Below are 71,431 nucleotides of genomic sequence, written 5' to 3'. Positions count from 1 at the left end.
AAATGCCTTTGTAATCTTCAGCAAGATCTTCCATGATTCTTCTCACTTCTCTCAGATTCTTCTCCGTCCATCCGATCAGAATCTGCTTCCTGAAAGTAAATCCTTCGCATTGTTTCGGTTCTCCCTCGAAGATCCCTGTCGTCGCTTGTTCATGACATCCGAACGCATACTCAACTCCATGAACTACAACCAGGAAAAAAGTAATTTAGCAACTCATTGTTCGAAGCTATTGGATTCGTGATCGGATAAACATAAACTACTTCGTTAATGTTAATTTCCTATCGAGTTGATTTGAATCGGAGGAAAAGAGTAGTGAAATTCAAACCTTGGACGCCGGAATGATAGACACCGAGACCTAGCCAATAAGCGTAGCCATTCATGGAGGTGAGATCATATACATTGAGGTATACCGGCACCGATCCTTCTTTCCGGCACTTTATCGAGTTTCCTCTGCACAGCATTTCTCAGTTGAAAGTGATGAAAGCTTAGTATATTTGATCGGGAATCAATTAACAGCTGCTGGTTTGAAAATCTGAAAACATTGGATAGAAATTGCTGAAATTCATATATCGGAGAGAAAAAGAATCGATGAAGGTGAGGGTGAGGGTGAGGTTGGTGTCACCGGCGGCATATAAGTATCGCATCATCCGCTTTCTGGCGGGCCACCACCACCACTGCTGCTTGTATTTCCGATTTGTGGAGGCAGTTAAGTGAATTAAGTCGCATTATTTAACATTAAAATTGTAGGTGTTAAAAGTAGGGAATTGAGTTGCGAACGACTGAAAGCGTGTTAATATAGAAGAGGGCGAATTTACCCACTAATATGCTCTAGGTTTGACATAAAAGTAATTGTATTATTTCAAATTAAAATATAAATCTTAGTATTCTATATGAGTAGGAGTAGGAACAAAGGGGAAAAAATGTACAAGGATATTTAATTTTTCTAGGAAAATATATGTGAACATCTTCTTTTATCTATCTTGTTTGTTTATACAAAATTAGGATTCGTAAATACCGTATAAATTTTGATCATTAGTCGTTTAAACGTGTTAAAATAATACTTTGAGTGCGGGAAGTTAGATATTGATTAAATTAAACTATGTAATGACTCTCTCTCTCTCTCTCTCTCTCTCTCTCTCTCTCTCTCTCTCTCTATATATATATATATATATATATATATATATATATATATATATATATATATATATATATATATATATATATATATATATATAGAGAGAGAGAGAGAGAGAGAGAGAGAGGTAAAGGTTCAAATGAGAACCAAAAAAGATTAAGAACCGTAAGAACCTTTAATTTTAAATGTTTATAAAGGGTTTAGGGTTTAGGGTTTAGGGTAACCCTAAACCCTTTAAAAACATCTAAAGTTAGAAGTTCTTACGTTTCTTAATCTTTTTTGGTTCTCATTTGAACCACTTCATATATATATATATATATATATATATATATATATATATATATATATATATATATATATATATATATATATAAAGAGAGAGAGAGAGAGGGGTAGGTTCCGTTGAGATTAAAAATAAAATAGAGATTTCGAGATTCAACCTTAGCCATGTATTTCACATCTGCCGCTCTAACCCTTAGGCGTACCGGCGCGGTAGGTTTGGTGTAATCATAAATGATTACACAGTGCCATCCGTTCCTTTCTCCTCCGCCACCATCCCCACCACCGTAACTGTCACCGCCACCACCACTACCACCACCTATGACACCAGTCGACCCCACCATTGTCACCTCCATTACTTATACCACCGCCACCTCTGTCACCACCACCTCTTATGCGACTAACTGTAATAATCATTTATGATTACTCAATCTGTGAACAGACATATATATATAATCATTTATGATTATGCATATACATATAAACATGTATAACTCTGTATTATTATACCTCTCTGCCATATAATCATTTATGATTAGGCATACGTCGTTGCTACTGGTACGCTGGAGCATTAGAGCGGCAAATGCAAAATATGTGGCTGATGTTTAATCTCAAAATCTCTACTTTTTTTTAATCTCAAGTGAACCGTCCCATATATATATATATATATATATATATATATATATATATATATATATATATATATATATATATATATATATATATATGAAAAACGATCAACTAGTCCGGAATGGATTATTCCAAAGTCGAGTACAGACCGGCCCGTTTTAAAACGACTTCCCGACTAAGTGATCAACTACTTAATGGAATTTTGTAATGCATACCAAGATACCAGACATCTTGGACATATTTGACGAAGTCAAAAATGACACACGATAATGTTGATATTGAGATTTTACAGGTTACTTCTTACTTCCTTTGTGTTTTTATAGATTATTAACCGAAAAAACCTAGTCTAAAATGCAAAGAACGTGTCTGCAACGTGAAGACCATGTCTGTAATATAGGGTTAATCCAAATCTAAAGCCTTAGAAGGCTACTTAATTGCCATTAGTGTCCCGCTGGTAACTTCAAAAACTAGTATATGGTCGTGTGTCTTGCCTTTAGCCCTCCTTTGTACTCCTCTGAAATGAACAATTGGGATTTTGAATGCAAAGAACATTCTGAAATATGCAGAATAGTCTGGAATATGAAGAATAATTTGTTTTGGAATGCCTCTAATAATATGAAATGTTGTTTCAGCCAAGGTTTTAAAGTACGAAATCACGCCTCGAAACGTTTTCCCTCCGCCTCACGAGGCGTAAGCCTCGAGGCGGAGTGAGGTGTAAGCCCGAAGCGGAATATATATATATATATATATATATATATATATATATATATATAGCCTAGGTTAACGTGTTGCTTACATTTATTATACGCGAGAATATACCAATAGAAATTTAGTAAAATTAAATAATTATTTAATTAAATAAAGATAGATATTAAATGATTTCCATAATTACATGTATATTAAATGATATGCATAATTATAATTTTATTTTTATGAAAATTAATTAAATTCGTTATTAGTGTCAGCAATAACATTTTTTTAGAATGAATTCGTATCTAGGTTTTTATGTTTGAGTTTGTGTTTTATTTCAGGACTCACTCACTTAAAATATGTTAGATATATGGTTTAGTGGCACTTGAAAATCTGATAATCGTGATAATCACTTTCAAATCGAAGTATTTGGGTGGTACTCCCAAATCCTCAGTTGGATAAGACTCAGATAAAATCAGAGAAGAAAAGAAAGAGAGAATGAAATGGTGTAATTTTGTGAATACCAGAAAAGTGACTAAAATTGGTTATAAACCTTCCTTATCTGAAAAAACTGTCATATAACAGTTTTTCTCACCAGTAAAAACTGTTATAAATCCGGGTTTTGTATAAGTATTAATGCAAAGTCAAAACCGGGTCAAATATTCAAAATTTGGATTTTCTGATGCAGCTCGACCCCAGCCAGGGGCTCTGCCCCTTGGACCCCGCTCTTAGGGGCGCTGCCTCCGGACCCCCATTTGTTCAGGGGCTTCGCCCCTAAATGACAGTATACTTTGATACTTGATCAAACTTAAACAAGTGTGTACTCCACACCTTCCTTGTTTAATATTTATCAAGATCAATTTTAATCAACAAAGTAATCCTATTACACTTAAATAACATTGATGATAACAAATCACCAACAAAATACAATAAAGTTGCATGGAATATGAAGAACAATAGTGTATTCTAGTAGAATACATTCTTATTCTGCTAGAATACACTCTTAGTCTTCTAGATACGAATTCATTTTAAAAGAATATTATTGTTGACATTAATGACATGATGTAAAGGATTGGCCTGACATGGCTGAAGGAAGTCTTTACTCAACTTGGTCTGAATGTGATACGATATACGTACGTTTTAGTTACATTACATAAGTATTAGTCACTTATAATGAAATATACTCTAATAATATATGTTATTTCCAACCTATTTTGAAGTAATGCATTCCAATAAATATAAAGGAGGCCTATTGATTTTTGGGGGTTTTGGATTTTTGGTCATTTAAGCTAACAATATATGATAATTCCTACAATTATTGTTCAGAGCTATGTGAACATGTATCCTTAAAATTTTTGTGTCTATCCGGTATTGGGGTACCCAACCCATCGATGTCTACCTAAAGAGTTTCATACTTAAACTTGTGTAACGCCCGTAGATCCGGGCTAGTCAATTTAGAGACGATAAGCATCAAAAATGAATTTTTGATGGAAGATTATTTATAAGGATTAATCTTAACCAAGTTGTAGTATATGACACAAGGTTTCCGTTCATATAAAGAACGCCAAAATCCAAGTTATAACGAAGAAGTTATGACCTGTCGAAGTTTCACGACAGAACCGGCACGACCCAGCGCGCCGTAAATAGTGAATTTAAGGTAGATAGATATCTATCCTTAGTGATCTAAACAAGAGTCGAAGATGTCTTCGATAGTATTCCAACGATAAAAAGACAGACGAAAACGGAGTTCAGATGAAGGAGTTATGAATTTCGAACAGAGTTTTCCTGTCCCGGCCTACTAAAGATAATATATAAGTAATATTTTTATAATATATTAAAAATAAAGTCAAAATTAGCCAATGAAGTCTAAACGAGAGTTGTAAAGCATAATCTCACATACGCGTCGATATAAAGAACGTCGAAAACGGAGTGTGTATGCGAAAGTTATGAATTTCTGAAGTTCGGGGCGCGAAACCCCAAAACTGTCAGATACCACGACGTGGCAAGTCTTCTGACACCTCCGGGAGTCCCCCAGATGCAACTTGCGATGACACATGCAGTGACGACCAAGCCCACGACGTGGCAAGGGCAGATTTTGCCCTATAAATAGATTTGAAGGGTCAGCCGAGTTTGGTTGCTCATTCTCTCATCTCTCACCCATATTACCTCGATTTACGTGCAGAGAAGTACCCCCGAATCCCCGGTATCATTCCCAAGACCCGAAGCAAGTCCCGAAGTCCGAAGATCCCGAGAAGAAAAGAGTTTCCGAGCCAAAGCTCTGCCCGCGAGAAACCTGGTGTGTGAAGTGATCCCGATTTCCCCGAAGAATATCTACTTGAAGAGCCGTATTGTTGTCCGATCATCTTCTAATCAAGTGAGTGTGTGGTCACTTTCTTCTAACACATAAATATTAACTATTTGCTATGAAATACGTGCTATGTGTTTATATATTGTTGTTTATTTGAGATGTTGGTGGAATACATGAACTATATAGGTTTTAATGAGTTAAACTGTATATGTATTTTGTAACTACAAATATGTTGGGTGGGACATGGGTAGATGAGATCCGTGAGTATGGATCAGATCAAGAGATTAGTTTAGATCCGTGAGTAGGAATCAGATCAAGAGGCTAGTTTTAGATCCGTGAGTATGGATTAGACCAAGAGGTTAGTTTTAGATTCGAGAGTATGGATCAAGTAAAGAGATAAACTTGCTATTAGTCCGGGAGTATGTATTAAGACTAAGTTAATTGTCCCTAGTCCGGGAGTATGGATTGGGCACAATTATAGATTCGGGAGTATGGATCAGATATGATTAAGACTAAGTTAATTGTCCCTAGTTCGGGAGTATGGATTGGACACAATTATAGATCCGTGAGTATGGATCAGATCAGGATTAGGGTATAGTTAATTGTCCCTATTCCGGGAGTATGGAATGAGTACAATTATTGATTCGGGAGTATGGATCAGATCAGGAGGTTAGTTTTAGATCCGTGAGTATGGATCAGGTGAAAAGGTAGTTTTAGATCCGTGAGTATGGATCAGGGGAAAAGGTTAGTTTTAGATCCGTGAGTATGGATCGAGTGAAAAGGTTAATTTTAGATCTGTGAGTAGGGATCAGGTAAAGAGGAAAATTTTAGATACGAGAGTTTAGATCGTGTCGTTGTGAGGATCGATGGGGTGGGATAAGAGTTGCCTTTATATGGTGGAAATGTACAAGTTTGAATGTTCTATATTTATAAATATATGATATAACATTGTGGGATGAAAACCCTATATGCTCACCAGGCTCCCAAGCCTAACCCACTCAGTTTTCTTATATCACAGGAATCGATATGAAGACATATTTCACAGAGATTTAAAGGATATATAAATCATTAGTGTAACTAAATGTAAGTTCTGTTTATGCTTATATGTCTGTATCGGAACATGACATCCCGATGTTCAAAACATAAACAAATCGGTCTTTTCTGGCCGTGAAATTGCGGATGTCACAACTTGTGAAAGCCACAAACGTACCTTAATAGTATTGTAAGAGATAGAGTTAATAGTATTGTAAGAGATAAAGTTGGGACTTTAGGGTTTTGTATGTTGGTTCCTAGAGGTTGACCACTACTCAGTTAGTGAGGATTGCACTATTACCTAGGTTGACACATATCAGAGGTAAATTTCATGTATAACATGGGATAAACGTCAAAAATAGTGGTCCATTTAGTCAGGTTATAATTATTTAGTCATATGTGAATACTTTTTTTTTACTTTTCATTGTTTGGTTGATGCGGAAAATATGAATTTATTTTACTTATAATTATATAATTATTAGAGTTTATCAAACCACAATCTATTAGTATTAAATAAGTCATAAACAAAATAAAGATGACCATTAAGAGAGGGCCATAAAAAGCATAAAAACAGAAAATCATTTATCTTTTATTATGAACTGAAATTTCAAATAGTCGTATGGGAATTTTGCTTTTTTGTTATCAACCTATGCTTTCATTCAATCAATTTTCCTAAAAAATTTCCAAACTCATCATCTACAATATCATGACCATGTTCGATTTTCTTTATCCAACTTTCAATGGCTTTGATTTCTTTCTTTGTGTCTACTGTCTCACGGCTTAGCTCATTGTTGGAGCTTGGTAAACAATTAGCGTTGAGATTGAATTTTGATTAATCGAAAGACATTTTAGAGAATGACTTAATGGTTTTTGATGTGAATTATGTTAGAATCTCAACTAATTTAAATAGATTTTAAATATAGATGTAGGTGATAAATTGAATGATTTTTAATGGTATGTGAGAAATCATAAGTTATGTGAGTGTTTATGTGATAATAAAATGGTACGTAGAAACTTGTTACAAAAAATACAACTTCAGAATTTGATCTTGATTTCAGAATACGATGTTACAAAGAGAGTAAGCGATTATTTTACAAAAACACAAAAAAATTGTTATTTTTGTTAAAAGTTTTGTTTATAAGTATCATCTTTAATAAATAAAGAACTTTTTTGTCACATGACATGTTCTCCTTCAATTTGATAAATGTCAAATAGTAATTTTGAAATAATTATTTTTCCACATGTCATTTTATGGGTTTTCCTATTTTATTAAACTTCATATAATATTTTAATGCAATAATTGCAATAAATATAGTAATAAATGGACATCAATTTCATTAATTAACTTACCTCCTAATTTCAAAAAATTTAAATTAAAGTTTATTAGTTCATTTTATTTATTTATTTAATTTATTTGTTTAAATTTAAAAGATAAAAAACATTTCAATTTTAATAATTCATTATTTTTTTTCTTATAAATTCAAAGTTTTTAATTATTTAGACCTTCATATTTAACTTTTTTTTTAAATTAACTCATGTAATACATGAATCTCACAACTAGTTACTTAATTGATGTCCTTAGATTTTATATTTTCGAGAACCATTTACATTTCATGACACATCTTTGTTTACCTAAAAGATTTACTCTAATTTAGAATGCAAATTTAATTCCAAATTGTTTTATAGAAAAATAAAATCATATGCATAGCAATTTTGAAACGGTACGTATAATTTCGTTTGGAAATTTTGTGAAGGAAATGAAATACAGATAATCAAACAAAATGTGGGTTTTTAGCAAAAAGTAAAACATTCATTATTATGTATAGTGGAGAAGTGTGTTGTTAATCATGGCAAGGTGGGAACTAAGTGGCTTTGATTAATAATAGAGTATAATATGATGACCTGTGATTTAATTAAAAAACTTGTTTAAAAAATATAATTTGATGAAACTATTATTAAACGGTGGATTAAATATTTTAAAAGTTAACAAGTAATGCTTTTCATTTCAACTAATAATTTATAAAGGGTTAAATGCATATTTTACTATTAGGCAACGATTTTTTTTTTTTTTTGGCTGGAATATGGAATAATGAAATTTAAATGATGTTTTTTTTTACATAATGTGATAAAAATTAAAATATTTCACTATCCTGCCTACAAGAATCACATTGTCTAAATAAGTTAAAAGTTGACCCCAAGAAAATTTATAACGTCACCTGAATGTTGAATGTAAAAGAAGTTTATGATTTTACGCAAAACCAATGTTACCCTCTTTTAGGACAAAATGAGTAAAAGTTGTCTTATTTTTTTAGATCGGTGTCATATGATAACATGTTTTTAATTTTTTATCAGTTGAATCACTTATGCTATCGAATCTTTTGTGCATAACAAGTCATTGCACTTGCAAAAAGAACACATCACACGCAAGTCAACTTTAACTTCTTGATCGATTTAAGCGAAAAATTGAGTTGGCATGAGTGGCACGTGACGATTAGAGCATTTAGGTCATAAATGATTTTTCTTTCTTTCATTTTTCCAAGTTATCAAACTTTTTTTTTTCATACTTATTGTAACTAAAAGAAAACGTTTTACTCTAACACTCATTAGATTGTTGGCGGATATAATGGATATATTTTTGTAACAAGACTGTCTATAGTCTATGTGACATGTATTTTCACACTTAGTCATCATCATCCGATTTTTATTTCTACAGAAAGGCGGCGAGGAAGGCAACAGGGTGGAGCTTGACCAATTAATTTGCGGATAGAAGTATTAGAAACTAAAATTAACATTCTTACACATAAAGAAACCAAATTTTTTTTAAACACCAAAAATACTTAAAATTAATGTTCTCACATAAAAAAAACTATTTTTTTCAGAAATTAAACACCAAAAATATCTAAAAGAAGAATTGCAACTCAAACTGATGACCATTAAGGTCTTTAAATTCATCAATTCCTGACTTCCAATCAATGTATTCAACAATTTCTCTTTCAATGTAAACCGCCAAGTTGTTTGCAAAAAATTCATCGAACATCTTATTGCAATGTCAGTTCTTGAATAATTTAATTGTTGAAAATCTCCTCTCTATTGCTGTGGTAGAAACTGGCAGTGTTAAAATTAACCAACCGAACTACTCTGCAAATAATATGTCTCACGTTTTTTAGTTTCCTTAAGACCATTGCATAGGTTAGCAGTAGTTGATACACCATTTAGCTTGAGATTCTTTGTTTTTTTTCAAACAACTGAATATATATATATAAAAAAAAAAAAAAAAAAAAAAAAAAGAGGTTAGCGCAAGGCTAACAAAAAATTACAAAGGAATTGACAAGATCGGGTTTAACCTCCAAGACAACCGACTAACACTAATTTTCCTATTTCTACGCACAGTCCAATTATAAGAATAGTCGATCAATCTATCAATAAAAAAAATTCATTATAATATTAAGGTCATTAAAAAGAACATCGTTACGAAAGTTCCAAAGAATCTACCATATGGTCACAATTATAGGCTCCAAGGCCGCACGTTTAACAGAAGAAAAACGAACATTGTTGATCCAGTTCACAACACCTTCAACCCCCACAAATGTAGGAATGCTCAAATCACACCATCTGCCCAAAAAACACCACAACTCTGCAGCCACCTGGCAAAAAAAGAGAATGTACGAAAGGTTTCCAAATCCAAGTTAAAAATGTTGCAACAATTGAAGGGAATTCAAATCCTTTATCCTCTAGATTAACCAGAGTTGGAATCATGTTTAAATGTACGCGCCAATAAAAAAAATATTCACTTTACGAGGAAGATATTTAGACCACCTGGTTAAAGTGAAATCATCAATACATCTTCTAACTTCCACAATCGTAAATTAATTAGAGCCGCCAAAATTTCAAGACCAGTGATATGTGATATGTAGAGTCTGAGAAAGGAAAATCAATAAGCAAATCAAGCATTTGTTGCAACTCACCAACCACAATACCTTTGTAACATCATGAATTTTCACCCAAGTTTTAAAAAAAAAAAAAAAAAAACATTTCTTTAACAGAATATGTTGCGGAAGATTTATTCTGGTTATTTCAAAAACATTACCAATGTTACTTTCATGTCAAAATAAACACATAACAATTTAAAGTTCACAAAAACATATTAATAAAAACTCAACATGTCCAAATGGTATCATAACTAAAGATACTAAATAAAACTACCCCATGGTTCCCGTCCTCACCAAGGCACCATGTCAAACTACCTGTTTCAACATACAAAGAAAGCCAACAAGCAAAGAACAAGTGTTAGCATAAGCTAAGTGAGTCAATATAGTACTATGTTAAGACAACACACATATCATAGATAGACTCACACAAAACATCCACACACAGTCAAAGACTCACTAGCAAGACATACAACATCACACCACATAACAAGCACATGTTTAACTCGTTTTATTTTAGTTCTTCTTTTAGAGCTTGTTTTATTTGTTACTCTCTTCAACGCCGTTGTAACTAATTTAATTTTATCGATTCACCGCTTAAATATTAACATAATATTTTGTTTCCCCGCTTTACATTAATAGTTACTCACCGCTCACCGCTGTAATTATTAAAGTATTACCTCCTAGTTAGGGTCTATTTATTCACCGCAAGAAACCCCAAAGCAAGACCCCGTTTTCTACTAACGTGGCCGGCACGACCCAATGCACTAAGTGAGGTGCGACTCTCACCCGTAATCATTGCTCCCGGTGTGTTGCGTTCGCTACTCTAACTGTGCACATACGTATACATGCATTGTCGTTCAGGATTGGTACGAACGGTGCCAATTCCGACAAATACACCTCCCAAATCCCATGTGATGTTTGCGTTGGTCCCACCGCTTGACCAACATCACTCCAGTCCCGGTGTACCAAGGTGTACCAAGACCATGTCCCGAGTGGTTGTCTAGAAAAAATCAGTCGGCGTCAAAGTTGGCTTAAGCTCTTTATCCTATATGTATCTTTCAACCCACTAAGCCTTCATAATATCTGGATTTGGTATATAACTATAACTAGGTTACTACCCTTCGCCCCGCCAGTATGTTCCCCTTTTTAATTTAATAATGATTAATTAAATAAGGAGTTACACTTTTACCCTTTCAAATAATCATGTAAATATTATTAATTTTCTTTTATTAACATATTACCTCTTTAAGGGTTATTTTCATGCAAACATGTAATTTTATGAAGTTGTTACATTTCACATCACACACTACTTTCATACACAACACATATATTAAATTGATACAACACTAGCATGTTTGTCCTAAAACATTTTAAACAAATATTTTCAAACAAGATTTAACATGTTCACATCACATAAAGTTCATACACTTCTCTTAATCTAGCACGTGAAAGCTATCAATTGCGCGCTATAGCGGCGCTATAGCGTTTTGCGGAGGTCAAGAACTGCTATTTTTAGTTTAGCGTTTTCATTTCACGGTACCGCTATTTACCGCTATTTCAATAACTGCTATAGCGACGCTACGGGCGCTATTCCATTTTTGTTCACACTTTTGGCCATTTGGTTACTTTTTTCAATGAAAAACTAGTCTTAATGATCTCACTACACTTTCATTTTAAAAAACCTGAACAAATAACATAATTAAAAACATTCAAAGCAATTACGTCTACCTACAACTATTTTACTCATCTCATTTTGTACTCACGCCAACTTGAGTTGTCATGGTCACACTCCATTAATGCTTTTTGTAAATCGACCCACGCCTATCAGGCCACGACTTGGGAATTAACTCCTTAAATCAACCACGGCCTACTAATACGATATTGAACCCGTGCAATCCAATTAAACTCTATTTGACACTTTTACACTTCCTAGTTTCCATATTAATATAATAGAATATTATGTTATGTTTTTATATGACTTTTTAGGTTTGATGATATTAATTCTATATAGACTTATAGTATTAATACTCAAATATATAAATTCTATATAAATATAATATAAAATTATAAATTATACGTAATATTAAAAACCCGCTATATCACCGTTATACCACCGTGATAACCGCGATCTCAAATAGCGGCATGTGACCGCTATTGAAATTTTGACCGCGATAACTGCATAGAGCATGTCCCTAACTCACATCTCACACCAAATAAAGAGGAGTTTAGCCTGCAACATCCTAGATACCATTACACACAAAACATTACAGCAATAATGGCATAGCAGTCAATCATCAAAAAGGGCACATGCATCCTAGATAACTAGGTTCATCCCAATCCATCTAAGATATGAGACACTCCTAACAATGTACTTTTAAAACCACAAGTCGACTCACGTTTAATTAACAACCGCAAAAGCTAAACGTCCGTATATACTTCGCCTTGTAATATCGTCTAATTCGCCAAACGACCTAAACATAAAATTTATTTAGCTTATACCTTTACACCTTTCATAATAATTTATAAACCAAACATATATACCTTTAAAAACTAGTAGCTCATAAATTATGATTCCATAATTTATTTGTCGATTATAAATTACCTACTTCCTAAACATCTTAGTTACCCTTTAATATTTCACATGATTTAACTTAGACATGAACCATGTAAATGCAAACAAATGTCATACTTCATCAAATAAATCTTTCAAGCTAACCAGATTGGATTAAGAATTATTATCACAACTATTTTAAACATCTATTATACTTAAATTCCCTCGTGAAAAGAATAATTCTTTTACAAATTCATAAATCTTTCTCATGTATTCTGTTCTCTCATGTCATCATATTTATGTAGTATGTAAATTAATTATTTTAACATTACTTTCTGTAAATAATTACCTCTTCCAAGGTAATTGGCCACGTGATTAAGCAAAGCTTTGACAAACATCACTTTGTGCGGCATATGATGGATCAAACAAAAACGAAGATGGAGATAAAAAGACAAAACTGTAATTTTGTAATTTTGTAATTTTGTAATTTACCTTGATAGATTCCAATTTACTCTTTCAAACGTCAAGCCCAATCTTCAAGCCCAAAAGCGGAACCCTTCGGCCTTCTTCTCTTTTGGTCGTTCTGCAATCTCCATGATTCCTCAATGCGGGTATTACAGGACACGACTCAACGAATGCGATCACTCTCTGCTAACGGACATAGGCGGATTTCTCATCGGCCCACTCCACACCCACCGCCGCCGTCTTCCTTCTTCCCTGAAACGGACGCCACCCTCACGACCACCGTTGCCACCTTCTGCCTTCTCATCGCCGCTGTCGCCACTGCTTACTTGCGGTGAAAGCACAAAAGGGGAAACAGAGCCGCCGGTGGTAAGGTTCGTTTTCCCACTGACCGACGCCTCCTCCTCTCTCTCTCTCTCTCTCTCTCTCGTGATTTCATCGAGTGGATATTATTTTTTTCAAATCCTTGGTTGATTGTTTATAATTTGATGTTGTATGTTCGTTGATGGTCGTTTTGATCGTATTTCAACTTGGTTTGGGGTTTATATTATCTGATTGTGATACTTTTCTTCATAATCAATGATGTAGTTTTTAAATGTGCCTAATTCTAAGCAACAAGAGATTTGGTAAAAGTGATAATGATTATGATTATGTAATTATCGAAGTCAAACTAATCCGATGCAATCAAGAAATGAATTAGTAGTAAAAGATATAAGAGCAGATTCATGATGATCAGACTAGAAGGATAATTGCTAGATAGCCAACCCTAAAAAGGACATGAACAGTATGCTGTCCCTCTGGTGTCAAAACTCATATGAACCAGATCTTCATCCCCTTCATGCTTCATTTCTATAATAGCTGATTCTTTGTTATATGTTTTACCCTTTGTTGATCCATGTTATGTGGTTCTTAACTACATCTACAGTGTCTGTAACTACATATAACATCAAAAAAACTGCTTTGGTGTTAGGTGGCATCATTGCATTTAGTCACAAAAGAGTTAATACATGAAAGGAATTCATGAATCTTCTGATTCAATCTCTCTTCTGCTGCTTCATCCACTTTCTTTTTAAAAAATGATGCTGAGAAAGATTGCTGGAAGAATACAAAGTGGAAGATCATCAAAAAGATTTAAACTTTTATGCAACAAACACTTGTACTCCACAAACAACAAACAAGTAAGCATTGAAGCAAACAATAATGGAGATGGAGAAAAAAAGAGTGATGGATCTTTAACTCACCATGACTCATATCGAGATCTTGAGAAGCTTGATTTCATGACTGCTGCCAAGATTCTCTTCACCACTCCACCTAAACAGAAGAAATTCGGGTATCATTTTTTATACACTTAAGTTATAATAATATTTGATCGATCTTACTTAATATACATGATTATTATTATCATCTTTCTGATATTCTCTCAGGCTTGATTTTCATCTTGTTCAACTCTTCTTCGTTTGCTTACCTTCACTTGGTACTACTTATACATATATATCTTATCTCATTAACTTCAAAATGAAACATTTTTTATTAATTAATTAATCTCCATCTAAATGCTCTTTTTTTTTTGTATATATTAGCTGTCTATTTGGTTGCACAATATGCGCGTCATGAAATGAAGAAAATGGATGCAGTAAGTCAACTCTTCTTTTTTCTTTCACTCTGTTTTGTAATTAATATTATGGAAATGAATTGCAGGAATTGGAGAGGAGACAGATAGAAGAGGCGAAGAAGATGAAGGAAAAAGAAGGGGAAGTATTAAAGTCTAATCCACAGTTAATGGAGGTGAAAGAAAGACTTGATAGCTTGGAAAAAACTGTTAAGGAAATTGTGATGGAATCAAAATTCCAACGAAGTGTAAAAGTTGAAGGTGAAATACCACAGAAAAAAATGGCGGATGAGAAAAAAGAAAGAAATGGTGGTGATAATATTAATATTAATCAGAATGTGGCAAAAAGTGGAGGCAATGAGAAGTAGAGTAGAGACCAATTTCTGCTGTTATGTTAAGGAGTAAAGTTTTAGTTACTGTTGTAATTATTTTATGCACTTGTAGGAGGAGGGTTTTTATATTTTACAGAGGGAATTGAATTTATTGGGGATTTAAAGATTTCATTACATGAAATGTCATGTGTTTGGGTTTTGGGGAATTTGGGAGAATATGGATGGATTTCAAAGTGTGGTTGTTTTCATCCGTTATTTTTCATTTTGATTTCGGGTTTTGCTTATTGCTTTGATCAATCATGTGAAATTCGTTAAATTCCGGACACTGGAATTGATTTTGATGATATTTAGATTTGTTGGAAGTAGGAAATAAGTTTTTTAAACTTCGGATTAAAAATCCTTTTTGGGCACCTTCATGACCATTTATTGTCTCTCTTTCTTTTATTATTATTATGAAAAACTAGAAAAAAAAAAAAAAAAAAAGTTAAACATAAACACTTTTTACCCCAAAATTTTATTTGATTATAAATTTTGTTTTAAAAAAAATGAAAGTTAATATTCTCTAAAATAATGTGATTATCTTTTTTATTCTCGTATCTCATCCTTAATGTTCTAAATCTTGCCCTCGAGTGATATGAGGTGATTATTTGTTCTGTTCCATCCATATAATTTTTTACACCAATGCAAACTTCCATCAATTGTTGTGTAAGTATGTTATCAGCGGCTATATAATCCTCACACTAAAAGGATTTTAAATCTACTATTCAGAAGTTTTGTTTTATATCCGAAATGTTCAATCAGAAGTGTTTAATATCTTTGTATTTTTTTTAACAAAATGTCACAGTTTAAGCCTGTGTATCTTATATATTGCTATATTTTTAAAATTTTTATTAGATTTGAATAAAAATCAAAATATTTTTCTAATTTTCATAATTATTTATTAGATAATGAAATTTAAAATTATTTTGTTTAAAATCTAGAATATTTGGAATATACTTTTATCCCAAAAAAAAAGTACTTTTAATTTGACATACAGGATCACTTCCAAAAAGTTGTATACTAAAAAAAAAAAACTAGATTATTCGTATATTTTAAATTTAAAAATTGTAGTTTTATAAATATCTCTTTTTTAAGTTTTTTAATTACTAAATTTTCTTATGGGTCAAGTTTGATTAAATTGGGCCGGGCTTTAAATTTAGGCTATTTTTGCTACATCATATATTATTTTAGCTTTGCAATTTGCAAACAACCTAAACATTTTCCCTTTCCCTCTTTCATCTTCAATCACCAACTCGCACTTCTCTCAATTCATTTTATTTCATTGTGTATTAGAGGGACATATTTGAAATCTCCTATATGGATTTATGCTTTTTTTTTTAGGTAGTATCAACTATCAACTATCAATCACCATGGGTGATGAGGAACCAAAGCCTCTGAATTACGTATCAGAGATTGTATTGAAGAAAAGGAAAAGCAATGAGGATTAGGCAAATAGAAGGAAAGAACAATTGGAGCAAAGGGTGAAGAAGTCTAAAACTGATAATTTCGTTATCAAGAACCCTGAACAGTTTGTCAGATAATCCCTTATAAAATAAACAATTTTTTCCCATTTAAAATACTCACAATTGATTAATTTCACCTCACTAATCCTTTCTTTGCTCAAAATTGTTCCCAATTTTAATCGAATCAACAGAGTTTTTTTTTTTAATGATTTTATCCAGGAGGCTGATCTTATCAAAATGAAATATCGTTCAACACGTAAGTTTTTTTTTTGTACTTTTTTAAAAAGAAAAAAGTGAAAATATTTAAATTAGTGGATAACTGTTAATGCATGCAGGCAATGAGTGATGATGGAATTATATGCATAGAAGAAGATATTGTAAATGAGATTGCAAATGTGGGCCCACATTTCAAGTTTGCAGGTTTTTTTGTCTTCTTAATTTGAATAGGGTTTTTCTTTGGGTCCACCTAATTTGACCAAAAAACCCCCTTCTTGGTTACCTTATTATTTTGGGTTGAGACAATCTATAATAATTATATAATGATTATCTACTTTTGACTTTTTAACAATGATTATTATTTGTTATTTCTAAATAATTATTTTTATTAACTTTTATTTTAAATAATATTTTATAACAAAATATTAACTAACATATTTTTTTTAACTTATGTACGTATGTTTTACATTTTTTATACTAAAACAATAATAAACACTATGAGACAAACTTTAATCATTCAATAATCAACTAATTTAAAAATTCTTCAAATACAAGACATAAATAATATTCTTTAACAATCCTCTATAGTTATGAAATCACGATTACAAGGTTTCAGTTGTCTATAAATTTGCAGACGTGACATAAACATATTTTCCTATCCAGCTGTACACAGGGCTCTGTGACGGATCCATAAAGCCGAAATGGTAGGCATCGGACAATCTTCTTTTAATTGTACCATAACATAATGAGGACCACGTATAAGTGAAATTGTAATAATCCGATGGTCCAAAAATTCTTCCGGGCCTTTCCAAAGAGGAAAGAAAGTTAAGGAACCACGATTGGTTAAGAAAGTAAGGATCACACCAAACCTATTAGCAATCAGGATACCTGTTTCAGGCATAAGCATCCAATGTTCCGTTGGTGCACTCGGTCCGAAGAAATACAATGAATTCCACAATTCATGGATTCCATCTGTGAAAACCGTAGCATATACATCGAATGCACTCTCTAACTCGTGTACTAGTTGTTTTCGAACGTAGAGCCATTGATCTTCGCCATACCCGAGACAAACAGATATTGCTCGAAATCCACAATATCCATCACCCTCAACATTTTGTATATGTGAGACGTATGGATGAAACACGGGTGGAATGTCATCCATTAATGGATGAATGTAGCATGACTCAGGCTCTTGGTTCAAATCCATAAATTCATTTAAGTCTGGAATTGCTTCATTCAAGTCTGGAATTGCTTCATTCATGTCTGGAATTGCTTCATCAAATTCTGAAATTGCTTCATTCATGTCTGGAATTGCTTCATCAAATTCTGGAATTGCTTCATTCATGTCTGGAATTGCGGTTACATATGAACTATGTCTTGCCGGTTCCTTGTTCATCCATGTTGAATTCAATCCATCATATTTTGATGTTGTTGAATAACTACGTCTTCTGGGAGCTTGATTTGTAGAATCAACTTGTTTTTGTTGTTGTTTCTTCAAGTTTGGTCATCCACGAGTATTTTTTTGAATTGTGGGTTCCTTAATTAGGAGTGTTCATTTGGATGTATCGGTTTAATCCGATCCGATCAAGTGAATCCAAATTAATTTCAGTTTTCAAAACGTAGATCCAAATAGTCCAAACTAAATTCAAATCCGATCTGATCCAACCAATTTATAATTCGGTTGGATCGGTTTTTTACAATTCGGTTTTCAAGAATCAAGACATTTCAATAAATATATAACTTTAGTATTAACTTACTCTATAATATAAACCAAAAAATATTGTTTAATTAGTTGTGAACTAAAACTTATAAATAACTATTAAGAAAAATATTATAGTTTACTACTTTATAGACAATTTTTTTTGATAAGAAGTACATATTAAAGTATTATAATAGATGAAAAATTTTAATATATTAAAAGAATAATTTAGTAAGTTTATAATTTATTAAAGATATATATTAAAAAGAACAAAATAATAAATTGTAATTCGGTTTTTTTGGACTATTCGGTTTTTATTTTATTAACCAAAACCAATACGAAATCCAAAATAATAATTCGGTTTTGCTAAAAAAACCAATCCAAAAATCCGAATATCCGAACCAAATAGTCCGATCCAAATTGTCCAATTGGACAATTCGGTTTTATCCAAATAGTGAACAGTCCTATCCTTAATGCGTGTTTTACTTGGTAGGAAAAGATCTCTTAGCCTCCTTATCATACTTTTTTTTCCTGCTTTTGACTGTTGATAGAAGTTTTCTTTAATCATTTCTAAATCATCCTCACAACGAATATCCTCATTAGCTACATAAATTGACTATGATAAATCAAGCTTTCTCCAAAATATATCTATCGATACCAATGGAATATACTCACCTGTATTGAAATACCATTAATATATAAAAATTCAATATATTAATTAAATTAAAAAAAAACACTTGTTGAATATACTCACCCGAGTTCAAATAAACTAATAACATGCAAGCACATGGTAAGCCACAACTATGTTGTAGTTTACAACCACAGTTTGATGAGTCAATTTGATTTTCATTCAACCGATAAAGTTCCCCAACTAGTTTATCGAGAGCTTCATGTGACACTGAACCCCACAATAATGTAAAACATGGCAAGTTGTGCTCCCGTTTACGAACAATTCTACTTTTTTCAAGATTATCGTGTATCGATGGAAGTTGAGACCTCACAAATTGATCAAGACAACCGATAAATTTATCAAGAGAAGAATTTGTACCTTCCAAGTACTTCTTTAGATTTGAATGTGCGCTCTCAACTCTATTTGTAGTTCGTTGTCCAAAGTTGAGATGTTGATCGATCCAGACTGAGACAAACATTTCCTTATATTTGTTTAACCAAACTTCATCCAGATAATTTAAAACATCTGCAATTATATAAATGTTATTTATCTATAAAAATAATCTAAAATCATAAATAACTAGTTAGAAAATAAGAAGATTTGTACCTTGATAATTTCTCAACATCGATTGGAGTGTTTTGTAGTTTTCATTGTACACTATCCATGTTGGAGAGTCAACAAGTACAATCCACATTATACGAAAGGCTTTCCACTCATCGTCTATCTTGAATGTTCTCCTCCAATGCTTTCTAATATTTTCAGTAATGTGTCATCTACAAAGTAACCGAGTGGCACCGGGGAAAACTTGTTGACATGCGTTCATCAGTGCCAATTCCCTGTCTGTGACTATAACACGTGGGTGCATGCACTTCTCTAGTGTTGACTTTAGACACGTTAACACCCAATTATAGTTCTCCTCCTTTTCATTAACGATAAAGGCAAAAGCTATGCTAAATGTCTTGTTGGTTGAAGTTGTGCCAACAATCTGAACAAAAGGCATACCATATTTGTTGGTCTTGTATGTTGCATCTATAATCAAAACATGTGGAAATGCCTTCCATATATTCAACGACCGTGGATGAATGAAGAAAAGATTCTCCAATTCATTTGATATACTGTTTACCGAGAAATCCGTAACAAAATGTTTCTCGTTCAAAATTTCCATTAGAACCTACATTTATATACTATTAATGAATAAAAAAATTTAATATATAAATTAAATTTAAAATACTACTTGTTGGATATACTAACCTGCATTGGAGTTTTTCCGTAATTCCAGGACGAGCGAAGCTTGAGACGCTCATTGTATATGGTTTTTAGTGTAGAAACATTATTCTCGTCGCGCTCCTTTATTATCGAGAGTATGTCATGTGGTGTAACATTCAGATTTGTCAAGTCAGCTACCAATTGTTTCTCGTGTTCTTTTAACCGCCTAGCAAAAGCATGTCCCTCCATATATTGTGCAGGTGAATGGTTATGTTGATCACATATCACCCTGAAGGTCCAACCGCCATATTGTTTGATATACGAACCTACCAATTGAAAGTTACAATTGATTTTTTTGGTTCCAGAATTTTTAATTGTTGCTTTGCTTTCGTATTCCCGGCCACGGTCACAAATAAGGGTTATATAAGACACCACGCCATTTTTTGCCTTTGATCTTCTCATCACGATGACATAACCAAGAGAGAATGCAATGTTTTGCACCCATTCCATCAACTCATCACGAGATGTAAACACCTATTAAAAAAATGTTAACAAATTGTAACGCAATGATAAAAAAAAAAGTTAATATGATAAATATTATACCCTATTGGTAGAAAACGGCGATGTCGACGTAGTGTTCATGCCTTCATTTAAATTATTTCCGTTGGGGTTCGACATTATTTATTAAACACTACAAAAAAAAAAGATTATAAAAACTAAAACTATGTATAAAAAATACTTTTAAAAAAATATATTTTCTATAAAGTTGTAGTATAGATTCTGCCGTTGCCTAATTTTTAAAAAAATATATTTTCTATAAAGTTGTATACTCTAACTCATTTCGTTTAAAACAAAAATATATGTTAACCCATGTTAGCCCAATTTTAAAACCCAAACCAATCTTCATATATAATTGAAAAAACCTTAATCGTCTTTTTGTTTCCCGTTCTTTCATTATCAAATAGATTCTGCCATCGCCTCCAAAAATCAATCGTTTTTTTTTTTCTCGCAACTATCACTCTCATTGCTGGAAATCTCAACTCCTTCACTCTCATCGTTGCCACTCTCTCGAATTCAACCTCTGGCTCACTGCTGCTCGTCGCATCTATGATCCCGTCGATCACAGCCGCCGTCTCTCTCCCTCGGTGATTGTAGCCTTGATGAACGATGTTCTTTAATGGTTTCTTTACTCCTCCAGTTCTTTCTTCACACAACATACTTCAACGATGCCCAAAGACTGGACAAAATGACGCGAGTGTGATTGCAGGTTTGAACATTGCTACAATCATCAACGAACCCACATACGGTCTTGACAAGAAAGGAGGAGAAAAGAAGAATCTGGTATTCGACCTCGGTAGTACAACATTTTAACAATGGACAATGGCTTTTTTGAGGTTATTTCAAAAAATCGATATGGTATTAATCTGCAAAATGGTGATGTAAAACTTAGATTAGAGATTTTACCTGAAAGTTGGTTTGATTAGTATTAATCTGAATTAATATTATATATACAAGAATAGAAGTCATTAATCCATTTTAGTTAGTGGTTGTATCAAGTTTCAATGTAAATACTTTTAATGTCGTTAAAAATTGATTACAGTTTAAGTTACCAAAAAGCTAAAACCTATAAAAAGTATAAAATACACAAATCTCAAAGTTTGACTTTTGAATCAGGGTGTCCAAAAGGGTGTCTTATTAGCAGCCCTCTACTATTTTTCCTCAAATAAACATATCATTATATTAATAATTACTTTTTAATAACCATCATTACATAATAATTTTATGTCTTTATTTGTAATTATTAAGTACTTAATAAATAATGATGAATTTTTTTACCAATCATAATACCTTTTTATGTAAAAGTATTTTAATAATTTTTTTAAACTTGCAAAATAAAATAGGTTAAATATAATTTTTTTTATATTTTTTTTAACTTGCAAATTAAAATAGGTAAAATATAATTTTTTTTATATATATATATTTTAGGTTATTAAACTTGCAAAATAAAAATAGGCTAAATATAATTTTTTTTATATATTTTTTTTTATCAAACATCAGTTATGTAACGCCCCGATCCTCATGTATGGTTTAAATAAGATTTCTTGGATTAAGGCCTACTCGACGAGTTGGTTGCCCTACTCGTTGAGTAGCAACGAGGCGGGATCGCGTGATAAGTGGCCTACTCGACGAGTCTATATTGGGACTCGGCAAGTAGGAGGTAGCAGATGAAACCCTAAATCTCGGGGTTTTACACCCTATTTAAAGGAACCTTAGCCCCCTTTGTGCCTCTTTACGGTTCTAGAGAGCTCTGTGAGACCCTAATCCGTGTGTGTGTGTGCCCCTTTGTGTGTTGAAGCTTGAAAAGAGGATCTTTTGAGGGAGAAGGCTTGGAGGAGAAGGAGATTGGAGCAAGTAGAGTGTGGGAATCAACACTTATCCCAGCTATCATCTTCTAGAGGTACCCAAATCGCCATTTCCTTATAGATCTCTTATATTGGTTGAGTTCTAGGGTTTCTTTTATGGAATGTTAAGTTGATAAGATGAGTTATGGGCTAGATCTGAAGTTGTAACTTCAGATCTGGACCCTCCTTGGATTCTAGAAGCATAAATTTGCAGTCTTGGTCATGATTGAGGTCCCCCTTGAGCATGAAGCTCCATGAAGAACTTAAAATAGACATTTAGAGCCTTTATAGTTATACATGCACGTAAAGTTTGCAACTTTACGTGAAAAGCATGCCCTAGAAGCTTGGATCTGTGATTTGGAGCCGCAACATGGCTCAAAACAAGTCTGTATAGAAAAAGGACTGAATGGACTCGGCGAGTCGTAAGGTTGACTCGGTGAGTCATATGAAGATAGTCGTGGACTCGACGAGTAGGATGAGCAACTCGGCGAGTCCGATGAAGATTGCCATAGACTCGACGAGTTGTATGAACAACTCGACGAGTCGGATGAGTTTTCCCCCAAGTTATGAATACATGTGTATCCATCGTGTTGCTAGAAGGAAACCCGGCGAGTAGCCTTAAGGTTTCGATCGAGAATCGTAAGAACTCGGCGAGTCACCCCGGTGACTCGGCGAGTGGGAAGGAGTTTCAAGGAACTCGGCAAGTAGCCTCGGGTACTCGGCGAGTTAAGGTCAATATGGACTGTTGACCTTGGCTAAAGACTTTGACTTTGGTCAGGTGTAAAATGGTCATTATGCCCTCAGTTCAGTTATCGGTATTTGATTGAGTGTTTATGGAAATTGTAGCCGGAGAATTCCGGAGCAGCAGTCATCCAGCTTCGGATTTAGCATCTCAGCAGTTAGAGTTACGAGGTGAGTTTCCTTCCGGTAGAAACGGGTCTACGACCACAATGCCGACCCGTCTAGTTAGCAGTAGATCCGGAATTTGGTCTGATGCAGTAGTTCAGTGTGCTTGATGTCTACGTGATTCAACCATGTTTTTGTGCTATGTGTTCCGGGCTTCGGTCTGATGCAGTATGTAGTATATGTGCTTATGCTAGTTGATATGTTTATGCTATGCTATGTTCAGTCAGTTTCCAGACGTTGGCCCGATGCAGGGGACGGGGTCCCAGTCAGTTCCGGACTTTGGTCCGATGTAGAGGGCAAGGCCCTGGTTAGTTCCGGACTTCGGTCCGATGCAGTTTCCGGACTTCGGTCTGATGCAGTGGTCAAGGCCCAATAGTTGTTTATGTATTATTGTATGGTATGTGGTAGTTTTGGGAGCTCACTAAGTTTCGTGCTTACAGTTTCAGTTTTTGGTTTCAGGTACTTCCATTAGTAAGGGGAAGAGCTCGGGATGATAGCATCGCACACACACAACCTCAGTTTTTCTTATTATGGGAGTTTTCATGAGAAACTGTGATATGTTTTGATACAGTTGTTATGTTACATTGTTATAATCTTTGGGATACTTGTTCCACAATTTTTGTTGGTATGTTATCGATGATGTGATTTTTAGTATTATTAAAACAAAAATTTTTGGGCCGTATTTTTGGATGTTACAATTTAACTTTACCAAAATTATTTTTTATCAGCTCTCAGTTAACTTTTCAGCTATTAATTAAGTGTTTATCTAATGAGGTTTGTTAAAAAGACACCCTATTTTTTCATTTAGACACCCTATTTGATTTTTAAAGTTTTTTTATTGGTTGAATTTGAATTATTTTTATAAAAGTAAATTATAAATAATTTATTATACATCGGCGTTAATAAAAATGTTTCTAGTGTCTAAGGTATCGATCCTATCTATTGTCTAATATATCAAACATAGTCTTGGTTTCGTGTCAAAATGCTGAAGTGTAGATTTGAAGAATGGAAGTCAAAGTCAAACATTTTGGTTAGAAATAGCAGTTTGCCCTAAATTGTAGCACAGATGGAAACTGGGGACGATTGGTTAGCCTACGACAAGCTCCAACACTTCCTTCTCTGTTTCTCCATCACCTTCATTTCCTCCTCCCTCGCATCACGGACCCCATACGCTCTCCTACGTCGCCGGAGCATCTCACTAGGTTGCATCCTATCACTCCTCGTCGGCGCCGCCAAAGAGCTCGCTGACGAGCTAGGTTTCTTCAAATCAGCCGGCGCCTCCGCCAAAGACGCCGTCGCCGACATCGTTGGAGTCATCGTTGCAGCTCTTGTTCTTTCTCTCTGCAACGTCTTCTGTTTCCGCCGCGATAGATCCGTGACTCTAGGGCAAACACGAGCAATCGAAATGGTTTGATTCAGATATCTGATAAGGCACCGTTACTCCCAATTTATCCATCGATCATTCAGGTTCTCACTTCGTTTTCTTCCCTGAATTTGCATCGCTTTTCTGGGTGATTTAATTGGTAGATATGTATATCTGTATTACTTAGAAAAAATGGAGGCAGAATATGATTATTGAAGTTCTGCTCTCTCTTTCCAATTGAGGAGAATTAACTTGGATTACAAATGGTTCTGTGTCTGTTTGTTTTAAGACTCTATTTATTGGCTTATTAATGATTTAAAAAACAGAGTCTTAAAAGAAATTTTATGATATTATCATTGATTAGAACATATAACAATGAATTTAATGAATTTAGGGGGTGTTTGGCTTAGCTTTTGTGGGGCAAAAGTGCTTTTTGTAAAAGGACTTTTTGTAAAATAACTTTTTATAAAAGTTATTTTTTTAAAATGTGTTTGGGTTAGCTTTTGAAGGGAAAAAGTAAAAAATTAAAGTGTTTGGTTTAATTTTTACATATAAAATGACAAAAAAGGAAATGTTTATGGTAGATGAGGGATATATTGGTAATTTAATATTTTTAGCTGATGAAAAGTTGGGAAAAGTCAGGTAATCGTGACTTTTCAAAAAGACTCAAATTACTCTATGGGAAAAGTCATTTACAAAAGTCCTTTTCCTTTTGCCAAACATCTTTTCGGACTTTTTCTAAAAGATAAAGTCAAAAGTCATTTAAAAAGCTAAGCCAAATACCCTTTAAGCTGACAAAAAATAAGGAAGTTCAAGTTTTGTCTTTCTTTATGTTTGATTTTAAAAACAATTTAAGATGATATGTCAGCATGCAAATAAGTACTCAACAGCCTTTCTATTTTTCCAAAAACAATTTAACTTTTACTTCAAATTTAACCATAAAATATGATGGTTTAATAAAAAAGAATTAACAGTTTTCCTAAATGCGAAAATATTTAAAAAAAAATGTAAAGTTCTTTTAGAAAAAAAAAATAAAAAGAAGAATTTTTTTTATTTAAAGGATCGAAAAAAATCGAAAATACAAGGGTTTTTACAATTTAACACAAGAATAACATAACATTCAACCTGAAATATAGTAATTAATATTCAACTGAAGAAAATGACTAGCATTTTTGCATTGGAGAGGTTGTGGTACCTATAAAAAATACTAATCTATATAGCAATCAACTTTTTTGCAATAATTATTGAACACTAATAGATGGCATAAGTCCATGATTTTTTCCAAATGAACCTCTTAAGCTTCTATATTCTTTTTATTCAGACATTTTAACAAACAAACATCTTGAATTCATAAATCAATCGACAAACTTAATGCTTTTTAATATATAAATGCATATCACCTGAGATCATGTATATATAGACAAAAAATAAATTATCACCTTAAGGATATTTTTCTAAAATATATATAAAACTGGCGGGAGTTATATTAAATCTGTCATACTTTGCTTCCAATTCTCTTTGATTATTCGTTCTGAAATTCCCATCAGCGTCACTATCAACTTCGTCAGGAATATGTTGCCATGAAACATATTTTTTAAAACAACTTAAATAAAAATTTAAATTTTCATTAATTTAAGACAAAAATACATTAAAAAAACACCTAATAAAAACATAATAATAATGAACTTACTAATAAAAAGGAAAGGTAAAAATTACAAATGTTAGGCTTTCACTATCAAAGCCATGACACGTCATTCTCCGATGTTGTGAGTCGCATTTTAAATTATTGTTCAGCTCTATCCCATAACAACTTTATTACACAATTCTAATCCTCCTTCCTGTTATACCTGAAAAATAAAAAGAAAAAAGAAAAAAGAAGCAAGGAAATAAAAGCAATTATCAAACCTAAATAAAACCTAAAAGAAACCAAACATCAAGAAATCAAAAATTAACCTTTCTTAACCTCAAGAAGTGTACAAACTGTATTGTGCCATGAATTACAACACAAATTGTAACTTAACATACAACTACCATATTTTCTTTCTTTCTTTTTTTATTTTTTATTTTTTTAATTTTTTAAACAAATTCCATAGCGCTGTCAATTCTCAACACCTAAACCATATAAAACACCAGCATATTTCTCCAATGAACCACTAAAGAAGTTCTCTTTAAGCTTCCTGAAAGTAGAAGAAGTAAGCAAACTATCTGAACCTGCTTGATGACAGATCCCAATTCTTTCAACCTCCAATAGTTCAGCAAGCTTGTTCAAACCTCCATGAAGACTGTTACAGAACTTCATCAAATGCTTGATGTCGTATATGGTTGGAAAATACATATTAATCAAATTGAAGAACCCTGATTGTGTATCGGGAAGATTCTTGCATGTCAACACCTTCAGCAAATAACCAAAATCATAACCAGAGTGGAAGGTTACCCAATACACACTATCATTCAAAACAATGCCTGACGACATCAACAGTTCCCCGAATCTCCGTGCATTGATTCCGGTTTCGTTGTTTCTCTTGAAATCTATGCCGCTCTCTCTCAAAAGCTCAACGGAATCGTTTGCAAAAACATCTTCATTCACATTGAATTCCCGGAAATTGAATTGCCATATACACTGTTTATCCGTTCCGCAGGTTGGTAAATTACCTTCTTCGTCGGAGAACGTTAGCCCTAGTTGAATCAATTTCAACATGTCGACGTTGTCTTTTAATGTCTGGTAATGATAATCGTTGCTGTTTTTGAAATTACCAACCGGACGAAGAACGATTCCAGGAAACTCGGTGTCCATTGCTATGTAAGGAAAATCATCAACGATATTACGAATCAATGCGAATTCTTCTTCCAGGTTGTCATTCCACACCTCTCGAATCTGAATCGAATCGCTTTTTGCTAAAAGCGACATCCCTCGACACAATTATCGAATTATTTCTCAAGATCGATTGTAGGAATAGAACCTACGATACGAAAAAAGGCCTTCGAAATCGATCCAGATCTAGAACATATTATGCAACAACAAAGATCATCATCCGCTCGTAATTCAAAAAGCAAAAAAAAAAAAAAAAAAAAAAAAAAAAGGAGATATGGAGATGAGATAGTTACCGGAAAATGGTTGCGAAACGGAGATGTAATGGATTGATATTGAAATAATATCTCAAGCGGCAAGGCAATTAGGTATGAACGGAGATTACTTAGGGTTTGTTATTGAACGGCGGTGAGAGGAGCGTTAGCCTTTTCTCTGTCCTCACCTCCTTCACTACGATCTACAGAAAGAGAGAAGGAGAAAAGACAGCACCATTAGAGACTGAAAATGGAGAAATTTTAAAGGGGGGAAGGGGGAAGAGAGAGAGAGAGAGAGAGAGAGAGAGAGAGAGAGAGAAAAGGGAAGGAGAGAGTGAGTACCAGTTGTAAATTGATATGGACTTGCAGAAATTTTGTGGCCATGCTAAAAATAAACATACGCCCACCGCCTTTATCTTTGAATTATTTACTATTTTATATTGCAGATATTTAGGGCCTAATTTCGGAACATATAACAAATTCAATGTCCCTTCTTCAATTCTCTCTTTCTTGCTTTTTTTTTTTTTTTTTTTTTTTTTTTTTTTTTTTAATTACGAATAGAATAAATCTATCATTTTCTATGAAATCAAAACAAATCGTCGACCTGTGTGTCAATTGTTATGGACTATGATTAGTTTCGTAAGATATATTTTTAAAAGAAATTTTTGATAAAGTCGTTTAGTTTATATATTTTTTAGAAGAATTTTTCGATAAAATTATTATATTATAGGTTAGTTTTCGGTGTAATCTTAAAAAATAAATTTTGTTTATAAAAGAAAAAAGATACAATGACAGCTAAAACTTTGAAATAATTTTTTTGGTTGGTTTTTATAGATTTTGTCGATGTTTTGTATTTTTTTCTTAACTCGGTCAAAATATTAGGTTAGTTTTGTTTTAGGTTAGTTTACGGTATAATCTTAAAACTTTGAAATTTTTGATAAAGTCGTTGTATTTTAGGTTAATTTACGGTGTGATTTTAAAATTAAATTTTGTTTATATATAAAAGTAAATAAATAAATAACAACTAAAACCTTGAAATAACTTTTTTTGGTTGTTTTTTCACAAGTTTAGTCGGGATTCCGACTTTTTTTGTTAACTCGGTCAAAATATTAGAAATTTTTTAAAAATTGTGTTTGTTTTAACTAATAATCAAAATACTGAGATTTTTGCTAAATATTACCCTTGAAATTAATGTATATTTTTATTAATAAATCATTTACAAACACAAGATATCTTTTTTATTATAAACAAAAGAAATACATTCATTTCTAATTTCTAAAAATGAAAATGTAGATTGATTGCTCTCCCTCGTATTGTTTGCTTCAACTTCAAACTATCGTTGTAGGTGTCATGGTAGGATGTATTATATGTGTGTTTCTTTGATGTTGGTGTTTCTCTTATTTTATTTAACTTAATTGTCACCTAACCTCTAAACCTTAACTGTCATTTCAGGTTGACTTTTCACTCTCCGTGGATGTGTCTTATCTGATGGTTATTATAGAGATCGGGTGATAGTTAGGTTAAAGAACAGAAGAGGAATACCAATATCAGAATAACACCCACATATTGAATCTCACCGAGACATCCATAAATGTAAGGTTTCGAAACGGATCTTACCAGTGATCAAATAGCAAACACAATCAATTAGCAATAAAGAACGAGTAGAATCGAGAATAAACAAGCTTGCACATGCTTTTCTATTAGGAAGAACGCCTGGTACAACTTGTGGTTACAGCAGCTGTGAACTCTGAGGCATCAACAACCGACAAAAGACCTAGCACACCTCTATATATACTGGACCTGGGCCGGCTTTGGGTTTACGGCCGTAAACAGGCTTACAGCAGTAAACTCACTGTCGGGCCGTAAACTACATATAAACTACCATAAGCTATAAATTGACCAAAAGAACCTATTAAATAAAAAGCCTAGACCAAACCACTAATTAGACCCTTCAATATAGACACATAAGAGGAATGTAGAGCGTTTGAAGTTGTTGAAAAACAATGTGGAAGAAGGTAGTTAGCCCACATTTCCATTCTTAGAAATTAGCAACAACTGTATTTTTTTTTTGTTTATAATAACAATGTGTTATGTTTATAAATGTTTTGTTAATAACAATAAACATTAGTTCAAAAGTAATTTTCTGAAATATCTCAATATTTTGGTTATTGGTTAAAAATAACATAATATTCAAAAAAGTCCTAATATTTTGACCGAATTAACAAAAAAAAAGACATGATACTTGTTAAATCTACGAAACCAACAAAAAAACGTTATTCCAAAGTTTTAATCGGTTACTAGTCTTTTTTTTTTTTTAACAAAATTTAATTTAGAATTACATCGTAAGCTAACCTAAAATATTAATACTTTACCAGAGATTTCTCATTGCTAAATAGTAAATAGTGATTAAAGAAAATACATGTTTTGAAATGTGGAATAAATGTCAGCTTAAACACACTATTTTATATGCAAATTGTACATGATATTCGTGTCATTAATGATCTCAATTAATTTTGATATTGGATAGGGAGTATGAATGCACATTCTTATATATTCTTATATATGAGTTTGTTTTCGAGTACAACACCTTACATTAGATCAAGGGGTTAGACAGTCGTCAAACCTAAACTGAAAAGATGGAGGTGACAAATCATATAGTCGAGGAAAAACCTTTGGTAGAACGATACATCTTTCATTGGGTATTGGTACACATGTGTCTCTATAACACCTCCGCGTTTTTGGCTAAGCATTAGTATGATGGTGTAATAGTTAGGGCCAACAATTGTAACCTATTTTGAAGTAATAAAGATGAATTATTTGAGTATTATATGAATTATGTGATTTTATGTGCATTATACTTGCTAATAACGATGTAATAAAATAATAATAAAAATAAGCATCAAAAATAAAATAATAATTAGACCCAATATCTATGAGGAAAGTTGAAGTGGTCATAACAAGGATTTCGGGGATATAACGAACACTGAAATCCGATTTTAACAAAGAAGTTATGACCTATCGCAGTTTCGCGACAAAATCGACACGACGTTGTGTGACGTAAACAGTGAGTTTGCAATAAAATACTTTTTAGCCTTAGCAATCTAAACAAAAGTTGTAGTATACGTTAAACCGAGAATGTACATAAAAAGAACGTCCAAATTTAACTTCGTATAAGGAAGTTATGATTTTTCTAAGATTTAGCATCGCAGTGCACAGCCCGGAAATCGAATTTTAGACCAATCGATTTCTAGCCGACACAACCTAAATGAGAATCGAAGATCTCATTAATAGGAGCTCAGCGATATAAATACAGATGAAAACGGAGGTCGGATGACAAAGTTATGAATTTTTAACGGACTTAATCAGTCTAAGCCTATTAATATATAACTTTAATAATAAAGTCAAAATTTGCCGACGGGGTCTAAATGAAAGTTGTAGATTACGTCGCCACCTACGCGTGGATATAAAAAACGTCAAAAATGGAGCTCGTATGTGAAAGTTACGGAATTTAGAAGTTGTGTATAGGCTGATGCGAGAAGTGACACGTGGCTGAATCTGGACCATCGCTTGCTCTCCACGTCTTCACTTTGGATCACAACACTTGGCCCTCGTACACACAACTTAGCTCTTTGGACATGCAGTGTACTGAGTATGTGCAATGTACTCCGAAGTTACGCCCAACGTAACCGAAGATCTCAGCCTATAAATACGTGCGAAGAGCACCCCATTTCCGTACACCTTTACCCTTCTTTCTCTCTCAGTACTCCCAAACTCTCCCTCCCCTTACCTAGTACTTCCCAAGTGCTAGAGGCGAGTCCTAGAGTACCAGAAGGCTCCAAGAAGAAGAGTTTTCAACTCATAAGTTCTACCCCCGCAGAGCCCGGCTCCTAGCTAAACCCCTTGTAAGTGAGTTATGTTTACCCTACTTTAAGTATAACTTATGCTTAAGTTCAATATCATTATTATGAACCTACTATACACAATATACGTATTAACTATTATAAAATATAAAGCGTTATTATAATATCTTTTAACTGCTCGCAGTATGGGAAATCTGGTTTGAAGGGCTGCATAGGGTTGTTGGATTTCAGAACAGCTTAAATGCCAAAATGGTCCTGCCCTTCAGTGTTTCATGCTTGGTCCATGTCTGTACATAGTAGTTGAAAAATATTGTTTAACACTTATATAATACAAGAAAAACAATATTACTTAGACTAATAATTAGTCGCAATGAATATTAGACTAAGATCTGGTGATAATGATACTAGGTTTCGTCGAAGGAAAATAAGATTGTTAGAAGCGAAGCGTTGTCCGAGTTTGGAATCATCACTTTAACAAGTGAGTGCATAGTTACTTTCATCTTACACATAGATATGAAATATTTAATATAAATTACATGATATATGTGACATCCCCATTTTTCATAGCCAGAAAATACCGATTTTGTTTATGCTTTGTTTGAAAATCAGAGTAACATTTTAAGTAAAAGTGTTGTGGAATTTGTTCCCAAAATAAAATATGATAACGATTTATCAAAGCATTTCCAAATAAATGTATTTCATTAAAAACCTCGGGATGTCATGTTCGATACAGATCAAAAGCATAAACAGTACAATATAAGCCTTACTACATTTATTCATATCTACAGGCCTATATCCGTAATCTCTGATCCCAAACATCATATCTATGCTCGTACGCCACTACCTGTAATACAAGAAACTGAGTGGGTCAGGCTTGGGAGCCTGGTGAGCACATAGAGTTTTCAACCCACAATACATAAGTTTATTATTTTCATCAACCAAACAAACCCGATTACTCGTTCCCGTTATCCTCACTTTACGTCCCTAAAACACCTAACACAAGGGACATAGCCTAAGGATTTTCATCGGGGAGATAACACATGCTTTGGGGGTTCCTCAACAATTCATGTCAAATAAGGCAACCATGTGGGGGATGAAGTACTGCTGGTGAGCACACAGTTCAAATAAACACCTACAGGTTAGGAGCCTGCTAGCGTTCTACTGGACTGTCTAGAATAGTCTGTGGTCATCATCTATACACCGCTAGATGACTGGATCATCAATAACATCGATACCTGTCATTATTTTATTTTATCACACAACAACTATTACATCTACCTATTTTACCCAACACATTTTGTAGATATAAAATACATATACAATTTAAATCATTTCAAACATGTATAACATCGTTTATCCAACATAGATAACAAGTATACAGATAATATGCACACATAGCACGTAATTTATATAAAATACTTCATATCTATGTGTAAGATGAAAGTAACTATGCACTCAGCTGGTAAGGTGGTGATTCCGAACTCAGACAGCGCTTCGTTACTCTTAAAATAATTTCCTTCAACAAAACCTAGTATCATTACCACTAGGGTTTAGTCTAATATTCACCGAGACTAATTAATAGTCTCGCTATTATTACTATTATATAAGCGTTAAACAATACTCTTCACCCACTATGTACAGACAGGGGCCAGACATAAAACACCGGAGGGCAGAACCATTTTGGCATATAGCACTTCTGAAATCCAACAACCCTATGCGGCCCTTTAAACCATATTCCCCGTACCACGAGTGGTTAAAAAGATATTATAACGACACTTATATAACTCATAATAATATCCCAAATAATTATTATAAAGTCCTAATAACATTACTATATTTAAATGAAAGCTATATTAGAAATAGTGTAGACGTGCCTCATTTACAACGAGTTTTTATTAAAAAAAAAAACGGGCTTCGCTGGAGCAGCGTTTCCGAGCCGAAAGCTTTTCTTCTCGGAGCCGCCGGGCGCTCCAGGGATTCCTTCTCGTGCTAGGGAGGTTCCTTATACTTGGGAGGGGTTTAGGGAGGTAAGAGAGAAGTTAGAGAGAGAAATAAAGGTTTATGGTGTGAAGAAATTATGAAGAGTTCATCTCTTATTTATAGGAGTTTTATCGTAGAGTAATCGCTAAGTTTCGTCCGTATCTTCCGCGTACAAGCTCCGTTTTCTACGTTCTTTATATCCAATTGTTTTTATTTACGAGTACTACAACTTTCATTTAGACCCCGTCGGCTAATTCTCATTCTATCTTAGATTTACAAAAACTGTATCGTATTTATCGCGTTCGAAGAGTAGAGACTAAGCTTCTTCCATATCTTTCGCATACGAGCTCTGTTTTCGATGTTATTTATATCCACACGTTGGTATTTACAAGTACTACAACTTTCATTTAGACCTCGTCGGCTAATTCTCATACTATCTCAGATTTACAAAACTATATCGAATTCGTCGCGCTTGAAGAGTAGGGACTAAGTTTCGTCCATATATTTCGCATCGAGCTCCGTTTTCGACTGTCTTTTTATCATGTAACTCCTATTAATGATATATTCATTTCTCATTTAGATTATTTTGGCTAAAAATCGACCGATTTAAAATTCGAATTTCGGGCTGTGCACTGCTATGTTAAATCTTAGAAAAATCATAACTTCCTCATACAAAGTCAGATTTGGACGTTCTTTTATGCACACTCTCGGTTTAACATATACTACGACTTTCGTTTAGATCACTAAGGCTAGAAAGTATTTCATCATAAATTCACTTTTTACGATTCCCGGTGTCGTGCCGGTTTTAACGTAAAACTTCGACGGGTCATAACTTTTTTGTTATAACTCGGATTTTAGCGTTCTTTATATGTACGGAACCCTTGTTACATATACTATACCTTGGTCAAGATTATTTATTCTAAATAATATTATAGCAAAAAAGTTATTTTTGACACTTATTGTCTCTAAATTGACTACCTCGAATCTGCAGGCATTACATTATGTGTGCATATTATCTGTGTTCTTGATATTTATGTTGGATGAACAAAATATACATGTTTCATTTGATTTAAATGGTATATGTATTTTGTACCTATAATTATGATGGGTAAAGATGGGCAGACGATATAGATGATGAAATAAATGATGAGTGGCCTCAATGTTTAAGATGATCCAGTCATCTAGCGGAGTATAGATGAGGACCACAGACTATTCTAGACATTTCAGTAGAGCGCTGGCAGACTCACATCCTGTAGGTGTTTGTGAACGATGTGTTCATCGGTGTACTCTATCCCCCTCATGGTTGCCTTGTTGACACATATTGCTGAGGAATCCCCTCAGTAGTATTGTCATCCCGATGATGATCCTTAGGCTAGGTCCCTTGAATTAGATGCTTTAGGGACATAAAGTGGGGATAACAAGAACGTGTATTTTAAGTTGAATGATTTGATGAAATTAATAAACTTAATTATTGTGGGTTAAAAATCTTATGTGCTCACCAAGCTCCAAAGCCTGACCCACTCAGTTTCTTTCATTACAGGTAGTGGCAAAAGAGCACATGAGTGTTGATCTGATGAGAGATCTATGGATTATAGGCCATTAGAATAATAGATGTTGTAAGGCCTGTATTATTTTTGTTTATTTTATGTACTATATTGACAATGACATCCCAATGTTTTTAATATAATGAAAACTCATTCCTTCGGGAACGCTTTGATAATTTACTTATTATATTCTTGGGAATAAATTCTGCAACGTATTTCTTTAAAAGATACTCTGATTTTCAAATAAAGCATAAACAAATCGTTCTTTTCTGACCGTGAAATTGGAGATGCCACAACACCTATTTTTACTTATAAGAGTTAATAAATACAAGCCTTTGTTTCTAAACTGTAACACCTATTTTCACTTGTAACAATTAATAAATATAAGCCTTTGTTTCTAAAAATAAAAGTGAAAATATATTGTTTTTAAAAAAATGATTTAGTTTGATATAACTAATGAAACTAATTTTAAAAATTAAAATAAAATAAAGCTAATAAGCAACTAATATCTCTAAAACTAACTCAAGGAAATTCAGTAACACAAGACTAAGAACCAAAGTGACTAAAAGAAACAAGCGCACAAATTGGGATTTCACAGATAAGAAAAATTGATGTTGGTTCATCGGAGTTGAAGGACCGAAAAAAGAAGGGATGGTGAAGACATCGATGTCGCTAAAGATGGAAATGAAATAGAAGTTGGGGAAAATGAAAGATGGGATGGTAACCGGTGGGACCAAACTTAAATTTCTCAAATGTGGTTCAGGTTTAGGGTGAGGAGATACATATATGTGGGACTATTAATTTTTTTAAATATATAAAAAAATAAATCAATAAATAAGAAAATTAATTAAAAAATAAATTAAAAAGAGCACAATAATCTTTTGAGGTAAGACAGAGACTAAACGCACAACAAAAATAAACAGTAGGGATTATTCGAGTTAAAACATAAGTTAGGGACGAAACATAAGTTATATTTCCTAAAAAGACTAAAAAAAACACCGCCTAAGTTCCTCACAACATGGTTTTGCCACAGCTTGACAACTTACACCGATTTAAAATTATATGACAAATCATTACATGTAATAACCCATGGTCACATATCTAATTCGATCTCTTTATGCTAATTCAAACTTCAACTAGTTATTGTTAGACAAAATTGCAAAAATGGTCCTTATGGTATGCATTTTTTTAGGGTTTTAGTCCAAACTTTGACTTTTTGGATTGGTGGTCCTTTTGAACTAGTTACATGCAGTTTTGGTCCCTGTCCAAACTAAAAAGACTATTATACCCTTAATTAATTTAATTTTCATTTTTCTTTCACTTTTTAACATTATTATTATTATTGTTAAATATAAAATCGGGCCCACCCCCTCTCTCTCTCTTTCTCTCACACACACACACACAACTGGTAAGCCATCATATTTTCCCTCTCGTCTTTTCTTCTTTAACACACAAACACATACCCGCCCACTACCGTTAGCCACCACTATCTGCCACCACCACCATCAATTATTCTCTCTCTCTCTCTCTATCTCACTCTCTCTTATCCCTCATGCACACATCAAAGAAAGTAAAACTCAAGATCATCTTCATCCGGTGTTGACTGAAGATCTGACGATGATTTGGTGGCAGACGGAAAAGAGATCGAGTGATAAATCGATCGATTGATACAGAGGGAAAGAAATCATGGGTCAAGGAAAAGGAGGTGGCTGCAAAAATCTAGCAGGGACTTTAGATCTAGATGTAACTTTTTGGCGACGGTGAAGCAAACCACCCCCCCCCCCCCCCCCAATTCATCTTATCCAACCAAACCCCCTGGTTGCAGCCCCAAATAGGTCTAATATCTTCCAGTTTTATTGTGGTTATGCTCCAATGTATCTAAATCCTTGCGTGAATTTGTGGTCTCGCTTATTCTTTCCTTGCTCCGATGGTGTTGTTTGGCTCTGATGAACTTCTTCTTACCCTCCAAATCCAAAAATCTAGAAATCAAAATCGAGTACTGTTCATCGTCTTCTACAACGATAATTACAATGGATTCAGATGATTTCACAACACGAACCCATGGTTTCTCTGTTTCAATTTGGATTGCAGATGATGGAGACGGTGATGTGGTGCAGAAGGGTTTAGCGATGTAGGGGTGGAGATTTATTAAACGTAGATTAAACTGACATACTTGTAAAATCAATCGACAACTAAGGTTCTTGAGGCCCACCTCACCGTCTCCTTCTTTCTTTCCCCTTCATTCATTCCTTTTTTCTTTTCAGTCCATCTTCTTGAGGCAGTGAAGTCAAACCTACATTGATATGGCAGAGTTAGGGGATTAGGGTTGTACACACAAAGATAGATTGATCTGCATAATTGGGGATGTGAGGTATTTAGATGCGATGCAGTGGTGGATGATGATGGTCGGTTTTCCAATTAGAGGGGATGATCTGGGCATTTATCATTTTCAATTTATGAACATATTTAATGTTTTAGGGTTGCAATTGGGTGAATTGGATGGAGAATATGAACTTTGGATAGCTTTGTGGAGAGAGAGAGAGAGAGAGAGAGAGAGAGAGAGAGAGAGAGAGAGAGAGAGAGAGAGAGAGAGAGAGAGAGAGAGAGAGACCCAAATTAGTTATTTATTTTCTTTTTCTTTTAAATTAAATAAAAAAAATATATCAAAAATGGCATTTTAGTCTTTTTAGATTTCCGAGGGACCAAAATCATAAGCAAACATGGTCAAAAGGATCACGAAGCCAAAAAAGTTGGGATTTAAACTAAAACCCCCAAAAAAATACATACCTTAGTGACAATTTTTTTGCAATTTTGTCTTGTTGTTATGTAGTATTTCTGCACTGCTGCATCATTGATCTTTTAGTTTAATTAACTCAGTTTCCCCACCCTTGTTTCGCTTTTCAAGAATCTAAATAAAAACGTCACCCTATATGTTTGACAATACTACAAATTTTACATCAATTGATGGTTTCGACATCCATCCATCACAAGCTAACCAAACATAATCATTAAAAATAATGACAAATAGCCAATTTGAAGGTAGAGTATATTTAGGCAATGTATAAACAAACAAAAATCGTGGAAACAAAAGAAGATGCAATGAAACTCAAAGCATTATGAAAAAAGTGGTACGTTTTTTATCAACCAAAAATGCAAAATGCGAATTTGTTTTTAGTCAAGAGATCTTCGAAAACAACCCATTCATTTCTTTTCATTAGTCGTGAAAAAGATGCCCTCTGTTGCTAACCAGATACTATCCCCACTTTTCTCCTTTACACCACAAACCTACAAAATCATGAAACATAAGTAAAATCACTTTAGATATCTTGTTTAGGATCATTTCTTACACATGACATAAAAGCATCCAATATGTTAAAAGTCTTTTCAATCACCATAATGGGTCCCATGATTTTGTTTAAAACACCATTTTAATACCTTATTTAATTATTTTACCCAATATTTTTACTTTATAGCATTTTTTATATTCCTACAAATATAGTTAATACTTAATAAATATGTTCTTTAACATTTTTTTTTTTATAAATATCAATATAGATTACGTTTTGTCAAACTATACAATAAAAAAATAAAATTTGTTTTATTTTATTATTATAATTATAATTTGATATAAATTTTATACTATAAATAAATGTGGGACACAATTATAACACTTAAAGCATCATCGACCTCTTTTTTATGGACATTGGTCAGATACACTAGAAATCTTTTAACATGTTGTACTGCATTTGATATTTTATCCTGTCACAACCAAGACCGATATAAATTGGATAGATTTGGGACAATGACTCTCACACATTCAAAACTTTTTCTATGTGAAAAGACATAAATACCCTCCGATCTCATTAACTCACCTCTTGCTGACCACCAGCAACGCCTCTATATTTCTTGTCATGGCTATGAAGATATCCACTCGTGTCAACATGATGAAGTCTTATTTTTTGATCTTGCTTCCAACTTTTCCCACTTCCCTCAATTACAAGTCTAACAACATAATAATAACAATAATATTAAAAATAATAGATTAGCCATTAGATGAATGGGTGTATAAATTAATATAATGATAATTGCTATCTCACTTCCAATGATCTCCACTATCTGATCTACCACCATCTCCAAAGCAACTCACCTACACGAAATTTCAATTGATTGAATATTTGAATTCCATTAATTTATAATAAATCAAAACGCCAATTAATCAACTAAGTAACCTCAAGATTGCCTGAAAGTGGGGAAGCATGCAAGTGGCTATGGAGCCATTTTCTTGTTTTGAGGTGTTGTAGTCTAATAATGGTCCCACTCTTTATACTTTCTCCCTGTTTTACAGATGTCTCAAGTGTAGGCCTAACAACCTGTATTTGTCAGATTTCAATTCGAAGAAGAGATCAGTTTCATAGTCATTTGAAGATATAAGATCGATGTGAATTGTGATTATGTGAAGAACATGAATTGAGCATAATGATTACTACATACCCAATAGCTATTAGCATCATTGACTTTGGAGAAACTGGTTACAGATTGCTGTCCACTCCCTGATCCATAAGGCACTGGGTGAGAGTGCAGCCTGAATTCTGTCCTTTCATGCATCAGCTTGATCACCGATCCGTAAGAAACCTAATTGTGGATTGAATTTCATGAGAATATCACAAATTGAAGAAGGATTGCGTCTCAAAAGTATGATTCGAGTATAAATCATCTTCAAAATCAGACTCTAAGACGCAATTGCAGTATATCCAGGCATGAATTCAACAGGATTCTCAAACAAAAACCAGATATGAAACTCACAGTATATCTACGATATAGTTTTGTGAGTTCAAATTGAAAAAAAAAAAAGGTATTGTTAATCGATTATACATTTTGTAGATTACCTCTACGCCTTCGGAAGTGGCAGCGTCGACATGAGACGTCAGGTGATCTGATTCTAGGGTTACGAATAGGAAAATAGTGATACCGAAGAAGAACGATAACGCCATTAAAAGTAAAATTACGGTTAACTTATTTCGTGGCCAAAGCGGTAGGTCTAGATCCTTTTCCGACGATGAGAATTGAGTAGGGCTTGATGACGGTGAATCCGACGAATTAGAAGAGGCGGTTCTTCTTCTTAAGAGGTGGTTGTTGTTCTGTTGGCGTTGCGATGACGGATGAGCCACGGCTTAAGATTTTCTTTGGTCGGAGCCTCCGGCTGAAGATATGATCACCGCCGACGTGTGTATCGGTTGAATGAAGAGAAGGAGAAATTACATGCGTTTTGAAGTGTGTTTAAGATCTCTAAGTACAGTGATGGTTCTTCAATGGCGATTCGATATAGGATGCACCATGCATATACAATGACACGACGAATCAGCTCCCTTTTGAAAAGGACTCTAAACATATAATTAAATATGTTTTATTGGAGTATTTTATATTTTCCAATAGTTCATGAAGCACGATGAGTTGGGTTAAGGTGTTCCCTTGATACTTATTGGGTTCAACTTAGCAATGAAAACGGGTCCAAATCTGGACCGAATGTATCCGAAATAAGAAAACCCAAAAACCAGAAAATGTGATTTAGTATAATCGTAAACCATATAGGTGTATAGGAACCAGTTCTCATTCGATTCCGCTTATGAGACGGGTAAAATAGGTCTAGAACAGGAAATGTTAATGTGGATATTGTGGAATGAGGTTTTGGATTTTAGAACCGGAAAACCGTAAGTTTTTGTGTTTTTAACTTGTAATTAGGGGATGTTTTGTCATACTTTTGCAACCACGGAGCTGTCTTGGAACTTTTGTATTAAGGGGGCACGATGGATTTTTCTTTTATTTTTTTGGTTTTGATTCTCGGTGTAAGAGACTCCCATGTGAGGATGGTTTCTTGTCATCTGTTTTAGTTGACCGAGAATCCAAGTCGCATGGATGATTTTTTTATCTGAGGTCTTTAAACTATTGGATCAGGTTCCCTTTACCGTTTTACTCATACCCACTAAATCCCGATCCACTAGACTCAGATACCCGTTTTGGGCTTATAGTGAAACCTGATACCCAAACTAGTTTAGCATATACCGGTTCTAACTAAATCTAGTTTCGATTCGATTCTAGAACATATTTGAAGTTCATCTCTAGTTCAACTATTAACGTGTACATAAGGTTGTATGTAACCACTAATAAAATAATAAATATGTAATATCTTAATGAATTAAGCCCAAAATCTTGGTATTTTTCCTTGGTCTCTAGTCTTTAGGTTTAGGTTTAGGTTTTTGATTGGTTTGTATATTATGTCTAGGTTTTTGGTGTGGATTCGTTCGTATGGTTTATGCATATCTTAAATTGAAAGTCTTATTATTTTTATTCAATATGTGCTTCTCAGATTTTGGTGTGTATGAGTTATTCTTCTTAATTGTTATATTAAAGGGCTTATAACCTAGCGAATTGATTGATATTTGTCAATCAGCCAAAGATTGAAGGTTTCAATCTTATTTGTAATGAAAGGTGTAGATTTATAAGTAGAATACTAAGTGCGTTTGTAAGTCTTTCTAAAAAAAATTGTTAAGACTATCAAATTTGTTTTTTGATTCGTGTAGTTTGGCATGATTATTATATTTATTGTTTTGATTTAAATTGTTTTGTAAAATGATGTTGCTATTTGTTATATCGTTAAAATTGATAAATGTTATGTAATTTGTTTATTTAAGTATAAGGATAGTATTGTTAATACTTGGATTAATGAAAAGATACTACCTTTGTATATACAACATTTTATCTGATATTACTCATTAACCATTTTATTCATACATAACATAATGGTAAAAAAAACATGCCTTAAAAATGCAATCATCATTTTTTTTTAGTTTCGATTGAGGTATTTATAGAAGGTTTTATATTATTGAAAGATAAATAACCAAGTTATTTGTCCAACATAGGCAATAAATTATCTTTTCAGAATCATGACCTTTTAAATTTATTTTCTTTGTTTAAATTCGACAATTAGTAAGGTTGCAGTGTATACACCCCATGCTTCACGCAACAACATAAACACCAAACTTTTTCTTTCAAGTGGGGAGGGGGTGTTCTCTTCATCTTCTCGTCCTGGTTGAGGCCAAGAAAAAAGAAATGCAAATGAAAAAAGAGAGAATAAAGAAGCGGAGGAAGTTGTGTGGTGTGTAATGGACATTAACACATCTTTCTACGCCACACCTTCATCACCACACCAAGAAGGTGGTGTTTCCGCTTGTTCACACATGACACATCAACCCTGTGCATCTGACATGACTTGTATATTGTATAATCTAATGACAATAGTATCATTATCCGGTCACCATCTCTCTTAACTTGGATATCATGACTATATATTAATAATAAAATGAAGATATATCTCTAATGATCAAATATTATAAATTTTTAGGCAAAAACACGCTTATTGGATTCAGTTATTTCTTTTCCCAAAAGTAAGTTGCATAATAAAATAAGCTTTCGACAACTTTTATTTAAGTATTGTATTTTTAAATCAAAACTTAAGGATAATATTATAATTCTATATTTAATTGAAATAAAAACATAACATTAATCATACGGTTAGTCTAAGAAGAGACAACTCAAACAGTCTCCTTATTTAAACTATCTCATTAGGCCTGACAATCGTGTCGTGTTCGGGTTGGCGTGTCGCGTGTTGGCGGGTCAAAATATGCCAACCCAAACACGATCCATTTAAATATACAGGTCACGTGTTGGCGGGTCACGGGTTGGCGGGTTTGGAACATAAACCCATATATGACCCACCAACCCATTTATTTATACGGGTTCACAAGTTGGCAGGTTCGTGGGTTAGATTTTGGTTCATGGGTCCGAATTTTAGATATTTAATTCTTAAACATCCAAATGAAAACTAAAAACATTCATAGAAACATGTTACAAACTTAGCCTTATAGGTTACGAATTATGACATTAGACCATCCACCACGAGTCATAATGTCGAAACATTCAAATGGTCTATGAATAAATGGTATATATTATGTAATACTTATTAAATATTAATACTTGATACATAAATACATTTAAAAATAAAATAATTTTTTTATTAACAATATAAACGGGTTGGCGGGTCAACCCGTTTATTTTTTGAGAAACCCATATATGACTCGTTTAATAAACGGGTTGGCGGATTAGCGGGTTGGTGGGTTGAAAAACTCAACCCAAAACCGTTTATTTCGTGTCGTGTCGCGGGTCGTATCGCGTGTCATGTCGAGAATTGCCAGCCCTATATGTCATAATAAATTATTTTGGATAAAAATACATTTATTTTCGTACAATTTGTTATTTCCTCGATAAAAAAAAATCGCATAAACACATGACTGATTTGGGAAAAAAGGATCAAGAAGGGGCATAAACTGAGAAACATGGAAGTTCCGGGTTTATATTAAAAAGAAATAAAGATGACGTTTCATCGATAGAATTAGGGTTTTAGAACAAGTACCTTTATAACATCGCAAACTCGTTATCATCCCTTTAGAGATCAGAGGGTGATCAGAGCCTGCGTTTCTTCGACCTGTCGATTACAGCATCACACAGGTATTCAAAATCTTATACATCATCAGCCATCAACCTCTCACAATTTATTTTAAGTTTGCCTTCGATTTATCCGATAATTAATATTGATTTTCGCTTGATTTATAATCTAATTTTGAGAAAATCTGTTTAGTTAACTAGCTATCCTGCCTGAATAATCTTCAGAGAATAGATTGCACTTCAACTATGGTTTACTAGTTAATTGTGCTTAGAATGCGAACCTTTACCTTTATCTGTACCTTTTATATAGTCATAGTGTCTGCAAAAGTGTTGAGATGTGATTTTAGTGTAGAATGAGTTCTAGGAAGTTCTATGATGTAATTCGATTTAGTTAATTCCGGAATTCGGGTTATGATACATATACTTCTGATCAAATGTCTCTTTCGATTTGATAATCAATCAAAAACAGTTCTTAGTTATTCCAATTTCAATTCACGAGAGAGCAGAATACGAACGTATATAATCAATGAAAAAACACTTCTTTTTCCATAACATACCTCGCTAACTTGTTTTCCCATGACACTGTTTTCCTACACAGTTTGAGCTGAAGATTTGATCAACAGAAAACATGGCAGCGTATATACTCCTCTTTCCTCTTTCCTCTCTTCTGAAACATGTTTTCCTACTTCCAAATCTCGTTTACTGATTCTGTTCTTGATGAAATGCATTCATATCTGCAGTGAAGATGGTGTTGTCCCAGTTGAGACCCCTGCCCCTACCCCTGCTCCTCCTGCACTTGGTGAGCCAATGGACACCATGACTGCATTACAACTTGTTCTAAGAAAATCACTTGCTCATGGTGGCCTTGTGAGGGGTCTTCATGAAGCTGCAAAAGTCATTGAAAAACATGCTGCTCAGCTCTGTGTATTGGCTGAAGACTGTAATCAGCCAGACTATCAGAAATTGGTCAAAGCTCTTTGTGCTGACCACAATGTCAGCTTGATAACAGTTCCAAGTGCAAAAACTCTTGGAGAGTGGGCTGGTGTAAGTTTTACACAAAATAGCAACCTACTTTTGTTATTTTTTATTGATTTTTTCACTTAATTATTTGTTATTTTGTTTTGTGATTTGTAATTGTAGTTGTGTAAGATTGATTCAGAAGGGAAAGCAAGGAAGGTTGTGGGTTGTTCATGCCTTGTTGTGAAGGTATTTTTGAAGGCGAAATGATTGGAATATTGTTGTTGAGTTTAGTTTTGTGTTCTTTAAAGTTTGAGTTTTTATCATCTTTTTTATTGCAGGATTATGGAGAGGAAAGTGAAGGTCTTCACATTGTTCAGGAATATGTCAAAGCTAACTAAATGTGTAACAATGGATCAAATACTTGATTTGCCTTGTCGTTTTTGTGTGTGTGTGTTTTTTTTCATTGGAACTTTTTTTTTTTTTTTTCTTTTCTTGTAGGAAATTTTGGATTATGTAGTAAAAGTGATTCTTGAGTTTTCTTGCTTCTGTTGTTTCTTTATCAACAATTGGTGCTTGGAGGCCTGAAAATTCTTATTATTGTTTTTCCTTCAAATGTTCTATAAAAAAGATAGTGTTGTCATTTTTGATGATGCTTTTTGATATTAATTTTTTTTATTAGTTTATTGAGTCAAAAAAATGAATGAAAATAACTTTTATAAATAAAAGTCCTTTGACAAGTCGTCCAAAGTGTGTTTCAAATAGATTCAAGATTAAAGTTGATTCATCGTACTTGAATTTATCTAATGTAAAACTCATGTGAAAAATTAAAGTTCATTCAAAAAGTTCTAATTAAATGAGACCATGGTTTTAGCCTATCCAAACACATATACAAAGGTGTATGTGTACATATGACCAACTAATCATTGATCCTTTATGTGGGGAAAATAATTTACTAAATTTGTAAATCTATCTTATATTTTAAGAAATTAATACATCAACAATTTTATACAATATTTATATTTAAACTTTTTGGTTTCTGGATGAAAACCATAACCAAATCATGTCTCTGGTTAACGAAAATTAGAAAACATGCCACCTCTTATATTAGTTAATCAATTGACTTCGGTTTTTTTTTTTGTTAATATACTAATCTTAGTTAAAACAGTCAGGGCTTTAACATGAATCAAAATGGCTTAACATAGTTGGTATATATATATATATATATATATATATATATATATATATATATATATATATATATATATATATATATATATATATATATATATATATATATATATATATATATATATATATATCATAAATAATTAATTATAAAATTCGATAAAAAAAATATTGCATAAATTACAAAATTCTTATATAAATAAGTTAGGAAATTATAAACATCAAACTATAGAGTAAATTACATTTTTTGTCCCTTAAGTGATATTTTCGGTTTTTATGTTCATTTTAGTGTTCCAAGGAATTGGTTTTCAATTTTGGTTAAATATTTTGATGTTTCATAACAACTTTGGTCCTTGAATCCTTAAATTCAACTATTGAGCTAATAATTTTCTTTAAAAAAAGAGATTATGTCGCCATTGGTTCACATGAAAAATGGTTCAAATGAAAGACCAAAATTACAAAATATTCTTTTTTTTTTCGGACTGAAATTATTAAAAAAAAAAAAAAAATCTATATCAGGTATTAAAAATGTAATATACTCTATATAATAATTTTGAAATATTTGTTTAGTTTTTCTTTTTATTAATAATCTAAGTTTGCAAAAACGGAATATTGACGTAAATGGTGAAGAAGTGTGAAAACCTTTCCTTCACCATGCTCTTGTCATTGGTCATGAACGTCCCCTTCCAACCCCATCCTACAAGGTTATCATATATCTCTTTTAAATGCTTGGCCGAGCGAAGACTAAGTTGGTCAGATCAACAAGGTCATCATATATCTCTATCGAGAAACATAATCTTGAACATTGAGACTAACTCATTATTTATGATTCAGTTTCATATAGATATCATGAAGATCAAAAGAATTTGAAATCACTAGTCCAAGGGATGTATATTGGTCAAAGCAACAAGGTTATCATATATCTCTATCGAGAAACATAATCTTGAACACTGAGATTAACTTGTTTATCTATGACTCAGCTTCCTATAGATATCATGAAGATCAAATGAATTTGAAATCACTAGTCTAAGAGATGTATATTGCAAAGTTGCAATACATACAATAGTTACAATTGGATTGCACACTCCATGTCTATTGTTAGTAAGTATTAGACCGACATTGTTAGTGCCTAGTGCAAGTGGGAGCTGTTGGAAGATGGTGTGATTGGTGCCAATAGCCACAACAAGCCGGTAATATTAGTATTAATGAAACTATCATTTTGGGTTACACATAAGAACAAATAAAGCAAAACTGGAAAGAGATTAAATTATAGGCTTTAGTTTGTTAAATAATTAATTGTTTAATTAATTAATTAAATCATGAAAATCTGAAATATTCTAGATACAAAATTTGAATATAAGATAATCACCATAGTTACAAATAATTATTCCGAGACAAGATAATTATTTGTTAGGGTTTGAATCTTTCCCATATAAATAGAAAGGCATAAACCCGAATTAGAAATTAGTCAAAACCCTCAGAAACCGGTGGTACTCTCTAGATCTCGAAAAATCCTAAAGCCACTCCCACGTGTTGCATAGTAGCCTCCGAGGTTTAGATCTGTCTGATCTTCGAACAAGTTCCAGTTTTGGTGTTTTCCAGCTTTGTTGTTTGCTTCTTAGGTGCAATCACGAAAGAGAGATTCTCTATTGGATCCTCCAAAGTTCGATCAACTAGCACATACTAAGAAATTGACGACCACAAAAGTATGTTTTTTTTTCTTTCTTTCTTGTTTTTGCTTTATTAGGTTACCTAGACATGGTTGGATATGGTTCCTCTTTTGGGTTGATAAGGTATGTTTTGATTATATGTATGCTTCCGTTGTGCGCCTTTATGACCTAAAGATCCTCATAACCCAACAATAACCTAGTACTATATAATAAAAAATAATTTTGTGTTCTCAGTGTCCTTATATTCACCCCATCTTTTGTTTTCGAGCTCAATATGTACCAAGTACATATTGTTACCGACTAGACATTTACAATTTTACATACTAATAAAAACATTATATAAACAAATGTAAATTACATCACCAATTTTGCCTATTTTATTTTTCAACTTTCTCTATGAAAAGTTAAATCCAAACAATTCACAAACAACACCATCTGCAATTTTTACCCATAAATCATATGAATATCTCCATTTTAAAATGGGTAATTCAATAAAAATATTTTATCAATGACGTCGATATGGATTTATGAAGCCAAGACCATGGTTGTATTTATGCTTATTTTCTATTTTTATTGCCTTTATCAAAGTTGTTGGAGATGATGAGTGGGGGGGTTTATATGACCACTTCTTTTCCTATGTTCAAAGAATAAACAATTAGATCATTGAAAGATAAATAGAAAAGTTTTATGCAAGAACAATGTAAACTTCCATTTCTTTGTTTTATTATAGCATTAAACTTTCATTATTTCTGCTATAGCGTTGTATTTTAAGAAATCTATCAAATTATAGCAATGTTTGATGGACTTATCGGAATTGCAATTTATTCATGTCTAAAGTTGATGTGAAAGCATACATAAATACATGCATATATTATATCTTACCACCTTCCTTAAGTACTTCACTTGCAAAATGAAGCAAGTATACGACGGGGTGGAGCGAGCAATGGTCTTCGTGAATGAAGAACTGCCAGATTATCGAGTAGTAGAAGATCTCCTTTACACCATTGTAATGCAACACACTCTTCATCCAACATCTTTAATAAGTCATTAACAGCATCAAGAGGCAATTGTTCACCGTCACCAAAAACAACTGCTTTTGTCGGATCATCATTTAGCTTATCCTTCAATCCCCCATACGAAACCGCTAGACGGTTGAACCATGTCTTTTTTTGTCGCACCTCGTTGTATCTGAAACTGGGCATGGGTCCTATTATAACTTTTACTTCATCCCCAATCCATTCTAGTTTCATTCCCAACTCGGTAGCCCTGCATTTGCATCCAAAAATTAGTCGATTCAAATATAAAGCGATGTTCATTGTTGTAAATTATTAATTACTAGATGTTTCAAAATATAATGTCTTAATAAGAAAAAAAAATATGACAGTAAAAACATCTATAAAATTATTGAAAATATAATGTTGGAATAGAAACAAATTACAATATGATGTTATAAACAAATAAATGAAAGTATGTTGTTTCATGAGTTTACTACTTCAGCTATATTTTATTATATCTAAGAGTCAAAAGATATATATTAAGAACTTTTATAAAATAAAGTTGGTTGACAATTAGTTAATGTATTTCAACTACCGTTAGGTATGGGTCAATATTAGTGTTGTTACTCCTTTAGTCGATAAATAATTTTTGTTAATGGTTAAAATTAGTTAATCATAACGGTCCAAAATACCATAAAACTAAAAAGTATTTTGTTATAAAAAAGGGTTAAATAGAAAGTTTGTTGCAATTTAAAGAATATTACAATGTTTTTTTTTAACATCTCAATTGAACGAACCATCTAATTTCTTTTTAGAAGCCTATGAGAATATCTCAATGAGGTAAAATTCATATGAAAATTTAAAATAAAGTTCTAATAATAATTTCATCGTCTAATGGTTATACAAAGGTACATATGTACACATATGACCAACACATCAATGATTATTTTTTTTTTTCTGAAAAATAATTTAATAAATTTATAAATCTATCTTATATTTTAAGAAATTAATATATCAACAATTTGTAGAACATATGCCTCAACCAATAACATGTTTTGGGTTGCAGTGGAGGTCTTAACTGTGGCTAATGGCTTTCTATACAAACTTCCCGAACTAGAAACAAATACATCAAATGGCTGCTATTTAATTTTTGTGTTTGAATATGTAAACATGCACCAATATAATTGTCATTAAGCAACACATATATCACTGTGAATTAAAGGCCATTAGGCTCCTCACAATCCGGAAGTACATTGTTGTACGTTCATACATTGAATGTCGGAAATCTAGTATTAATATTGTGAGAAATTGAATGATTGTGTGAATAATTATATTTTAAATGTTAAATTTCTAATATAATTAAATATAATATACTTAATTTAGTACATTTATATTTTATTTTTTTGTTCGATTTTATATGAAAACTATAATCAAGCCATATCCATTCGGTAACTAAAATTAGAAACCATGCCATCTTATTTAGGGTCACCGATCTTTCCTTCCCAATCCTGTCATCTGTGTTTTTCAATTTGTTGTTTAATTTTTAAATTAATTGATGACATATACTCCCATTAATAGTTGTACAACTAGAATGGTCCTCATGCTTAAGAAAAATATACATATAGCCCTTCCACCGGTTAATTTAGGTTACAATGACTAAAACGACATGTAACAACCTATCTTATTCCCAAAGAAAACATAAAAATAAGTTAAGGGTCTGAATGAACAAATATACACTTAACAGAGTTAACGTATCGTTTTCCTTTAAGAAACTATACACATAGAATTATAGAGTAAATTATTTTTTTTGGGTTAAGTTTGGTGATGTTTTAAGCTTTGGTGTTCCAAGAAATTGGTTAAAAAATTTCGTTGAATATATGTATTTTTAAAAAGGATCCCGTGCCCTTGGATCACATGAAGACTAAAATTGCAACTTCATATACCAAAATTGCAAAATAATATTTTTTTAGGTCTAAAGTTATAAAAATCATTTATATCAGTTAAAAATATTTGCATTGTTTTTTTATTAATGATCTAAAAAACAGAATATTGACGTAAATGATGAAAAAGTGTGGAAAACCTTTCCTCCGCCACGCTCTTGTCATCCGTCATGAATGCCGCCTTCCAGCCACGTCCTACCGGCGATGAAGGGTCGAATTCTTCTCCGATAACTCTGCTGTAAGTCAATCCTTTCTCTTCCATTTGCTCCACAAATTCTGGATGCTTCCCTTTCATCTTCTCGTAAATCACATGGCTCAGAACTATACATGTTTCTCCTCCCCTTCCTGGTTCGATTTCACAGAAGAAAAACAATTTCGAAGGAAATTCGCTAGCCTGTTAAACATAAGATGATCGATATGAGGTTTATTCTAATAGCATTCACAGATTCGTCGAAAAGTTTTGATCGGAGGCCATACATGGGACGATTCGTGATGGAAGCCGATCATCTGGTCCGGTGGTGCTTCATTCGCAGTATACACACGATCGCAAACTTTCGTCCTGGTTGCTAAAACACCGGCGCCGTAGGGGAAGTCTTCGTAGCCGGAGGAGTTAACGACGTCGTTGAAATCGGAGGCGGTGGACACAGGGAAGCCTCTGAAGAGAATCGCACCAGATCTATGGAGCAGAGAATCAAGCCATGGTTTGTTAGCTTTAATGGCGTCTGTTAATTGAACAGGCTTGGAAGCGTTAGGGTTAGGGAAGAGAACTGCGGGGAAGACGACTCCATCATCAGATTTCTGCTGCTGCAAACCTACGACTTCACTGAAGAAGCTTGCTTCTTCTGCCATGAACAATCCAAAGTTCAAACAATAAGTGGCGATTTTAAGTCTAAATCATGAGTCTAGATCTCCAATAATTTGGTGGTTTGTGTTGTTTCTTTCTTATAGAATTAATTCAAGATAAGTCAAGCATTCAGAAATCAATTGTTCAAACCACAAAATGACAATAGTTAGTGGGTAAATAGTGAAGTTAACTCTTATTATTATTATTATTATTATTATTATATTATATTATAAATAATATAACAAATGTAACAATTGTTCATCATCAATCGTCAACCTATCACAATTTCTCTTTGTATGTAAGTTTGCTTTCGAATTATCCGATAATTCTAGCCTCCATCACCATAAAGAACCTTGGAGCAATACCCAATACACTGTTCTCCCATTTTGAGCTTACCTTTGGTGATTTGGTGCATTTGGAAGGAAGAAGAAGACCCTTGTGGTATAGAGAACCTCTTGGAAAGCTTAGAGAATTCATTTAAGCTATTTTAAAACCATTATAAGTATTCAAGATCCAAGCTTTATGTTGCACGCTTCTAGATCTCGGCTCCTTGTCCTATTTTCTTCATGTTCTGGAAGTTTGGATGAAAGGATTCCATAAAGTTGGCAACTTTATGGTTCCTTAAGGTCCTTTGAAGGTTATATATGTTGGATCTGAAGTTTGACTAACTTTTGAATCCATGCATGTGATTGTGGTTCCATTATTCATCATTTTTCCTAACATGAGCTCAAGACATGCATTGGACATGCATGTCTATAAAGCATCGATTTTTAGAATGTTTTGAGAGTAAGAAGACCATCTGGAAACTTAGAATGGATGGCTTAAATGATTAAGGGTTGAATGCATTAAGTTGCCCCAAATGCAGTAGTCACGACGCGACCATATGGAGGCCACGCCATAACGATAAGGCTCATCGATTGTTTTGGACGGATTCTTTCACAACGTGGTGGCATGACATCATGACATGGCAATGGTTTTGATCGTTGCTGAGTTGTTCGTAACTGGAGTTTTGGATCGGGACTGAGTTTATTAGCCAGGACGTGACCATGGGTCGGTCACGACGTAAGTATCAGCTTATGGTGATGTTGACTATTGACTTTGACCTTGGCCGTTGACTTTTTGGCATGGGTTGAAATTTGGTCAAATTTCTAGTTTTAGAAGGTAGACTAAGGGTTTACCTTGTGTGGTTTATTATGAGGTGTATAACACCCATTTGTTAACCGTGAGAGCTGTTGGCTGTTGATTACGTCGGCAATGTGAGTATTCTCACTATATTATGTAGGAAGCTAGATGTCTTTGTGATACTTGCATGGAAGACCAGAGTGTCACCCCTTTCCATATGTATGAAAGATAAGGATTTGGCTCCTCACAATTGTATGAAAGACCAGGAACTGGCCCCTGGCAATTATATGTACGTCCATGATCTATGTAACACCCATAAAATTTGAGCCAAATTAAAACATTTTATCTCATTCAAAAACCATTAAGTTCATACATCTTGTTTTCAAAATATTTTAAACATTAGAGTATCCCCCAAAACCATATCACATAAATCATAAAACATGAGGAGCGGTACGATCACGTCTTCGCCTTGCCACGATCTCCAGAAGTACCTGAAACAATACACTGAATTGTAAGCCCGAAAGCTTAGTGAGTTACCCTCAAAATACCAACCACACATAAACATCCTCATAACATATCACAAATAGAACAACCATGCACATCGGGTCTACTGTGTAACTGGTCCGCACGTACCGGGCCTTCAGTCCACCTGGTCCACCTTCCGAGTCTAGCCATGTACATCGAGTCTACAATGTGATTGGTCCGCCAGCACTGGGCCTTCAATCCACCTGGTCCACTCTCTGAGTCTACAATATGACTGGTCTGTCCACACCGGGCCTTCAGTCGGCATGGTCCACTCTCCGAGCCTCGGCACGTCTGGTCTACCCTCTTAGGACCTTCAGCCTATCCGGACCGCTCGCTGGGCCTTCAGAATATCTGGTCTGCCCTGGGTATGTTGGCCTACAGCATAAAGCAGGACCCGCCTCAACCCAACCCCCGTCAACAACCATGTGCACATACAATAATTAATCACATAACAAATCCTTAACCAGACAAACAGTCTAACAGATCACATAGCATATCAACATCCTAACCAGGATTCCGACCTAACCGGTCACTAGCATAACATTACCCTAAATACCGGGTACCGACCTTAACCAGGTCACTAACATAGCATTACCCTAAATGTTGGGTACCGACCTTAACCATGTCACTAGCATAATACCATCCTAAATACCAGGATGCAGATCTAGCAAAGCAATAACATAACAACAATACCCATATTTCCATCCGATAAAGGTCCGGCCTTGGTGTTGTAGACCCTGTCGATTTAGTGAGGATAACTCACCTGTAATTGCCAACTGAAGAGATAAAACCAAGCTGTTCCGTCCACCGACACGAACTCCACCATAGAACACTACCAAAGAACCAATTCCATAAATACCAGAATTACCAAAATACCCTTGGAAGTCAAACTGGTGAACACTTAGTCAAAGTCAAAGTCCTCAGTCAACGTCAACCTTCCTGGTTGATTCTACTCGCCGAGTCAACCCGTCAACTCGCCGAGTTCCCATTCCCAGAAAACTCTCATTACACGACTTAACTCGCCGAGTCGCCCCAAGACTCACCGAGTCCAACGATCTCTGAATCCCATTCTGTCCGACTCACTGAGTCGCCAACCGACTCACTTAATCCAAGGATTTAACCAAAAGAGGTTGGGGTCTGCGACCAGACTCGCCGAGTCCAAGAACAGACTCGCCGAGTCCAAGGCAATCTTCAACAGACTCGCCGAGTTGTTCTTCCAACTCGCCGAGTCCATGCACATGTTCATACACCTTGTCGAGTACACCCATGTGACTCGCCGAGTCTCTTCATTTCTCAATCCATTTAGAGGCTTTTCGAGCCATGCAGAGGATCCAATCCATAGATCCACCCTTCTACAATCTAACCCTCACATAAAGTTGAAACTTTACATGAAACCATGGAGATATAGGCCCAAAACACACTAGGGCTTGGGTTTTAGACAAAGGGGCTTCACCAACAACTCAATGACTGAAACTTTATGACATTATGGACCATCACAAGCCTAGATTTGAAGTAGCAACCTCATATCTAAGCATCTAACTCGAAATAGCTCTTAATCATACCAAAAATGCCCCAAATCTCACATGATAATAGATCTAGATGCAAAAGAGCCCAAGCAACAGATTATTACCTCCAATATAAGTTCCAACTGAAGTAGATCCCGGATCTACACCCCTCCTTTGCAGCAAACCTCTTGATCTTCAAACCCTTTCCACCAAAATCACTTATCAAGGCTCCAAATTGCTTCCAAGGGATCTCACTCACAATTTAGGGTTTCTGGATCTCAAAAGGGTAGCAAAGAGGCTAAGGGTGAGTTATAATGTGTTTTATATAGGGCACAACCCCCGGGATTAAGGTTTTCTCTCTTCAGCACCAACTCGTTGAGTCCAAGCCGCCGACTCGGTGAGTTGGCCACTTAAACCGCGACAGAATCCCGCTCCGACTCGGCGAGTAAGCGGACCTACTCGTCGAGTCCCTTTCCTAAATTCACACTTTTGGCCCTTCATTGAACATTAGAAATTTGGGGTGTTACAATCTACCCTTGGTATTTGTATGTAGGATGCTTGTTGTCTTTGTGATACTTGCATGGAAGACAAAGGTGTGACCCTTGACACTTGTTTGTAAGTCCGAGATTTGGCCTTCGACATTGCAAGGAAAGACCATGATTTAGCCCATGACAGGAAGTAACTATAAAACTATGACTTGGCCCATAGCATGCACTATCTTATGTATGATATGTGGTATTTTGGGAAACTCACTAAGCTTTTTGCTTACAATTTTTGTTTAAAATGTTTTCGGGTACTTCTAGTTCCAAAGGGAATGAATCGGCTTGACCGCACAACATCCCCTGATGGCTTTTCCGCACATATTATTATTGTTTTACTTTGATGTTTGAGAGATCCATATTACTCTGATTGGTTTTGAAACAAATGCTTGTATGGATTTGATGGTGTAAAAATGAAAATTTTCATTGGTATTTTTGGGGACATTATAGGACCCATGGGAGTGTTAAAGAGGGTGGAACCTCATATTTTCATTATATACAGTCCTAAATATACAATCTAACAATCACCACTTCAAACATGTATGATAATGGAAATATAATCGCAAATCTCAAAGACCTTAGGCTTTAAGAACATCATACTATTTGGATGTAATGTATCATATATTCATAGTTGCAATAGGGCGTGTTCAGGTATGGCGTGATGATACCCTTTCTACATGAGATCACACGTGGAAGGAGGTAATGCTTCCATGTTGGTCGCACGTGTAAGGAGCTAATGATTTTATGTTGACTCTTAGAGGTTAAGTATGAAGACGACCATTAATGCTTGTCATGTCGGATCATTAAAAACTCTCTATCTAACCGCTTATCTTGTTTTTCTTTTAATGACTAGTATATTCATCTATTCGTTTTCCTTTTTGTGTGTGTTTGCGTGCCATTTGTTCTCTTAGTGTGCACTCATGACCGTTACACTTAACTTTTCAAATATTCTAAAAACATAAATATACAAGTAACATTTAATGATAATCAACTTTATGCTCCTTCTAGTGTAGGCTTGATAATACATCCATGTAGAGTAAAAAGAAAAAAAAGGTAAACTGCATCTCTGGACGTTCCACTCCAGGGCCATCACGTGGGTGATAAATTGCAAAGTGCAATGTTTGGACCTTGAACATCCTTAATAAAGTTCTACACCTTAATCATTAGACTCTCATTACAAAGGTCAATGTCAACGTATTTAATGCATCCATGTATAAACGTGTAAAACTATTTAATGCATGCATATACAAGGGTGTAAAAATGAAGTTTCGAATCATGACACCAGGCCATTGGTATATGCTATTGCTAACAAAATAATGTCAAATCAAAATACAAAATTTACATATAAGCATTAAGATTCTTTAATAAAGAGCAAGTTTGATTCATATACTCTAATAAGAAATCACTTTTTGTTATATAAATGTTTTTATACTAAAAAATTAAAAAAATGACTTTGTTAAATAAATCATTAAAAATACATTCTTTACCCGATTCAATCATGTCCGGATGGAACAAAATATCTAAATAAAGCAAATGACATAAGCATAAACAAAAACATATTTTTGGAAAACCTTTACATCATCTAATGAGTGATGCAACAATTAGATAAACTCGTAAATAAACCTAAAAATGATGGTTCACAAAATTGATACAAATAAATCAAAATCAACATGCAAATTTGAAAAGATTAAAAAATTCCAAATGAAATGATTATAATTATAATATTAAACTTAAAAAATGTGTAAATGAAAATGGAAAAAAACACACACAAAAGTTTGAGAGAATCCCAAATGTAAACTTCCTCGGATAATAACATCAAAGCTCCGACACCTGGAAACCGCAATCAAAACCCCAGGCGCCTCTCACGCAGCCATCACACTCACTCTCCAAATTCTCGAAGCATCGATAGGTTTTCCTTATGTACGTGTTCGAAATTCAGATATAGGGTTTCTATACCTTTCGCCACAGATTTCACGAAGCGGATTGATCGAATGGAGAAACCCTTTGCCTTTGTAAACACAGGCATATGCTAATTTGCGTAAAATCAAATCAACATTTTGGCTTTCTGAGCCTCTAAGGGTTTGTATTTGAGTGCGATTAGAGGGAAATTGCTTAGTCCGCCGTTCGGAAAATGGAGTATATCTGTCCAGTTAGCGAACTGGAGCAACAGCTTAGAGAAACTGGTGAACAGCTTGCATTGCACCCTTCTTCCACCAGTGAGCTTCTAGACATTCTCGATGTAAGCGATTGTTAACCTTTTTCATCGTCAATGTATACGTTTCACTTTACTATCTCGCGTAAATAATCCTTAGCCTTTACGATTAGAGTCCAAATTTGCCATGCTCAAAGTTTTACGAGGACATTGGATCAATGTATGTGTAAGACCTAGTTAGATTCCCCCTGTGTTAATGATTATCTATATGTGTATATCGAATCAGATAACAGATGGTTTCAAATTAGGGTTCCATTTCCAGAATTTGTGCATTTTCTTTACTTTATCCTCTTTGTTGTGCTATGATATACTTATAACATTTGCTATTTTCAACTTCTTTCTTTAAGAAAACCGAGCAACTTTTGACATTTGTGAGTCAAGCACCATCTCTCAAAATGCAAGGTGCACTTGTGCCTTCGATGGGGGCCTTGATTTCCAATGAACTGTTAAAGCATTCAGATGTGGATGTTAAAGTTTCAGTAGCATCATGTCTTTGTGAAGTAGCAAGAATAACTGCACCAGAACCACCTTATAAGGATGAAATTATGAAGGTACTACAAGAATCAAATCCTTTAACAATTCCATATGTCTAAATATTTTGTATATCTCCTTTTTAAGAAAAAAAAACATATTTTTTTATTACACAGGATATCTTCCAGCTCAATGTGATGGCTTTTGGGGAACTTTCAAATGTTACGGGTCGCAATTATTATAAAGCCATTCACATTCTTCAATCTGTTGCTAAAGTGAAATCATGCTTGTTGATGTTGGACCTTGAGTGTGATGCTTTGATCCTTGAGATGTTTGAGCAGTTTTTAAGTAGAATTAGGTGAGAGCTTCTATTCCTCATTATATTATCGCGTATCTTTATTCCCTTTTCGCCCCTCTATGGTTTCGTTTGATCACATAGTTAACTCTAACATCTTCATTTATTGCACATTATGAACACCCATGTAAAGAAATAAACTTCTTGCATGTGGAGATCTTCCTTGGCTTAATATGGTTAAAAACTAAACCCTTTTTATGAACATCTCATAGATGGTTTTCTTTTAAAGAACAACCCATAAAAGATTCAGACATTTTCCGATTTTTCTAATTTAACCTTTGTGAAAATATTAAAGTTGACTTTTTTTTTTCTTGATGAAATCTAGGACAAATCACCCACAGTCTGTATTTTCAGACATGGAAAGTATAATGACTATGGTTCTTGAAGAAAGTGATGAAATTGCTTCACAGCTTCTTTCCCTTCTCATTTCTCATGTCAGAAAAGAAAACCAGGTACACACAATTTATCTTTAAATCTTTTTAAATATTTGTTAAGTTTCATATTCCCTGAAAAAAAAATATTATTTTTTTTACAGAATGTTTCCCCTGCTCCTTGGAAATTAGCAGAAAAGGTGTTGAGAAACTGTCATGATACACTCAAACCCTATTCTTCAACTTTAGTAGAACTCATAGAGGCGGATTCTGATGATTATGCTGAAATAGTCTCTACCCTTTGTCAAAATGAACTTATGGTTTGTATATATATATATATATATATATATATATATATATATATATATATATATATATATATATATATATATATTTTTTTTTTTTTTTAAACTTTCATATCCACCAAAATTTTATTTTTTTTTGAAACTTTTTATATTTACTCCAATTTGCAGGAAAAGAAACCAACAAAGAGTAATAATTTTCACAAAAGGGACGCGAATACCCTCATGCATTCTCACTCCAAGAAGCAAAAACATATCGATACACAAAAAGTTTCAAAGAAAATAGAGGATTATCATAAAAATCAGATAAAGGGTAAAGATTTGGAAGCTTCTCAAAATCTTAACTCACCCCATGAAACCCATTCATCAAAAGGGAGACCAAAAAACAAGAAAGTCAACTCAAGTCAAGATTCTAAACCTAAATTGGTTCAAGATTCAAAGGAAGATTTGAGGAAAACTAGGTTTCAGGATAAAGCTTCAAATTCTGCAAAACTGAAAGAAAAATCTCAAGGCATGAAAAAATCGTTGACTTCAAACAGTTCAGTCATAAAAAAGGAGGATGATATCATATACAAGGTATTAATCTATTAATTGAATCATTTATTTATTTATTTTTTTTAATGTTTATGTTTAAAAATTCATAATGCTGTTAAATTTATTTGTTAGGGTCTTGGAAATGGGAAACAATTGGTGGGACATAGGATAAAGGTTTGGTGGCCACTGGACAAAATGTAAATCTTTTTTTCTTTTTTATAAATTTAAACTTTTTAACAATTGTAAAATGTTATTTTCTCTTCAAAGATAAAATTTATTTTTGAACAGGTATTACGAAGGTGCTGTTTCATCTTATAATCCTGTTGACAAGAAGCACAAGGTGGGAATACATTATTGCATTTTTTTTTTAATAAACAAATTCAAATTATTATTTAATTTTCAATAGTTTTATAGAATTTGGATTTCTGAATGCAGGTGTTATATGCTGATGGTGATGAAGAAGTTCTGGATTTACGTGTTGAAAAGTGGATTATACTTGATAAGTCATCACCTCATAAAGTTATTCTCTTCTCTTAATTCTATCTTTTTTTTTCTTTTAATTTTTTACTGGTATATATATATATATATATATATATATATATATATATATATATATATATATATAAATAAAATTATATAATATCATATTATCAACAGGAGAAATCTTCTGATTTACCAACCCCAATGACAACTTCGTCCACCAAGTAAGTTCATATTTCATACCCTTATTTCATAATTCATCCTCTTTTTATTTATCTATTTTTATATAAATTCATCAAATATTTACAGGCGTCTAAAGCAAAAGGGGAAAAGAAAGCTAGAATTCTCACCAATGGAAGAAGACAACATGAATTCACCAAAAAGGTTTCTTTTTTTTAGTTTTTTTACACTTGATAAATAATATATACATGATTTTTTTTTAAGTGAATGATGATAAATATCTTAAAATAACAGCTCCTCATTGAAAACAAAACCTACAAAAGAAGATGACATAACAAATAGTTCAACCAATGAAGTTGTTGAGATAAATGATGCTTCTTCTACTGAAAAGATGGACCCAATTCCCACCACAGAAGTTGAAGAAGAAACCAAAATAAAGACAGAAAGATTGGAAGAATTATAGATTAAAATTTTTTGTTGAAATGTTTCTCTAAATTTTGATATGGGTGTTCTTTGTAAATGGAGTATCAAAGATTTGGTTTAGTGGTGTGTACAAATACCACCTAAAACTCAATATTTGATCTTTACTGATCATATGTAGTGTAGATTTAAGTATCTTATGACATATTAGATATTTTTCGGACTTTTTTTTTTTTTTTTTTTTCTTTTATAAATCTTGTTGCCTAGAATGGGTTTTATTTAGCAAATAGGAGGGGGTGGAAGCTTAAGGCTATGTTTGGCGTACTAACTGAAAAGTTAGCTGTTAAATAAAAAGCTAGCTGATAGTTGAAAAGCTAGCTGATAAAAAATAACGTTTGGTAGAAGTAGCTGAAAAGCTAGCTGAAATATATAAAATTACATAAAAGGACATGTAAGAGTATGTGTTTCTATAATTAATAAAGGGGTGTATTTAGAAAATTTTAAAAAAACTCTTAAAAACTAGTTTAAGTAGCTTTTCAAAAAGCTAGCTTATAAGCTATTTTTTGGCTTACTAAACACGACAACATAAAAAACTTGAAAAATAAGCTAGCTTATCACTGTGCCGCACTAAACACATCCTAAAATCATAATCGTCTACGTCTTTGTTCTTACCTCTGTTATCTTATCTTGTCTCTATAGGATTTGAATATTGTTGATTTTGATGATGTTATTGAGTGGTGGGTGGGTTGTTAGATGATTTGGGTTTGGTGAAACTTCCAAGAAAAATGTTAGTATAATGGCTTCTTCAATCATTGATTTTAGTGACTTTTTCCTTTTGTTTCATTGAATCTATTTATTGTCCATATGAGGAATATATCTTATTATGTGTGGTGGACTTTGTATACAATTTTACTATTTTATGTTGGATTTGGTTATCTAATGGAATTAGCTGTGTTTACGGTCCGGTTTTTTCGGTTTTTTGGTCAAACCGAAGCCAAACCGTTACTAACGGTTTTTGTCAAGCAAAAGCCGAACCGTTGAAAATTTAAAACCGAACCAAACCAAACCGTTACGAACGGTTTGACTCCGGTTTGGTTTCACAGTTTAGGCTTTTTAGGCTCATTTTAATCGAGTCTATTAAACTAATTTAGTAAAAAAATATTGCACTATTAAAGGTATTAAAATAGTTAAAATTCTACCAAATATTGTTAAAAATACTACAATATTAAAGATGTCAAAACAGCAAAAATTCTACCTAATACTGTTCAAAAAACTGCAATATTAAAGTTGTCAAAACAGCAAAAAAACTGCCTAATATTGTTAAAAAAAACTGCCTAATATTGTTAAAAAAAACTGCAATAATTAAATATTATGGGTTTTAAAGTTTATTATTTGTATATAAAAATTAATATATAATACAACAAAATACAATTACATATAAAAAATTAATTAATATATATACAAATCCTACGGTCCGGTCCGGTTTTTATACGGTTTGAAATCTTAAAAACCGTAAACCAAACCGTTCAATACGGTTTGAAAAGTTCGAAACCACAAGTTAAACCGGAAAGAAAATGCAAACCGTAAAACAAAACCGATGACCAGTTTGACCGGTTTCACGGTTTCAAACCGAACCGCGAACACCCCTAAATGGAATTATTGAAATGGGCGCAAGTATAAAACAAACAAGTGTGGTACAAAACGGATCTTTGAAAGTTTTATTGGAAGGCATCATTTCCAGGGTCAAAATTGTAATTAACCAACTTTACAATCCACAACAACCGTTACCAAGTATACAAGTTATTGTTTAAGATGAAGATGTGCTACCAATTGTATGAATCTTTTGATGTATATAGGTGTGAATATCAACGCTTTTTTTTTTTTTATTTTTTTATTTTTTTTATTTTTTTTTTATTCTTTTTGTAACTTTATAACTATTTAAAAATACTAAATATGATTATAAATATTATAATATGAAAATATTAATACATGACAATTCTTGGTCAATTTCGGTTTTAACTAATTTTCTAAAATGTACCAATTTAACCTTTTGGGAAAAACAAATGATTCAAATTCGTGTGTGTATATATATATATATATATATATATATATATATATATATATATATATATATATATATATATATATATATATATATATATATATATATATATACGTGAGATGTTTGAAAGACTAAATCAGTCGACGTTGCCTTAACTTTTAATATTGTTGTTATACAAAATTGCAATTATAATGGTTAAAAACTTGTTCACCCATAAAAAAAACAAATGTAAAATTTTAAATTACTAAGGCTCGAAATAGTTACGTTGAAGACTAAATTTTATATAGTATGCAAGTCAAAAATGTGCGAGACATGAACTATCATGGAAACACGACGTATGGTAAGGTTCCATAATAATTTCCTCCGTTAGTCGTTGATGCTTGAATTTTTGGACCACTAATATAAAAAAAATGTCAGCAAATATTCTATGATGACATTTATTTTTAGTTATTTATCACGAAATTTTATAAGTTATGTGCATGCATATCTTAACCATGTTTTACCAAAGATTAAAAATGATTTTAGCTTCTTAAGTTTCTTCGCAAAGAGTGTATTACAATAACAATTATTATCTTTACAAATAAAAAAAACAATTTTATGTTCACAAGATTCATTTTCGCATTTTCGATTCAATAGTTGTTCTAGTGTAATTAATCACATGCGATGTATCTAGTCATATATGATTTATATGGACATGATTTGTTTTCGCGTTCACAATTCAATAGTTGTTCTTGTGTACTTAATCACATGCGATTTATGTGGACAATATTCGTTTTTGCATTTCCAATTCACTAGTGGGTCTCGTGATCACATACTCACATGTGATTATATGCATTTAACCACATGTGATTAAACCCGGTTATCATGTTCTTCACCTAGAAAACCTTAAACACAATAGGGAAAACCTTTGTAATCATTTAATTAAAGAGATGGAGTGCAACCAATAACACAAAGTAGAAACTAATTATTAGAAGTATTTAGAAAAAAACGAAATAGATTTATATAAGAAACCTTTCAGAAGCATTTAATCGACCCGATGACTTTTGCTTCAGATTTGGTACTCTTTGCTTCAGATCTAGTGACTTTTGCTACAAATCTAGCGGAGAGAGGGAGTTCGGGAAGAGGAAAGGCGAAGAGAGGTTGTTTCCGAAGAGTATATGAGTAGATGTGAAGCAAGGAGGTGCAAGCAGATCCATAGAGAATGGAGAGACTGCATTCCGAAAATGGCCTGGTTGTTTCGGTCGATTCGACTATGGTCCAACGGTCTGACGACAACGAGCTCTGGTAGTCTTGGTGGAGTTATGGATGAGAGAATTGTAACATCCGCAAGCAAGCGTCTTTTATTTTGCAAGTTGAGTTTTTTGGGTTTTCCCAACACCACAACGCGGTAAGCTGTGCACCATACCACATGACGCGATGTCCATTGAGATCAAAACCCTATGTCTTGGACCTTGGGGCCCTATTTAAGTAAACTTATGATTAGGATTTTCTCTCATTATCAACCTCCATTCACACGAGAGAAACCTTAGTGTGTATGCGTGCTCTTGGTTTATTTGGGTAACATCCCAAAAATCATGATAAAAATTTTCAATTTTGTAAAACATTCCACAAACCAAAATATAATCAACCATTGTTTTCAAGATAAATCCATAAAATCAGAGTATCAAAATCTCTCAGAACATATATAAGCAGGAGGATGTGTACGATCACGCCTTCGCCTTGCCTTGATCATCTGATGTACCTGAAACCATGAAACCAAAAACTATAAGACAAAGCTTAGTGAGTTCCCCCAAAGTACACATAAAAATAAATATACAATGTATGCAAAATGGGCCCACAACATCAGACTGGATTGTCCTTGAGTCCACAACATGAGAATGGATTGCCCGCTCCCGGTCCACAGCTTATGAATGGTTTACTCCCGAGCCCACAACATAAGACTAGACTGCCCTCCCGACCCTCAAGGTATGTGAAACGACCCAAAAATCACGACTAAAAATTTCTTTTAAAACATTACTATAAATAGATTTATAAACAACGTATCATAAATCCAACATAACTTTGAGTATTAAATTCAAAACATAATAGCATTATCAGAGTCAAACATTCCCAGGCTAACTGACTATGGTGTGTGCTCTGCAATCTTCCCGAGCTCCTCTTTTGAAAACCAAGTACCTGAAACCAAAACTGAAAACCGTAAGCACAAAGCTTAGTGAGCTCCCCCCAATCTACCACATATCACACATAAACATATAAAGCACATATTGGGCCTTGCCCACTGCATCGGACCGAAGTCCGGACTAACGGGGCCTTGCCCCCTACATCGAACCGAAGTCCGAAGCTGACATCGGACCGAAGTCCAAAGCTAACTGACTGGGGCCTTGACCCCTCCATCAGACCGAAGTCCGAAGCTGACGTCGGACCGAAGTCCGAAGCTAACTAACTGGGGCCTTGCCCCCTCCATCAGACCGAAGTCCGAAACTGACTGCCTGGGACCTTGTCCCCTCCATCGGACCGAAGTCCGAAGCTAACTGTCTGGGACCTTGTCCCCTCCATCGGACCGAAGTCCGAAGCTAACTGAACACAGCATATCATAACATATCAACTGGCATAAACTCACATATACTGCATACTACATCGGGCCGTAGCCCGGAACACATAACACATCAATCCTGTTTGAGCCACAAAGGCATCAAACATACTAACTACTGAATCAGATCAACATCCGAAAACTACTGCTAGCTAAACCGGCCGGCATTGTGGCCTTAGACCCGTTCCTACTGGAAGGAAACTCACCTGAACTGCTGAGCTCTGCTGATAAACCTCTGGCTGCTACTCAACAATCCTCTGAACCGCCGCTCCTCTAGCTCTCCGAGCTATCAATATACATATAACACTTAGTCTGACAGTCAACTAAGTCGACTCTGGTCAAAGTCAACCTTCCAGGTCAACCCTACTCGCCGAGTCACCCTGCTGACTCGCCGAGTCCATAAATCCGGAGTCCTTCCACTCGCGACTCTACTCGCCGAGTCAGCCCCTGACTCGCCGAGTTTACTGATCCTCGATTCCTGTCCTGACCAACTCACTGAGTCCTGGCTCGACTCGCTGACTCGAGTCTTAACTCGAAGGGTTTAGGACCACTCGACCTGACTCGCCGAGTCTAAGAACAGACTCGCCGAGCACAAGACAAACTTCATCCAACTCGACGAGTTGTTCATCCAACTCGCCGAGTTCATGCCCATCTTCATCCGACTCGACGAGCTGTTCATCCCACTCGTCGAGTTCCTCCTCATCTCCAAGCTACTCGCCGAGTCCACTCGAAGGACTCGCCGAGTCCATTAAGATCCACTTACATGCAGAGGACTTCCGAGTCATGCATGAACTCCAAACTGTAGATCTACCCTTCCTAAGCCTATTCCCCACGTAAAGTTGCAAACTTTACGTGTAGAAAGGGAGATCTAGGCAAAATGCACTAATAACTAGGGTTTAAGACCAAGAGGCTCCAAAATCCACCCGATGGCTGATACTTTACGGAATTCTAAACCAAACCAAGCATGGATCTGAGGTAGCAACCTCAGATCCGGACCTCGAACTTGAAATTGATCTTAGGCATGGCTTAAAAGCCCCAAAACTCATAACCAAAGAAGATCTAAAGGAGGGAAACGAATTGATACCTTCCAATGCTCTGAAATGTTCCCCAAACTTCAGATCCACAGCCACTCCTTGATGCTTCAAAGATTCCCACTTCTTCTTCTTCTTCTAAATCACTCCAAAAATGGCCAAAAGCATGAATCATCACAATGGAGGCTTAGGGTGCGGCGTTCTGGGTGTGAGGGGCAGTAAAGGAGCCCTAGGAAGAAGATTGAGACGCTTAAATAGGCTCCAAGTCCCGGATTTAGGGTTTTCCTCGATCAGACCCAACTCGTCGAGTCTCCTTGGCCGACTCGCCGAGTCGGTCGCTTTCACCACAACCCGGATCCCGCTCGGACTCGCCGAGTCCCTCCATGGACTCGCCGAGTCTCCCCTAAACTTGAGGTTTTCTTTCTTTTCTTGGCTTTCCAAACTTTGGGGTGTTACAACTCTCCCCCACTTAAACTAAACTTCGTCCTCGAAGTTTGCTATGATCAACTGCCTGCGAACTGCCTCCAACTCTCTGTCTGGAAAATCTAACACCCTTTTGTCCGACACTCCAGCCACTCACCATATCGATCATTACCGATGGAACATACTGGATCCTTCTCTTTTCCATAATTTCCTCCACGTTACATCCTCCGACTGAAAATCCTGCTGCCTCCCATCCGCCTACCGGATGCACTGAGACTATTCTGGTCTAACCAATCTCCCGATATCTGAGTTACCGGACTCCCACCGGTCACTACCCTCTATCGCAACTCCTAGACTCTTCCAGCGACTCCCGAAGATACTTCAACTATCTATAACCGTTCTATCCATTCTGCCGCTCATACTGAAACGAGGCTACTGGAACCTTCTTGCTTTTATCCCACCTGATTACTCATCTTCTACTAACTCGAGCCTTCCCTCCTGAATGAAAAGCTACCTGTCTAGCTATCCTTACAGATCACTTATACTCGGCAAAAGGCTCAACTGATCCTGCTGAGAGGGACTTGCCAATCTCAAATCAACCAACTATATCGTCAGCACTCGCATTCCAACGCAAAACAATACTGACCAAAATTTTGAAACTTTCCAAACACTAAACTGCCTGCAATACTGAACATGCCTGCAACTCTAAACTGCCTGAAACGCTGAACCGACTGAAATGCTGAACGACCTGAAACACCGAACTGACTGAAACACTGAGCTGCCTGAAACACCGAACTCCAACCCAACTGTGGAGTCAAAGGACTCCTCACTTAGTCGCTTCCACGACTCCTGAACGAAATCTTCCTCTGGGACTAGCTTCCACTAGTTATCCTGTCACTGAGGCTCTCGCAACCTTCCGATCCAACCGATCGGATCCATACGTCACATCCTGACATCGTCAATTCCACAACTAACAACATATTGGCTCCCAGACTGACGGTAGCCCACAACATACCCGAACCCCAATGGTTCACTGCGACTCTGATCTCATAACGGATGTGACGATCCAAAGTCCAAATTGCTAACCTAGCCGTAACTGATCCCTTTGGGAAATCCGAAAGCTAACCCGTGGATTCCCATATCCTCACTGCTGCACCCGAACTGGTGGGTACAACTGCTTCCCGCGTCTAACACGCGCTCATGCTACCTACCATTCTGATAAAAGGCTGCGACTACGCTTGCGGACTTACAACTTTCTAATACTATCTGGCTGCTAGTGGATGCTACGGCTACCCCCGCAGACTTACAACACTACTACTGCTATCTAACTGCTAGTGAATGCTACGGCTACCCCCGTAGACTTACAACACTACTCCTGCTATCTGACTGCTAGTGAATGCTACGGCTACCCCCGCAGACTTACAACACTACTACTGCTATCTGACTGCTAGTGAATGCTACGGCTACCCCCGCAGACTTACAACACTACTACTAATACTACCCCGAGGACATCCTGACTATCCCTAGTCCCGCTAGTCATTCCTCATCCCGATTTCTAAAAAAAAACAGTCCTTAGACTTTGAATTCTGCATCATCCTCTACATCTTATATCCTTGATATACTTAGCGCTTCGTCGAGGAACTCTTCGGCTTGGTTCCCAAACCAACCGTCTACTAATCCAGATGCAAGAAGCTATTGTTGGGAAGTTTCCAGACTCCCAACTCCTGAATTTACACCACCCTGTATGTTGACTCTGACATTGGCTACTAATACGAAAACATCTCTTGCTAACCGCTCTCAGGATCCTCATTCCGATTTACTTGAGCCCCTACAGGTGGTTCTCCAATCCTGGATTCTCAACCAACTTCCGACCTTCTCGTTCGCACGCGCTAACTAGTGGGGAGTTTCTCAAACTCCCAACCCTGAATCCTTAGTCCATCAAACGCTGAACTACTTCTTTTCCTTCCCGGAGGCCACATACTCGCTCTGGGTATGCGTGCTCTTACCTGGGCACACTCGGAGGATTCTCCCCCACTTCGATCCTGCTTACCCCTTGTTGCTCGATACTCAAAAGAAATCCCGATCTTTGCTGCAATTCGATAATCATTCTGCTAAGGAACCCAAGCCTACCATAGCTAGGGATCTAACCAATCCATCTCTTAACACTATGCCACTCCGAACTAGCGTGACGCACCAAATCCCTCCCAAGCATGCTACAATTTCCGCAACCTAGATAACCTGCTCTATTGGGGAGCAACCGCTGACTATCAATCTAAAACCAAGGTATGCAAATGGCATATAACTCATTCACAAGCAGGTAGCATAATACTCATAGATACTTGCTTACTAACATCGATGCAATACCATAACCATAAAGTTACTACAAAGGAAGGAATTCAACAACATACCTGAGATCTAGTGCGGCTCAATCTTGACTTCCTGTGGAACGATGGGTGCCTGACCCTGAACTCTCTCCACCACCAAGACGGGACAGCGAGACCTGAAATGACCCGGCTGATGACAATGAAAACATCTCTGATCCTGCTTACAATCCCGATACACATGCCCCCTTTCCCCGCACTTGAAACACCTGAACTTGTGACAAGCAAACCCATGAGTTCCTCCACACTTACCACACACCTCTAGGTCCTCCTGACCTCCAGCGCCCGAGTCAGCTGAGTAGGACTCCACACTTCTTCCCAATCTCCCTGCGACACATACTCGCTTCCTTTTTCCGAGTTGCCCATCCCAACCAATCTCCTGCTCCTGAGTGACCCCGACTACTCCATCAACCGTATGAAGAGCAGCTGGTTGTCCCTGGAACTTAAAGACCAAACGATCAGTGACCCGCTCAATGATGTTGGGTAACTCCTCACGAATGACTAGCGAAACCTCATTAGCTACCCAATCATGCAAGGGTCTCTCCCGGCGGCAGGGTGCCCCACTCACTCCTGACCCCTGATGGCAAAAGTCATAAATGGAATCCCCCTCTCTGATGGATCCCCGATCTCCATAAGAACCGGGCTCTAGACGAGCCCCAAACTGCCCTGATACTATCCCGGCCCTAAAGGCCTCAAGATGACTGTCCATGAGCTCCACAATGGCCTCTCTAACTGAACCGAAAATCACTGGAGTCTGATCAATGATGTTGCGCATAATCTCTGCGGAAATGAAATTCCTCATCTGATCATCAAGCTGCCCAACTCCAAAACCTGAGCCAGATCCCTCCTCGACGCCTGAACTGCTAACTGGTAGCTCGCGCAATGTCACCATGCTGAAAATATAACAAAATCCTAATCAATTTACATACTACTGCTGAGGGACCTCTCACACACTCTACCATTCCCTGGTTTCGTCTTGGACCCTCTTGAATCGAGTACGGATCCTCTGCTTTCAGTAGTATGGGCCCCTACTACCTTCCACATCTATCCGTACTTTCCTCAAGAGTTACCTCAACTCCACCAAATCCCCTTTTCTCTACTACTGATCTCTGCTACTCTCATCCTAGGCTTGCCCTAGGGAACTTCTGACTCCACCCAACCCAGTCCTCAGCTGCTGAAGGCCTCCTTGTAATGCCAATTAGCCACCACCTGAATACCATCACATGCAATGAGGCTCGGATAATCCTTCGAGTAAAAGTCTCGTCCCTACAACGGTTAGACTCAGACGAGAGCTGCGCAGTAGGGCCAAATCCAGCACTCTGAGATTATTCGACCCTGATCACATGTGATGTGACGTATTCACCTAATGGCTAACTCCCATCACTCAGAGTCCCACAAAGCACAAAGCAAGCAGCATTCAGATAAAGGAAACGTACTCAGGCAAAACTATTCTCATAACAAGAAACTGCACTAGCATACAATGCTAAGCTCGTGCTACCAGGCATAACCTAAACAGGCTATCCTACTGCTGTCTACTCAATACTAGCATGCAATTCATAAAACTGAACACATAAAGCAGGCACATAAGGCATCATCCTAGATCCTTAGTCCTATTCTAGCATGCTGTTCTACTGAAGCTGGAGCTGAAACTGAAACTGAAACCGATACTGATAATCATAATATAACTTGTATGGGTAAATTGGGAGTACTTACTTGAGCTCGGCTGATTGCATGCACCACACCTTTTTCTCTTTTCAAAACTCTTTTTGCTTTTTCTAAAATTGTTTTCTTTTCTCAAAATTCTTTTGTAATTACGATTTTTCTTTTGAAAACTATATACCATTTCCTTAGTTTGAGTTCAGACACACTCAGGAGTGCGCCCGAATCCCTCAAACCAAGGCTCTGATACCAACTTGAAACGACCCAAAAATCACGACTAAAAATTTCTTTTAAAACATTACTATAAATAGATTTATAAACAACGTATCATAAATCCAACATAACTTTGAGTATTAAATTCAAAACATAATAGCATTATCAGAGTCAAACATTCCCAGGCTAACTGACTATGGTGTGTGCTCTGCAATCTTCCCGAGCTCCTCTTTTGAAAACCAAGTACCTGAAACCAAAACTGAAAACCGTAAGCACAAAGCTTAGTGAGCTCCCCCCAATCTACCACATATCACACATAAACATATAAAGCACATATTGGGCCTTGCCCACTGCATCGGACCGAAGTCCGGACTAACGGGGCCTTGCCCCCTACATCGAACCGAAGTCCGAAGCTGACATCGGACCGAAGTCCAAAGCTAACTGACTGGGGCCTTGCCCCCTCCATCAGACCGAAGTCCGAAGCTGACGTCGGACCGAAGTCCGAAGCTAACTAACTGGGGCCTTGCCCCCTCCATCAGACCGAAGTCCGAAACTGACTGCCTGGGACCTTGTCCCCTCCATCGGACCGAAGTCC

The 71,431-nt window shown here is 34.8% G+C and overlaps 8 protein-coding genes across 11 annotated transcripts in view; 4 read left to right on the top strand and 4 right to left on the bottom strand.

Annotated features, from left to right (window-relative positions):
- Positions 1 to 764, bottom strand: part of LOC111892279 (deSI-like protein At4g17486) — a 1,308-nt gene extending 544 nt beyond the window's left edge. Inside the window, exons 1-2 of the mRNA XM_023888352.3 lie at positions 326 to 764; positions 1 to 183 (exon numbers count right to left, since the gene is read on the bottom strand). The exon at positions 1 to 183 is cut by the window's left edge and continues 105 nt beyond it. Of these exons, the coding sequence (XP_023744120.2) occupies positions 1 to 183; positions 326 to 461 (319 nt within the window). The 5' untranslated portion in view covers positions 462 to 764. The remainder of the gene's footprint in view (positions 184 to 325) is intronic.
- Positions 765 to 13,142: 12,378 nt separating this feature from the next.
- On the top strand, positions 13,143 to 15,205 carry LOC111892262 (uncharacterized). 3 transcript variants are annotated; one of them, XM_023888333.3, is made up of 5 exons: positions 13,143 to 13,385; positions 13,987 to 14,346; positions 14,441 to 14,490; positions 14,597 to 14,649; positions 14,715 to 15,205. In XM_023888333.3, the coding sequence occupies exons 2-5, from the start codon at positions 14,093 to 14,095 to the stop codon at positions 14,991 to 14,993; spliced, it is 636 nt and encodes a 211-aa protein (XP_023744101.1). In that variant the 5' UTR covers positions 13,143 to 13,385; positions 13,987 to 14,092; the 3' UTR covers positions 14,994 to 15,205. The 3 variants fall into 3 exon arrangements, with proteins under 3 accessions (XP_023744101.1, XP_042757119.1, XP_023744099.1); XM_042901185.2 differs by having other exon boundaries at positions 13,143 to 13,390; positions 13,942 to 14,346; XM_023888331.3 differs by having other exon boundaries at positions 13,144 to 13,390.
- A 9,331-nt stretch (positions 15,206 to 24,536) lies between these two features.
- Positions 24,537 to 29,960, top strand: LOC111892216 (uncharacterized). 2 transcript variants are annotated; one of them, XR_008231718.1, is made up of 2 exons: positions 24,537 to 25,025; positions 29,437 to 29,960. XR_008231718.1 is itself a non-coding variant. In XM_052770468.1 (1 exon), the coding sequence occupies exon 1, from the start codon at positions 24,625 to 24,627 to the stop codon at positions 24,970 to 24,972; it is 348 nt and encodes a 115-aa protein (XP_052626428.1). In that variant the 5' UTR covers positions 24,537 to 24,624; the 3' UTR covers positions 24,973 to 27,482. The 2 variants fall into 2 exon arrangements, 1 of the variants encoding a protein (XP_052626428.1); XM_052770468.1 differs by lacking the exon at positions 29,437 to 29,960 and having other exon boundaries at positions 24,537 to 27,482.
- LOC111892215 (probable CCR4-associated factor 1 homolog 7) lies at positions 26,855 to 28,447 on the bottom strand. Its single transcript, XM_023888284.2, has 3 exons — positions 28,327 to 28,447; positions 28,027 to 28,187; positions 26,855 to 27,919 (listed from the first exon to the last, which is right to left on the bottom strand). Exon 3 carries the CDS (start codon positions 27,827 to 27,829, stop codon positions 27,020 to 27,022), a length of 810 nt encoding a protein of 269 aa, XP_023744052.1. The 5' UTR covers positions 27,830 to 27,919; positions 28,027 to 28,187; positions 28,327 to 28,447; the 3' UTR covers positions 26,855 to 27,019.
- An 8,385-nt stretch (positions 29,961 to 38,345) lies between the features above and the next one.
- On the bottom strand, positions 38,346 to 40,792 carry LOC111892284 (stromal cell-derived factor 2-like protein). The gene is made up of 6 exons (XM_023888359.3): positions 40,255 to 40,792; positions 39,860 to 40,000; positions 39,598 to 39,738; positions 39,466 to 39,515; positions 39,241 to 39,370; positions 38,346 to 38,653 (listed from the first exon to the last, which is right to left on the bottom strand). The coding sequence occupies exons 1-6, from the start codon at positions 40,357 to 40,359 to the stop codon at positions 38,570 to 38,572; spliced, it is 651 nt and encodes a 216-aa protein (XP_023744127.1). The 5' UTR covers positions 40,360 to 40,792; the 3' UTR covers positions 38,346 to 38,569.
- Positions 40,793 to 43,810: 3,018 nt separating this feature from the next.
- On the top strand, positions 43,811 to 45,489 carry LOC111892308 (40S ribosomal protein S12). Its single transcript, XM_023888383.3, has 5 exons — positions 43,811 to 43,930; positions 44,466 to 44,503; positions 44,608 to 44,911; positions 45,008 to 45,073; positions 45,166 to 45,489. The coding sequence occupies exons 2-5, from the start codon at positions 44,496 to 44,498 to the stop codon at positions 45,223 to 45,225; spliced, it is 438 nt and encodes a 145-aa protein (XP_023744151.1). The 5' UTR covers positions 43,811 to 43,930; positions 44,466 to 44,495; the 3' UTR covers positions 45,226 to 45,489.
- A 2,552-nt stretch (positions 45,490 to 48,041) lies between these two features.
- On the bottom strand, positions 48,042 to 51,573 carry LOC111892303 (clavaminate synthase-like protein At3g21360). Its single transcript, XM_023888379.3, has 4 exons — positions 51,095 to 51,573; positions 50,758 to 51,011; positions 48,568 to 48,948; positions 48,042 to 48,316 (listed from the first exon to the last, which is right to left on the bottom strand). Exons 1-3 carry the CDS (start codon positions 51,464 to 51,466, stop codon positions 48,582 to 48,584), a joined length of 993 nt encoding a protein of 330 aa, XP_023744147.1. The 5' UTR covers positions 51,467 to 51,573; the 3' UTR covers positions 48,042 to 48,316; positions 48,568 to 48,581.
- A 5,339-nt stretch (positions 51,574 to 56,912) lies between these two features.
- LOC111892274 (sister chromatid cohesion protein PDS5 homolog D) lies at positions 56,913 to 60,702 on the top strand. The gene is made up of 12 exons (XM_023888349.3): positions 56,913 to 57,391; positions 57,712 to 57,915; positions 58,012 to 58,193; positions 58,516 to 58,642; positions 58,726 to 58,881; positions 59,035 to 59,439; positions 59,530 to 59,594; positions 59,686 to 59,737; positions 59,833 to 59,916; positions 60,055 to 60,101; positions 60,187 to 60,261; positions 60,352 to 60,702. The coding sequence occupies exons 1-12, from the start codon at positions 57,284 to 57,286 to the stop codon at positions 60,518 to 60,520; spliced, it is 1,674 nt and encodes a 557-aa protein (XP_023744117.1). The 5' UTR covers positions 56,913 to 57,283; the 3' UTR covers positions 60,521 to 60,702.
- Positions 60,703 to 71,431: the final 10,729 nt, after the last annotated feature.

This window comes from Lactuca sativa, chromosome 4 (genome assembly GCF_002870075.4).
Source record: "Lactuca sativa cultivar Salinas chromosome 4, Lsat_Salinas_v11, whole genome shotgun sequence".
In the NCBI taxonomy this organism is placed as follows: Eukaryota; Viridiplantae; Streptophyta; class Magnoliopsida; order Asterales; family Asteraceae; genus Lactuca; species Lactuca sativa.
The sequence above is the reverse complement of the archived record's forward strand: the minus strand, read 5'-3'. Positions and strand labels throughout refer to the sequence as shown.

Bases quoted from the DNA above. Each gene is read 5' to 3' on its own strand.
- LOC111892215 (XM_023888284.2), bottom strand. From the start codon at position 27,829: ATGTCGCTTTTAGCAAAAAGCGATTCGATTCAGATTCGAGAGGTGTGG.
- LOC111892308 (XM_023888383.3), top strand. The intron at 44,912-45,007 runs GTAAGTTTTACA...TTGTAATTGTAG, and splicing joins CTCTTGGAGAGTGGGCTGGT to TTGTGTAAGATTGATTCAGA. The intron at 45,074-45,165 runs GTATTTTTGAAG...TTTTTATTGCAG, and splicing joins GTTCATGCCTTGTTGTGAAG to GATTATGGAGAGGAAAGTGA.
- LOC111892262 (XM_023888333.3), top strand. From the start codon at position 14,093: ATGATGCTGAGAAAGATTGCTGGAAGAATACAAAGTGGAAGATCATCA. The intron at 14,491-14,596 runs GTACTACTTATA...TGTATATATTAG, and splicing joins CGTTTGCTTACCTTCACTTG to CTGTCTATTTGGTTGCACAA. The intron at 14,650-14,714 runs GTAAGTCAACTC...AATGAATTGCAG, and splicing joins AAATGAAGAAAATGGATGCA to GAATTGGAGAGGAGACAGAT.
- LOC111892303 (XM_023888379.3), bottom strand. From the start codon at position 51,466: ATGGCAGAAGAAGCAAGCTTCTTCAGTGAAGTCGTAGGTTTGCAGCAG. The intron at 51,012-51,094 runs GTATGGCCTCCG...TATGTTTAACAG, and splicing joins TCCATCACGAATCGTCCCAT to GCTAGCGAATTTCCTTCGAA. The intron at 48,949-50,757 runs GTTTTCCACACT...ATGCAAATGCAG, and splicing joins AAGAGCGTGGCGGAGGAAAG to GGCTACCGAGTTGGGAATGA.
- LOC111892274 (XM_023888349.3), top strand. From the start codon at position 57,284: ATGGAGTATATCTGTCCAGTTAGCGAACTGGAGCAACAGCTTAGAGAA. The intron at 57,392-57,711 runs GTAAGCGATTGT...TCTTTCTTTAAG, and splicing joins AGCTTCTAGACATTCTCGAT to AAAACCGAGCAACTTTTGAC. The intron at 60,262-60,351 runs GTTTCTTTTTTT...TTAAAATAACAG, and splicing joins AACATGAATTCACCAAAAAG to CTCCTCATTGAAAACAAAAC.
- LOC111892284 (XM_023888359.3), bottom strand. From the start codon at position 40,359: ATGGCGTTATCGTTCTTCTTCGGTATCACTATTTTCCTATTCGTAACC. The intron at 40,001-40,254 runs GTAATCTACAAA...ATCCACAATTAG, and splicing joins CCACTTCCGAAGGCGTAGAG to GTTTCTTACGGATCGGTGAT. The intron at 39,516-39,597 runs GTTACTTAGTTG...AATTTCGTGTAG, and splicing joins CACTTTCAGGCAATCTTGAG to GTGAGTTGCTTTGGAGATGG.
- LOC111892216 (XM_052770468.1), top strand. From the start codon at position 24,625: ATGGAAACTGGGGACGATTGGTTAGCCTACGACAAGCTCCAACACTTC.